The sequence below is a fragment of the Adiantum capillus-veneris genome, chromosome 14, assembly GCF_014529385.1.
Source record: "Adiantum capillus-veneris isolate H3 chromosome 14, ASM1452938v2, whole genome shotgun sequence".
Lineage (NCBI taxonomy): Eukaryota > Viridiplantae > Streptophyta > Polypodiopsida > Polypodiales > Pteridaceae > Adiantum > Adiantum capillus-veneris.
In genome coordinates this window covers 42,587,128-42,659,216 of record NC_140944.1, presented here as the reverse complement: position 1 = coordinate 42,659,216, position 72,089 = coordinate 42,587,128, and the positions used below count along the sequence as shown (strand labels likewise).

The window sequence follows — 72,089 nt, the reverse complement described above, 5'->3', positions numbered from 1 at the left end:
TAAAAAACTAAGCATACGTAGGGTATTGGGGGCATCACTACTAAGCATTTAGATGCATTCTGGGTCGAAAACGACTAGGTCAAAAATCCACTGCTGCGCGATTTTGGAACTTGATCGAAAGTGGGGTTTGAGACCATAAGCATGTGTGCTTAGGTCTTATAAACATGTCCTAGAAGTTTCATTACGTTTAGATGTCATTTGATGCTGTAACGGATGTGATTTGTTTGCCGATGAGCGATTCTCTTTTGGTGATTTCAGTCACTTGAGTGTAGCTTGAGTTAGATGCGAGTTGTTAGTTGTTTTCCGAGAGATTGACACCTCTTGTAGCCTCTATGCACTAGTCGAGTCAGCTTCATCCCATGGATTGACAATTTAATCGTGGTTAATACTGCAATAAGATAGGATAGTGAGGTTAGACACGCGTCCCATATTTGGTGCCGCTATCGGGGATTGAAGAGACCTAAACTAGGAAAAAACATGAGTGTCTTGTGAAGTTATCCTTTAACTCCCTCTAGGATCGCCTAGAGTTCTAAACTTTCTTTTAGAAATCGCATAGCTTAAGATTGTCGCCTTTTGTTGGTAGAGGTAGCTTGGAAGTAATCGTACTGACTGAGTGCCTTTAGGATTGTAGGATTGTAGAAATAGATTAGGATTTTGAGGATGATTGACAGACGAGACAAATCTTAAGATCAATGCTCCAAAAATCATAAAAGACAAGAAAACGAGTGTTTGTGGACACTTTCCACAACCCCATTGCATGAGAATCTAGGAGTAGGGTAAGTAGGATCCGAGGTGGAAGTTTCAAAACATTGCTCTCTCTGAAAGAATCAAGTGTGAGTTGTTATTGGAAGTTGCAAAATTTTAGTTCTACGGCTAGAAATAGCACGAAAGGACTCCAAACCACTCAATTTAACTGGAGAATAAGCATAAAAGTTGTCTGAACCAGTGGGTAAGCTCAAGGACACTTCCAAATAAAAATTTCAAGAGTTGGCCAAAACTCAGATTATTTACTTTTTCTTGACATTTTAGGCCAAAGTAAATTTTGACTTGATTCATAGGCTTAAAATAGCTCATGAAAAGTCTGTCCATTGAGAAATTGCAAAAAAATGTTCATTTTAAACGCGAAGTTAATAATCGTGATTATTATTTTTTAGCTTAGATTTGACCAAGGTTCATACCATTGACTCATTGCATGTGTATAAACAACTTTTGTAAAGGCACAAAAGATTTGGATCACCAAACTGGCAAAAAACTGGGTAAAAACTAAAGTTTGTACTGACTTTTTAAAACTTGAGTGTAAATTGGGAAAAAATTGTCCAAACTTGATGAAATTTGATTTATAAACTTATATTGATGTGATAAACATGTCTACATATCACTTGACCAAAAAGATGCAAAAGGTTGCCAGTTGTAAACAATCGCGATTATTTACATCTGTCCCATTTTTTAACTTTTTTGACCAACTTGGCATACCACTGGTTTTACCATGTTGTAATAAGCCTACAAACCAAATTTGGTAAGATTTGGATCTCTGGATTGAAAATTATGACCAAATTTGCAAAGTTCGTCTGCGGACAGAAAATTGATGACTATTTGATCAGAAATTGTCTAAACTTGTTGAAACTTGGCTAGAGACCTTAACTTGAGGTGCTTAACAGATTTTTGTCAAAGTTGGGACAAAAATTTACAAAAAATATAGCTGAAGTAAATAATCACGATTATTTACATCTGCTTCAAAAATTGAAAATTTTGCAAATTTGAGTATACCACAAGGTCAAGCATATCAAGTAGACCACACAAATCAATTTTGGTGAAATTTGGACCACAAAAGTGAGACTTAAGCTAGATTCTTGAAATCAGAGTCTACGGATATGAAACACTTGGTAAACTTCAACAGATTTTGTCCAAACTTGTTGAAACTTGTCTGGGGACTTCAACAAAGTGTATACTTGCCAAACCAAGCCAGAAAGTGTAAAAAATTGACAAAAGTAAATAATCATGATTATTTACTACTGCTACAGAGGGATAGCAGTTTTGACTTTTGAACTTGTACAGTGATAGACCAGCATAATACAAAGCCACCGGGCTATTTTGGGATCAATCGGATCCAAATTGGTACATGTTCACTCAACTTCCAAGCTACAAACTAATCCTTTGATTTTGTTGCCAAAGTCAAATCTAAAAGTTAATTGCTGACTCCCATAGCTCGATTTGAAGTGATACACATAGAACAATCACAAGAGTTAGCAAAAAATGTATTGTCTTTATAGAAGAATAGCTAACTTGATCAAAGTTGTACATGAATAAGGTTACAGATGAGGAATCAATAGCTTGACAAAAAGTTACAATCGAATCAAGTGGAAATTGACAACAAGTCAATCCAAAGGTAAGTACTCTATCCAGAGGTTCATAAGTCTATATGAACCTCAGATCTGGTCGTGTACTAGGAAATCAGGGCATACTGGGAGAAACCTCTAGTAGAGTATCCACCGAAGAAAGCGTGAATCAAGGCAATTCCTTGCACACAATTCTTGAAGAAGTCTCAAACACTTTTTCAGATTCAACATCTGAAATGTCTTCTTACTTGACTCACTCAAAAACCAGAACGACAATACGCTATAAGCATATACTCTCTTTTTATAAGACTAATCGCCATGGAACTCAGGTTTACCTGGATCCTAACGAAGAGTATGCTCTTCGCATTGATTACCATGGTATTGAGTTCGAAGAAGAGATTAGGGAAAACAAACAAGGAAAAATGTACATGGACAGAAACGGAACTCGGTATGTACAAGTCGAAAACCCTGACGTGATAAACAAATGGGGGTTAGAAGTAAATACCATAATCCCATATATGTCAGCAAAAGAAGGACCACCAACTTTAGAATTTGAGGGATACAATCAAGTAGACTTGAAGCCTTTGAAATGGCTAAGTACTGATAATCCCAAGATTGGAGTCTATTGTTGGGAAGATAGAAATGTAAAAGATCTTCTGTGGACTTCGCATGCCAAATTAGGACAACTAACGGCCATGAAGTTCATCTATATCTTCAAGATCAAGAATAAAGGATTAGCAGATCTACCAACCTACCTGTTTAGGGATTGTTATAGCAACAACTTTGTTATGATGACTCCTGAGGAGGTAGAACAAACCAAATACCAAGGGTATTCCATAAGAGATTGGATATTGGGCCAAGGACCAAGGACCAGAAACCATTCCAAGAGACATACATTGTGAGAGATCTTCTGAGAGTAACGTTAAAAAACCAGAAACCACCTCATCACAAAGAAAACCGGATGATACTAAGGCCAGTCCAGGGCTACATGAGTCACTATTTCCAATAGACTGGTTTGAAGGACTCGAAACAGGACCAACTGCCAGGAGACCGGGAGTTGAACCAAACAGACGCGTCAGACCAACTGATTTTCAGAAATGGGTTAGAAAATACAGTGGATCAGGGGATCCATACAACCACTTAGCAAGTTTTAAGCAAGTGCTAAGAGCAGAACGTATATTCGATTTTCACACTCAATTTGAGGGGTTTGGAATGACATTAGAAGGAAAAGCAATGACATGGTTCCAAAACATTCCACCAAGGTCAATCATGGACTTGAACACATTAGCTCAAGGATTTGTAGCTACTTGTTCTAGAACGGGAATCAAACACAATACGGTAGCTCAAATCTACAACTTTAAACAAAAACAAGGTGAGTTTGTTAGGGATTGTGCAACTCGAATGAAGCAATACATTGCTAGATGCCCAGAGCTAGAGATACCTGCAGAAGAATGACTAGTATCTTTATTTCTAGAAGGATTGCTAAACAAGGAGCTTCATGCTATACGTTATAGCAAGAAGCATACAACCCTAGAAGAGTGTGTGTCAGATGCTATCAATTTAGGAGACAATTGTGATATTTTCAATGCAAAATATGTCCCTAAGGATAACCAAAGTGAGAAAACAATATCCACCAAACCTGCACAAGTAGGAACAGCTGCTGTAGTATCGCTTTCAGCCATAGAAGACATGCTCAAAAGGATGAATGATATGATGAACAACATGAAAAAAGCACCTATGAGGTGACAAGGGAAACCTCAATAGGGACAACCTATTAGTCCACAAAAATGGTGTGCAATGGAGGGTAGATGGACCAACCATCAGACCAATAAGTGCTACTTCCGACCAACATATGATGGTAATTTTCAATACGTGCGAATGAGGTCACAAGGACAACCCATGTACAGATATTAGCTTAATATGGCCCAAGCTCAAAGACCTCCGATGGGTATGGAAAGACCTCAACCTGTGTTGGGTCAACAACCTCCGTACCCAGGAGATAATGCAGTGCCTATAAAGTACATGCAATCCAAAGGAGTCATAGATGAACAAGCACTTGTGCCTATTACACCTTATGCCGAGCCTAGTCCATCTACAATAATGGTAGAGGGAGATTGGTTTAATTCACATCCACCACCAATGGAGGAACTTGTGACTTATGCTCCACTAGAGCTCGCACCAATGTATTACGTAGCTAATCAAGGTGTCAGACCTCCTATGGTAAGACCCATGATTAAGCCAAGAACAGAAAACTGTCATAACTGTGGTGCAGATGATCATTGGAAGAATGAATGCCCAGAGCCTGACAAAAACCTCAAACCAATTGAATCTTATTGCATACAATGTTGCAAAAAGGGAGGACACTTCCCAAAAGATTGTCCTAAAAATCCTTTAAACAAGGGTAAAATGGTAGTAAACGTAGTCCAAGTGATACCTAGTAGCTCATCTGAGAGTGAACCGATTGTTCCAATCAAGGTAATCACTAGAGCTCAAGCTAAGAAAAAGAAACATAACTCCTTGGATGATTCATAGAACACAAAAGCTGCATCTCAAAAGACCAAAAGAAGCTGAAGCAAAAGGTATGAGATGAGAAAACAAAAACAATGAGCTGAAATTGAGGAGAAAGCAAAACAGCTATTCCAGGAAAAGGCAAAAGAACTTGGAAGTGAAATTAAAGCAACAACCGTGAAATCTGGAGGATCAATTTTGGTTGATAAAACTTTTGAGCCTATTAATGCAGCCTTGGAAGCTTACCAAGTAGGACTTAAAGCAGGCCAAAACATGGAAAGAAATGTAAAAACTATCCCTCTCCAAACATGGAAGTAGCTAAGCTTGAAGCTTATCAAAATTTGGTAAGAATCACGCAAGAAATGCTGGAAAAATAAAACCCAATCTTGAAAGTATTGCAAACCTAAAGAGCTTGTGTTAAGAGAAAGTAAAGAAAAATCTGAAGTGGTGGTAGAACCCCACCTTGAAACAAAAGAACCAGAACATATAGTGCCGGACGACGAAGATGCCCTAGATGGAATTCTTTTCGTAGAGGAAGACTGGCCAGGACACTTGTGGGAAAAGGTTCGAGAGATCAATGATGGGAGCCTCACTCTAAAATCAACTTCTATAGAGGAAGTTTGGTTAGACAACCTACCTCCTGATATGGACATGGACATACGATCCTTGTATGGCGATTGCAGATCTGAAGCTTCAAGAATGTCTAAACCATTGACCTTGAAAACATTACCCTCTTACTTGGGAGATAACGAAGATGAGTGCATAGTGTGTAAGACCACTCAAGTAAAAAGAGCGGAATAGACACTAGAAGTAGATAACATTCAGTCAATCATGTCTACACCCATCCAATGCACTCTTACCTTGGGAGAATTTTTAAAACTCAGACCATATTTATGGAATGATCTATAGAAAACCCTAGAGAAGGTGGGGATAACGGGGCTAATCTCAAGAAATTTGGAAAATTTAAAAAACTAAATGGACAACAAAGAGATTTGATCTGTTCCCACGAACAAAGACAGAGAATATTACAAAGGGGAAGAAGGAAACACCACCCTTCCAGTGAAATATAATGACATTAAAACCACGGCAATACTGGATAGTGGGGCAGGCATAGCCATAGCCACGAAAGCAGTATGGGAATCCTGGGGACAACCAGCCCTTAGAAAAACTCAAATGAAATTGCAATTGGCTGATGGACACATTGAAAGACCATTAGGACTGCTTGAAGGAGTGATAGTTAATTCATGTGGGATTGGATATCAACACACTTTTGCCATAGTAGACTTTGGGAAGAAACTCAATTACAAAATCATATTGGGAAGACCTTTCATGCGACAGGTACAACTTATCCAAGATTGGGGAAACAATTATTTGTACTTGAAGCAAGTGAGATCTATAACAAGGGTAAATCTAAAAGATCACACTTATAGAGATGTCTTAAGAACACCCATACAAGAGTTTGATTCAGTCTCTTCGGCTGAAACTAAGCTTCCATCCTGGTTAAACAAGGACATTCCTATTTGGATGTGCGGAGCCTCAGAAAAAGAGAAGAATGTATTCTAGAAAGGGGTTGCACAGATAAAGCCTACATACCTGAACCCTTCCCAAAGCATTTGTTCGAGCCATTTGAGTGGACTCAACTTTTAACGACAATGGATGTATGTGTGAATACGTCTATGCCTACTCAATTTTGCAATGAGGATGGCTACGACATAATTTCCATCCAAATGATTTCAACCCTCAATATGGACGATGAAATGGAGGAACCCAAGGACTTGATGAAAGCTCAACAAGTCTTTTCAGAAATCTACTACGATGCAACAGATGAGTTAGATGAACACTCAGCTACCTCAGAAGATTTGGGGTTAGAAAAAGAACATGTGAGAGCTAAGCTACTCTTGAAAGGAGGGGAGGAAAAGTTTCTTGAATTTCCTAACCAGAAATCAAGAAGACAAAAATGGTATAGACGAAGAAGAGACACTAGAAACGTAAAAACACGACCTATGTCATCAGTCTCGAGTAGAACATAATTCCTGATGCAAATAGAGGCACATGATTGTATCAAGGACAAAATCACTGATAGATATCCTTCAAATGAAAATCCAGAAATGTCAAAAACATCGAGAAAAACAAGGAAGGATACTCAAGCAAAAAACAAGATAAGGAGCCAATCTTGACACGAGTTGAGCAGAATAGGAAATATCAAGAGTTGAAAAAAGCTCTAAAGGAGATATATACGACCGAAATGGAAACCACTGAAGAGGATGGTAAGAATGTAATGAATGTTCCATCCTATTACAAAAAGTATACTCTCCAAGATCAAAAAATCATAGTCGAACAACCTATTATGGAATTACAAAAACAGGGTGAGTCCTACGAAGGGCCCGAGAACGCAAAAAAGATAGACTTGGGTGAACTAGGGGAAGAACCTAGGCCTGCCTACATTGCAAATGACCTAACATAGTAAGAAGAAGAGCTTTTGTGAAGCTTGCTAAAAGAATACCAAGATATATTTGCTTGGTCTTACGAAGATCTCAAGGGTATTGATCCAGAAATTTATCAACATACCATACCCATGAGAGATGATGCGAAACCAAGTAAACAAAGTCCATACACATATAGTGAAACATTTGCCAGGAAAATCAAGGAAGATATTGAGAAACTAAAGGAAGCCGAATTCATTTACAAAATTGAACACATAGATTGGGTGTCTCCAATTGAGGTAGTACCCAAGAAGAATGGAAAATTACAAGTGTGTGTCAATCTTTAAAAAGTGAATGCAGCTACCATTAGAGACAATTTTCCTCTTCCAATCACTGAGCATGTTTTAGAATGAGTTGCAGGAAAAGAAGCTTAAAGTTTTTTAGATGGCTTTTCGGGATACAATCAACTTCTGGTTGACCCAAAAGATCAGCATAAAACTGCTTTTGCAATGGAATGGGATATTTTTGCCTATCAAGTTATGCCATTTGGGTTAACTAATGCTCTAGCCACATTTCAAAAGTTGACGAGCCATGCTTTTAAAGAATATCTTAGGAAATTCTTGGAAGTGTATATAGATGATCTATGCGTACATTCATCAATCCGAGCTGAACATTTTGAACACCTCAAAAAGGTATTCGAAAAATGTGGACTTTATAGGATTTACCTAAATCCTGAAAAGTGCACATTCATAGATAGACAAGGAAAAATTCTTGGACATATAGTGTCTATAAATGGCATAGCTACTGATATTGAAAAAATTCATGCTAGTTTGTCATGTCATTGCTAATTTGTCTAGACCAACAAAATTCAAGGGGATTCAAGCCTTGATGGGGCATTGTGGATATTACAGATGGTTCATTTACATGTACGGTATAATTGCAAAACCCATGTATAACTTGATTACACACTTTGAATGGACCGAGGCATGTGAAGAATCCTTCATGAATCTTAAGCAAGCTCTAACCTCAGCTCCAATATTGAAAGCACTAGATTGGAATAAGGTATTCCACATACATGTAGATGCTTCCCATTTTGCTATAGGATGTATACTAGCTCAACCGAGAGATGGGAAAATTGACTTCCCTATTTCTTATGCTAGCTGACAGTTGAATATGGCAGAAAAAAATTACACTACCACTAAAAGAGAAGGGTTAGAAATGATCTATGCCATTAAAAAGTATAGACATTACCTATTAGCCAACAAGTTTGTGTTCTGTGTAGACCACCAAGATTTATTGTATTTTTTCAACAAGCCATGCAGCACAGGAAGAATAGTGAGATGGTTCATCATTCTTTCAGAATTTGATTTCATTGTGGTTGTAAAAAAGGACACTACACATCAAAGAGCAGATCATTTGTCAAGGATTGTTTCAGGAGAATCACCTTAAGGGGTAGATGAAGATCTACCATATGCCTAACTGTTCTCCGTGGAAATGATACCTCGATGGTCGGAAAACATGGTATCATTGATGACAAGAGCTCAAGTGAATTCACAAATACCACTTCCTATTACAATCAGATTAATCGAGCAATCGGCTATGTATCAATTACTAGCTGGTAGGTTATACAAAAGAAATCAAGATAGAATATTGCTCTTATGCATTAATCCTCAAGAAAGAAAATAGTACCTAAGTCAAGCACATGTTACCATAGTAGGACTTCACTTTGCGGAAGACCAAACTATGCAACAAATCTTGAGACTTGGAGTATTTTGGCCGACTATGAGGAGTGATGTTCGATCTTTTGTAAAGGATTCTCCTCAATGTCAAAAACAAATACCCATACCTCATGTAACATCGTTTCAAATGTTACGTGTTCCTAAGTGGAGTAACTATCTGTTTACTTACTTATCAAGCCGAACATTTCCTAAGGATATGAGTAAACGCCGTCAAAGAGCAATTGAAACCATAGCAAGAGACTATGCTCTTATTGGGAACCAATTGTATCGGAGAGGTAAAGATCAACATTTGCGTCTTTGTGCAAATGAAGACGAGTATATTCCGATTATAGAACAAGCACACTTGCCAGAAAACGCAAAGAAGTCTTTGCAAGCCAATTTTTGGGTTATGGACCACATTTCTTGATTCAAATCGCCTCATATCTCATACACAGGGTCTATATAATGCCTAAAACCAAATTGTACCAAAAAATGTTGATTTTGGTAGAAAAGTTAATAATCACGATTAGCCAAAATGGGAGAATTTTGATATTTTGCCATCATACATCCACTAGCCAAGTTTGAACCAATTTGGATTTCAAAATCTCAAATTTCCTTTATATCTACTGTTTCTGAGACCTAAAGCCAAAATCTGGTACCATTTTCACTCAGAGCCATATTTCACTCAAATTATGTATTTGGTTCAAGCCTATGATACCAAGTTTGCAAAATGCTGAAAAAAGTACTCAGCTGTAAATAATCGCGACTATTTACTTTGGTTGCAAAATCTTGTGTGGACTTTACAATTTTGTTCCTTGCATGTTTTTATGCATCTATGCTTGTTCAAAAATTGATTTGAAGCAAATTTGACCAAAATTGTCAGCATTTCAGATTAAAGGACATTTCAGAGAAAAACCCGTCAAATCTGGTAACTTTGACACTCTATTCACTGAACAGAACCATGCAAGCAGCAAAGAGGGCCAAGAAGAAGCTCAACCAGAAAGAAAAGTTGCAGGAGCTACCCGCATACCAACTGGATCTAGATTTAGTCAAAGCCACCAATGCAGCCTATCTTTCAAAAGAACAACTCAAAGAGCATCACACCACAGTGTTCACCGGTAGATTTAAGAGTGAGGAGGGACATCAGGTAGAGTTGCAACTCCTACCAAAATAAGTGTATGATGTTGCCGCGAAGCCTGAGACCAAAGAAGCCAACCGCAGGCTAGGACTCAGAGATTTCTATGAATAGGAGCCGTGCGGCATGGATTTCCAAAAAGCTTACGAGCTTTTGTCCACGATCAAAGAATATGGAACTGCACAAATTTTTGACCCTCAGGGAAATAAACTTGAAGTGGTGATAACCAAGGAAATAGTGGTAGACGCACTCAGAAGGAATGAAAATGAGGGCAAGGGACAGGAAAATGGTAGGTACTTTCACCAAATAGACTGCCGCAGCCACCTTTGCTGACCTTATTCACAAACAGGTTGAAGAGCCAGCCAGGTTATACCACCAACACTTCCACTTCTTGGCTAAGAGGCCACCAAGGTATACCACGCCCAATCATGCGGTTGCCACCACCTTCATGTAAGCCCTCAAGTCAACAACCAAGCAACCGGTGGACCATGCACAATATGTCTTGACCACTTTGAAAGGCACAAAGAAAGAAGGAAAGATTACTTACCTGGGTGCACCAGAGGTATTGACAAGAATTGCATACCATGCCATCAGCATGGCCAACAACCTACCACCTGTCCTAGACGAAAACACTTGAATAGTGTCAGCTCAACCATCTCCTTGAGCTACAAGATCGGCGAAGAGATCCTACAAATCTAATGAAGAATCGGCTGAGAGATCGCCGGAACGGCACAACAGTGAGAGCTCGGATAATGAAGAAAAAAGAGCATGACAGGAGGAAATGAAGAGAAAAGTCGTGGCAGCACACCAAGAAGAGCCTGCTCAAAAGCAAGCCTAGTTTGAAAGAGAGAAATACGCATACCAACGTAGCCGACAAGCACAAGGATAGGACCCGAAAAAATGGGTGCCTAGTGGGCTTAAGGGACCAAGGACCAATCACACCAGGAAGCAGGCTGAAGAGTCCGCTGAAGTACTGGAACGGATGTACCAAGAAGCAAAAGCTTTAAAGCTAAAAGAAGCCAAAGAAGTGGCAAAGAAGGGAAAAGAGGTGGAAGAACATCAAGAGCATGCAGAAGAGACCACTGCACAAGGAGAAGAACAACATGCCCAAGGTGATGTGTCTCCTCGCATCTCTTCTCTTGTCTCTGAACACCAAGATCAACCAATGCCGAGCCCACCACCATCATCGGCAGTTAAAGTCACAACAAATGAGCCAACGAAATAAGTAGAAGCTGAACAGGAGAAAGCAACTGAAGCTACACAAGAATCTGAACAGCAAGAAGCAGCGAAAACAACACAACAAGCATATACCTCTACTCAAGAGAAGAAAATAGAGAGAGAGAGAGAGAGAGAGAGAGAGAGAGAGAGAGAGAGAGAGAGAGAGAGAGAGAGAGAGAGAGACATAAAAGGCAGCCAGTCCTACACCAGCAGAGGACTCCGCAAAAGTTGAGTACACAAGAGAACAAGAGATTGAGGAAACACACTCTACCTCAGTACAACAAGAGAAAGACGAGGCACCACCCTCTACCTCCACGAAAAAGGAACAGCCACAACTACAAGAACAACAGCAACCACTCGTCCTGACACAACCAAAAGACACACAAGGGGCTGCAGAAACATCAACTCAGTTGGCACGACATGAAGAGTGGCAATCCAATGATGAAGTCATCTTGCAGGTTAACTAATATGCTAAGCAAATGTAGAAGATGACTGAAAGACTTTTCTCAGCAGTGTTTGGTTGTAGCACTAGGGCCAAAGAGTTAGAGATGGTGATCGATGCACTCCAAGGGGAGCTAGACAACAGACTTAATGTCATCACCAATCTACAAAGGCAAGTGCGGGAGCTAAGAGCAAAAGCTAAACAACATCAGCTTTCTAGAGATAAGCAACAAAAAGAAATGGAGGAGTTGGGTGAGCTGCTTACCAAACTGTCAGATGCATGCAAAGCCAAGGACGATCAGCTAACGGAAGTTACAAATGAACTTCTCACTACCACCCGATCAGCTCAAAAAATCCAGGTACAGTTAGATGTAGCCAACGCTTCCCTACGATACTTAGAACAAAGAATTGATGATCATGCGATATACTTACGGCAAATACGAGAAAATTCAACCGTCGCCGCTTAACTCAAACGAGTCAACCAACTACTGAGAGAGGGAAGTACAGAAACGCAAGAAGAGGCAGACACTTCGGAGCCACCTCAGATAGAAATCCCCTCAGTAACATTTGCTGAGATGGAGACACAATCTGTAAAAGAGCTGAGTGGCGAGAAAGATTTTCAGGTACCCATTACAGAAGAAGACACACTGCCCATGTTCCAGCTCTCAAAGGATGAAGAAGATGCACTAAAGGAAAAAGTTACACAAGAATGGTGAAAACCCTAAAGGGCGCCATGTCATTCTTTAAAAGTCTACCAGATTTGTCATGTGCTATGCTATACAAAATCTACCGAATGCTACTCACATGTATCGAAGTGTTCAATGAGCCAGAGCAAGCAGGAACCCCTTGGATGTCATTCCTCGAGGGTAACAAAGATTTGTGCTATGATCTCAGTGGCCAACCTTCCGAAGAAGTTCCCTATGGCTTCTACGTCAGATGCATGTTTCTGCCTTCCCACAATATGATGGAGTTTGAGGAAGCGTTCTACACGGGATTCTTCACCTGGCGAACGGAAATATTTGTGCCAGTAATCAGCAACCTCACGTCAAGGTTTATAGGCTACTCATCATTGGAGCTCAAAAATAGAGTAACTGTGCAGTTTTTGCAAGTGCCAAATAAAGAAAGAAAGATCAGATACCAAAAGGCACTAAGTGCACTAAAGACCGCCTCGCCAGTCGCCAGCCTGAAGACTACTTCAACCCATAAAGCTGTGTCAAGGGACGACACAGGCGAGGAGGGGGGGAATGTTAGCAGCAAGCTAACACGGATACCATTTTTTGGAGCTCTCATTGTAAAACACTTATTATTTTGATAAATCGGGAATATTGGAACTCCTATTTTCTTGGATAAACTCTGTTTTAATGAGCTGGAGCTACAAGCTTCCAGATTGTATCAACCTGTCATTGTCCATCTTTGGTAGAACTCCTAGATTATTAGTTTTGACCACCAAAAACCTTGGCTAAGGTATAAAATCCAACTTTTGTAAGTTATTAAGAAGTTTTTAGATAATAGAAACATAGTGTGAGCTAACGGTGCTCACTTCTCTCCTTCTCGCACTTCCGACTCCTTCCTCGATTGTCACATTGCAGTCGTCTTTGTTGCATTGCAATCGTAGGTAAGAGCTCTACTCATTGACGTAAACACATCACAGTAATTCGTAGCTTTTGGCGTCACCAACCTACGGCCTAATTTCATCATAACTAGGAATTCACACTTTCAAATCAAAAACTAAGTATAGGCGGGGTATTGGGGCATCATTGCTAAGCATTTAGATGCATTCTGGGTCGAAAACGACTAGGTCAAAAATCCACTACTCTTAATAATTGCGGTTTTGGAATTTGACCTAAAGTGGGGTTTGAGACCATTAGCATGTGTGCTTAAGTCTTATAAACATGTCCTAGAAGTTTTGTTACATTTAGATGTCATTTGATGTTGTAACGGATGTGATTTGTTTGCCGATGAGCGATTGGCTTGTGGTGATTTCAGTCCTTGAATGTAGCTTGAGTTAGATGCGAGTTGTTAGTTGTTTTCCAAGATATTGACACCCTCTTGTAGCCTCTATGCACTAGTCGAGTCAGCTTCATCCCATGGATTGACAATTCAATCATGGTTCTTGCTAATACTGGAATAAGATAGGATAGTGAGGTTAGACACGCGTCCCACAGTGGTCCCTACATCGAGCGGCCCTACACCTCAGTCGAGTGTTCCCCCTACACCTAGGACTCGTGTGCCCCCTACACCGACGGGTGGTTCATCCTTGAGACAAGGTAGGCGTTGTTGTGGAGGCAGTGGTTGCTCTGTAGCGATTCTACCGATGCATCCACACCATCGAGAGAGCGTCCACCACTCTCTTCAGTAGATAGTTCACCAATTGGCACACCACGTACACCTTGGGGATCACACAAGGATGATCCTAGCAAGGTGTAGAAGAGCAGGAATGGGGCTATTGTGGCGGATAGGGTCGGAAAGGCCATGCAATAGAGGATTCACCAGCTTTGTTCGATTCAATTTGGTCACTCTGTGATGGAGATTTGGGATAATCTCGATCTTGAAAGAAAGAATTACAACATCGAGGCCATTCACAGAGAGTACAGGCCGGCAGAGGGGTACGATCCAGTCTCAAACCCCTAGATTTTGACATGGCAAAGTCCACAATGTCACACGGTTGGTCAGAGGCAAGAGACAGGTACAATGCCGACAGTCCAAAGCCAGCATGGTTGGATGCAAAGGAATGGGCGGGGATTACACAAGAGACACAAGACAATCTTGAGAGAATTCAGCAGTAAAGAGATGCAGCCAGAGTATGTTTGGAGTCGGCTGGAGCGTCACATCTTGGGAATGGAGGCTATGATATGCTTCGACATGATTTTGTAAGTATTATACGTATGCTTTAAATTATTGAAAATATATATGTTATTTGAAGATTTATCTAATGATTAAACCATAATTTTACAGGAAGTTGCTGGGAAGCGCCCTCCGACACGCCGAGAGGAGAAGTATGGATACAAGCATGGACTTGTGGCCCTTTTGACCCAACTGCAAGAGGAGGGAGAGGATGTCGACTGGGAGGCATTACCGTGAGGATCTTCTTGATACAGTTTTACGCAATGATCTTTATACAGTCTTCTTGTTATAGTCTTTTTTGTAGTTGTGGTCTTCTTGATACAGTCTCGCTTAGTGATTGTTTGCATATGTACGGTTTTGTAGTGATTATGTTAATGGTTTATGGTTATGTTTATGGTATGGCACATATGTTATGGTTAAGGTTTGGCAGTCAAGTTAAGGTTATGGTTTTGCTAGGATGGTATGGCAATCATGTGATGATTATAGTTATGGTTATGGTTGTGCAATGATGGTATGGCTATTATGGTTATGGTATGACAAGTAAATCATGGTAATGGTTATGGTATGGCAAACGAATTATGTTTATGGTTTTGCAGTTTTCAATCATGTTTTAATTATGGTTAAAAAATCTTTATGCCGTTATGCCATGATCAAGCTTTTGATTTTGTGGTTATGTTATTCTTACAATTTTACTAATTTTCATACACTCGATCTTTAGCGTCAACTTGTAGGTGGAGTGTTGTTGCTTGTGCACTCTTCCTTTGGGCAGTGAGGGTTGTTTGCTTTTGCTATAGTACATGCAGCATCAGTTCCCAACCATCTCTGCCCAAAAAAAAATTACAGGTTTGGTCATCGGTACAGAGTACGGAACAGGCACCAATATATACCTCGGAACAAGCATCAAAATATCCTTTACAATTTTTGGCGGTTATTTCATAGCTGATTCCGACGGTGATTTCATAGTTTATTCCGACGCAAGATATACCGTACTTATACCAATGTCACGAAATCGGTGTCTTTTTTGAGGCTTATTTCAGCGCCTTTTAGTTCTAAAACTAACTTTATTTTGTCGGTATTTGTACCCATTTTTGTGCGACGTGTTATAGTGCGAGCACTAGGATATGAGACAAAGCAAAACAACTTTCCAATTTTTGGCTTGTGGTAGGTCAACGTTATTTGGGTTTGATGCCAAATTTCCTTGTTAGTAACTTGGACACATAATGAAACCACAAATTGTAGCTGATCAGTAGCCTAGTTCATTGGTTTGTTTGGTGAGCTTGTTGCATTAGAGTGTTTGAGGGAAAACCTATTTATCACATAGTGATTGTGCAGAATTTTTGGTTGGAGATCATATACATGCTCAAAAACCAATATGATCGGACTCATGTTAGCTCCGACAAAACAAAGCTCTAGCACCATGTCTTCATGCAACAATGGCAATCGAGGCCTTTCTTCAAGGCAGGCCACAACATTCATTGGCACTATGGGCCACACCTGATTGGATTTTCCCTCCTCCCATTTTATGATTTAGTTGGTGTACACTTGTTTATCCAATATGGGAGAGTCACTCTTTTTCTCTTGTGTTATGTACACTCCTGTTAGGGGAGCTATAGCCCTGCGAGCGGTAAGAAAAACTAATAGAAGAATGTTTTTCATGAAAAAACAAACTCTTTTTCTCACATGAAATGAAAGTGATCTTGGCTTGGGTAATATAGAACACATAGCGAGTCAATAAAAAAAAGGACAAGTAAAAAAAGAGGCACACATTCCTCTCTCTCTCTCTCTCTCTCTCTCTCTCTCTCTCTCTGGTAGTTGCACCGAGAAAGGATCCCGTCGCTTGCCAAGACGCAAGGATCACGACAGTAGAGGCTAAGATCCAACAACTTATTTTGGAAAATCTTGAACTCAAAGAATGCTTGAGTAAGCTCAAGGATGAGGCAAAGGAGAACAAAAGTCTACTCGCAAAAAAACATGCAGTTAAAGATTCTCTCACTAAGACTATCAAGGCGGCTCAAAAAGAAGCCAATGAGACAGCTCATAAGAAGATTGACAGTAAAATACAAGCAGCCTTATAAGAATACCAGCTATAAGAATCACTTGCCCTCAATATGAGGATTGGAAGAATCTCCCCACCATGGTGCATCGAGGAGGACACCCTCGAAGAAGCCATCACCAAGCTCAATGACATTCTTCAAACAATCAACATCGAGCTTGGCACTATCTCTTGGATCAATGACATGCATAGGCGTGTGCTACCTGGTCAATGCATCCTCACTTTCAAGAACAAAGAAGAATGGATGAGGTTGCTACGCCAATCCTACTGCCTCAAGGGGACAAAGCTTTGGATCGTCGAGGAATTGACTACAAACCAACCCAAGCGTACAGCAAGCGAGCTCAAGCATGAAGTTTCTAAGTATAGAGCTTAGTTTACCCCTTGTAATTTTTTGCATTAAAATTGCACATTTATAAGGCCCCCGTTATGAGGAGAAGCCATCGTGCATGAAGAAAAATCACTCGTTGGAAACCAAAGTTTTCACGGCCAGCCTCGAGCCAGAATATTCCTTTTTGCCGAAATATAATGACCGGGGGACAACAGCGGGAAAGTGGTCGAAAAATGGCCAATCGGTTGGCCAGTAGTCGGAAGTCAATGGCCAGTGGCCGATTTCAAGTTGGACTTGTCTTCTTAAGGACGACTGCACGTGGGCGCATTGGAGAGTCCAAGTCAGACTTATCAACACAAGGGCGGCTACACACGACTGTCTCTCATGAGAGAGGGCAGCCCTTTTGGCCTATGAAAGGAGCCCTTTTCTACACACAAAAATGGATTGTGAAGCATTGTGGTGCATTGTGAAGTTGATGTGAGGTGTTGAGGGTGAAGCAAGGCGAGATCTCCAAAAGGGTATAATCCCTTTGTAATCTACTTCTTGTTTCGAAGTAATAAATCCATTGAGTGGATGCTTTCCCGTGGACGTAGCCCACATTGGGTGAACCAAGTATATCGTGTGCTCTCTCTCTCTCTCTCTCTAATCTCTTATGTGTGGAAATTATCTCTCCATTAAATAAACTACTCAATTATCTACTTAGCTACATCATATTTCCTAACAAAAGCCCATAAACAAGGTAAATGGGCATTCTACCGTGGCGATAAAGCCATCATAGGAGTTTTGAACTCCCAAAACAGCTCCCACCTTCACCTGACCCTCCTTAAGTTTTTTTCTTGTTCTCAACATTTTTCCTTTACCCCCTGATTGACCCTTAGTCCTTAACTGATATGTATATAATACCTCCACCCCAAAAGAACAAATGTAATGTTTTGTTTTAGTCCCATGGGTCATATCTGACCTCTATGGACGATAATTAAATACCTCCACCCCAAAAGGACAAATGTAATGTCTTGTTTTAATCCCATGGGTCATATCCGACCTCTATAGACAATAATTAAATCTCTCTCTCTCTCTCTCTCTCTCTCTCTCTCTCTCTCTCGCGCGCACACACACACACACACACATTTTGAACACTTTCAAATCTTAGCTTTATAAGCATATTCTTGCATAAATTTCCAGAAAGAAAAACCAATAAGAATACTTTTAATTTCTAGCTCTTTTGATTACAACAATGAATATGGTGAAGCAAACCAACCCTCTTTCCAAGGCTAATATAATTTCTCTCCACTCACAATTGTGAGTATGGCCAAAAAAAAAAACCTCTTTCATGTTGCATGGTTACTACGATTTGATTGTTATGCATCTTCATATTCAACCCATATTCAACCTTCACCTCAAGGAGTCCTTGGGTGAGAATATGGTTCAATAGTCTTTTGTGGAAACCTTATTCTAAAGTCATATATCATGCACTGATGTACGAGAACCTAAAGTGGCCGCATTTTATGAAGATATTTTTGTGGAAGGTGATGTGGGGGCTTTACCGACGGGCATAAAGATCTAGGAAAGAGGAGTTGGATTCGATCGATGCTTGGGGTGCATGATAGCTAGTGAAGGTCTGGCCCACCTATTCATGGAATTTCAGCAGGAAATAAGAGGCCTGGCTGGGAAAATCTGCAAGTGGGTCCAAAAGACATGGCATATCAGATTCTTCAAGACTGGCATGTTCCTTGGTGGCAAGAAAATGGAAAGTCCCGCTCTCCTTATCTGCACTCAAATTGTCAAGTACTTCTTCTTTCACCATATATGGTGAGCGAGGAACCGCCATGTGTTTGAAGGAGATCTTGATGTGGCAAGCTTCTCAAATATTATACAATATAGCACAATGGTGATCTATATGCTCGGAAGCAAGCAAGACTCGAGAGACTCGTCTAGGGCTACCCATGTCGTGTTGTCAACCTGCGATAAGTAAAAGCCTTGAACTATAGTTCACCTACTTTGTAAATCCGGTTATGATTAGCCTCAGTGAGAGGCTGTAGACATTCAATTTGTAATATGCAGCACCTCAAGGCTCGGCATGGGCTTGAAATTGTTTTGTAATTTTTATGCTTGTAATTTTTGTAATATGCAGCACCTCAAGGCTCGTCGTGGGCTTGAGGTTATGTTGTCCTTTTATTTTTCCAAGGCATCCACTCACCATTGTGAATTTGCCAAAAGAAAAAAATGTTCAGGCAAATTGTTTGAGTAAGTGTGCTCAATCTTTTTGGAGGTGCTTAATTAAGTCGAATCCATGAAGATACTTTCAAAGCATTGAGGAGAAAAAAGGGAGACTCGTGGCACTTTTTGGGGGGGGGGGGGGGGGGGGGGGGGGGGGAGAGAGAGAGAGAGAGAGAGAGAGAGAGAGTGTGTGTTACCAAAGTGGTGATCTTGGTAGTGTTTATTGCACTAATGATCCGTCTTATCTTATGTTGTTAATGCGCTCAAGAAATGGTGATCTTTAATTGATTATGGGCGCAAATAAGATTGATTTCTATAGACACTTCTTTGTTACATGTAAATGAATGCTTTCTACAATTATGCTCATACTTTTGAGCTTGTCTATGAGTTATGGTATTGGAGTAAACAATGTATTCTTAACATGTTCCTCCATTGCAGTTAGAGATGTATATCCATCTGTTTGGCTATAAAAGAGGTTCAAAATTTTGGCCATGTTCAAATGAAGTTGTTTGGATTGCTTGGAGACTCTTGATTTAGATATAAATATCTCCACGAACTCGCTCATGGTATTTTCGCTCAATTTTTTGAAATGTTCAACTGCCTCGTCGGTGCTTGCAGTTGGGTTCTCTTTCAGGAAAATGCTTATGCATGACCATTTTCCTTCTCTATTTTCTCTCTGCAAAGAGGAAGAAGTGGAAAGAAGTGGATTAATGTGAGGGATTAGGTAATTTTCTTTTAAAAAATTTATTTGCTTGCTTGTTATAGTGAATAATTTACCTTGAAACCTTGTATGTCATTGTTAAGGCGCCCAATTGTGTTAACCAAGTCCATGATATGAGAGTATTCCTCATCCACTAGATCTTTTTGTGAGAGTTTCTCACCCAAGAAAAATAGTGTAGGTTGCACTATAGGCTTCAATGCTATAGAGTCCTTTGCATTGTTAATGTACTCAGTAAGTGTGGGGCAGTGATTTGAAAACCTCCATTTTGCTTCTAAATATATGGATTCCGCAAAGTTCACCCACTACACATGTGTGCAAACAGATGCATTAGAGAGGTTTCCATCAATTCAGCTATTTTTCTAAGCAATACTGTCGAACATCTTCTATGTATTACACTTACAGTGTCCCTCAAGAAGTGGATAATGTCACGGCCTTGAGCTACATAGGCCTCCTGATTGATCATGTTCATGGTATTGTACAAACCCATAAACAATATCCTCATGTCTTGAGAGAAGCCTTGAGCTTGTGTGGGATCCCAACTGCATCCCAATAGACCAAGAACTCAATTTTCAAGAAAAAATTACGGAACTGCTTAAAAACTCAAATAAAAATCATCATGTATGGTACCTTTTAACAGCATTCAAAAATGCAGTAAGCTCCTCCAAAGATCCTTGAGTATCAAAGAAATCATCAATAATGGTAGTCAACACAGCACTTGTTGCCCAAACTATTCTTGCAAAAGAATACTCGGGCTCAAAGAGTGTTGCTGCGACTGAGAAGAAGCATTCAACGGGTTTTTGGCGTGCAAACCTAAGCTTGTCAAACTTGGACTCTATATTCCATCTAGCAACAAAAAAGACCAGAGGTTAGTTTTTGGAAAATAGAATTGGCCATTTGTTTAAGCTGAGGAACATATTTTTTTACCTAAGAACTTGTGCAAGCTCTCTTTGATGAAAAGATTGACATAAATTGTAATCTGCTTTTGCCAACTTCAAGAAAATTTCATTGTTGACATAAGGCATCCTGTGCAATTAGAATTCCATCAACCTTTTTGATGTAGTATCTACATATTTAGCAATGAGCCTCTTTATTAAAAAAAAGCATACTTATATAGTGATTTTGCGATCCACGCATCATCTACACCATAATGGCCCATGTAATTCCTAGCTTCAATCCGTTGTAGACTTTGATTCCATGGAAAATCTAATGTGTATGAGACCTGCAAAACCAATCCATAGAAATATGATTAGTTTAAGGAAAATCTAACCTACTAACCAAGTTAGTAGGTTGGTAGCAAGATAAATTACTGAAGCAATCCTTATCTAATGCTAGTTTCTAGGACTATATTTGTAAGCATGTTATTTCTTGTGCTTCAGTTGCTAATGTATTGATTATGATTGTACTTTTTGGCAGAAACCTTGAGATTTTTTGTGTCACTAGTGAAATTACGTCAAGAACCAAATTGGGGCGACCTACTTGCCTACCTTCATGCTATAGGATCATAAAGAATTTACATGAGCTAACTAAGATATGCTCAAATGATTTTATTCGCGTTCAAAGTTTAGAAGCTAGAGTAGAATGCTGTTTTAGAACCTATATGGTGATTAGAGAAGAGATTTAGAGATAATAAGATTAGCATATGCTTTTCAAGATTTTTTGTTGATCATACAAGAAATTTGCATTGATAATGCAAGAAATAATCCATGTGCTTACATTTCAATTCTAACCACATAGATTGGCAAAACAAAATTGCAAGCAAAAGGATTGATATAATTTTTTTTCCTTCAAGCTACTTGATAATGCAAGAAATAATCCATGTGCTTACATTTCAATTCTAACCACATAGATTGGCAAAACAAAATTGCAAGCAAAAGGATTGATATAATTTTTTTTTCCTTCAAGCTACTTATTGTCTAGTTATGTTGAGCCATCTTGGGTATTATTTGACTTGAGATTGGCGATAAAACACGATCCTAAGCACCGCATTAATCAAAGACGAGGAAACAATCAACAACAAACTTAGAGGTTTCCATTAAGCACACTTGAAAGAGAATCTCCATCTACAGTTAATTGATTTTCTTTGTCGCTAAGATGTACCACAAGTATAGTGTTCATCATACCTCATCTTTTAGGCCATTGGAAATCACCCATTTGTCTTGAATTGTGTCATTCAATCGCTTCTCCTTGAGAAAAGCTATAGTAAAATCTTTGATCTCTTCAAGGATGGTTTCTCCAGGTAATTTGACTTGAGAGGCACGATACAAATTGTGCATACCAGTCACTGCTTGACTTGTTTGACCCTCGAAGCAAATAAATTCCTTGCCTCTTTTGAATGCATTGAATACATCTGCAAAAGAGGAAAGGCATTACATGAGATTTAAAGATATAGAAAGGACTCCTCACAAACACACATTTTGTTTTAGTTGATTTTTTGTGAATTTTAAAGTCTCCTAATTTACGAGCATCGGCTCAAATTGTGAGCCAATGTCGTTCTCTTGAACGACATTGGCTCACAATTACTAATCATGCACACATAACAATTATGGCATGTAACAAATCCCCCAAAAAAATACCCAATAGTAGATTTTAGAGAAATAGATGAGGCTCGAGATTCTATCATTTAATTTGTTTTGTCACTGATAAAGAATCATGTTTTAGTGATAGTAGATAGTCATAGCCACTGTCACTATCATTTATTGATCAAAGTTAAGGTTAGGCCTCGTCTGCACATGATGACTACCTAATCATGCACGCGTAACAATTACAGCAAATAAGAAATACCCCAAAAAATTGCCCAAGTTTCTATCACTTACTCTGTTTTGTCACGAGAATAGCATAGCATGATCATGCCACGGGCTAAATTATGCTAATAAAAATTTGATGAAAATAGAAAAAAGAACAATTCTTTAATTGCTCTCACAAAAAAAAAAATCAATAACAATGTTCTCCTTAGTGATAATGGCTGATGATGTTGATCATAAAAAGGTAATGCAAAAGGATTATGTAATTGTATAGATAGCAAGCAAATTGTAGGTGTATGTCCTATATGAGCTTCATCATTAATGTTCCAAAGTTTATGGTCCATTGTAACACAGTGATACAAAAGGATACAAGAAAGATCTCCTTAAAGCATTCCTTTAGCATTTTGTTTTAAGTTTTCATTTTCTTTAACATTAAAAAATCATATTTTTACATTTAAGAGAAAAAAACAATGAGAGAGATAAATAGATAGATAGATAGATTGAATTATCGTCCACGGAGGTCATATATGACCAATGGGACCAAAAAGGAGCACTACACCAATTTCTTCTTGGAGCGGGGTGTGATACATATCAGTTAAGGACTGAGGGTCCATCAAGAGGGTAAAGTAAATAAAAGAGAGAACAAAATCTAAGAGGGTTCAACTGAGGGGATAGCTGGCTTAGGATTTCGAAATTCCTGGATGATCGCTTTGCCATTTCGGTAGACTGCCCATTTGCCTTGTTTACGTGCCTCATGCATCTTCTTGAGCTCACTTGCTTTACTCTTGAGTTGATTCGTGGTCAATTCTTCAGCAATCCAAAGCCTTTTTCCCTTGAGAAGTCGAGATTGGCATAACAGCTTCATACGCTCATCTTTGTCCTTAAAGGTGAGTATGCAATGTTCGGGTGGCACATGCCTATGTGTGTCGTTGATCCATGAAATAGTTTCGGGCTTGATGTAGACAGGTTGAAGAATGTCATTTAGCTTGGAGATTGCCTCCTCGAGGGTGTCCTCGATGGTGCACCACGGTGAGTGGAGCCCCCCAATCCTGACCTTGAGGCCGAGCGATTCTTGTAGTCGGCATTCATGTATGGCTGCTTGTATCTTGCTATCGATCTTCTTATGTGTTGCTTCGTGTGATTCTTTTTGTATTGTTTCCATGACAGTCTTGGTGAGTGAGGTTTGAACCTCCTGTGTTTTTGCAAGTAGAGCTTGGCTCTCTGCCTCCTTTGCGTCTTCGAGCTTGCGTAGCCGTTCTTTGAGTTTCTCATTTTCCCCAATGAGTTCTTGAATCTGAGCCTCGAGAGCTGTGAACCTTGCTTCTTGGCGGGCGGCAGGGTCCTTCCTTGGTGCTGCAGCCACTGCAAGAAAACTCTTGCGTGCAGTGGGAGTGTCAAATGATGACATTGGTGCTAGTGATACCTTGTCTAGTTGGCAACTCTGTCGATCTGAGAGTGTGGTGGGCGGGATTGAGGGCTTAGTTTGATTTGAAAATAGAGGAAATTAAGCCTTGCTCAAAGCTCTGTATAGACGGGTCAGCAGGTCGGCACGGGTTTTGCTGGGGCCGAGCACAAAAGGCCACGGGAGGGCCGAGCACAGATGGCCACAGGACAGGGCCGAGCTGAGAAGCAGCTACTCACTGCCGGGTAGCAAGAAAACAAGCAGGAAATGAGTGTCGACTGGCAGCGTTGTCTGCAGGCTGTGTCGACTGGCTATGGCAGGGCTGCGGGGCTTTGGCTCGGGCAGGGCGGGGCTAAGAGTTAACGCCCCCCCATAGGGTTGCCCTCGACCAAGGGGAGATAGGAGGGGTCGCGTAGGTTTAGGTTTAGGTTGAGAGAGAGAGAGAGAGAGAGAGAGAGAGAGAGAGAGAATCTTTTTGACAACAAAGATTCTTGATCACACTTTAAGTCAATTTGAGACATTCAACTAGACTATGAATAGTTCGACACAACAAAATTTCAAGGGATTAGTAGTAAGTGTTTGCAAATGAAACCTGGTGAGACAGGATAACCATGAAGGCGAAGCAATCGAAAGCCCATGGCAGTGTCGTCCGCATCAAACACATTTGAGTCTCTAGCCCATGCAATGCCCCTCGGTGTCCAATACCTATTTCAACACTAGAAATGATCATTCAACTTTGAAGTATATTCTTTGAGATCCATAATATACTAAATGGTATCAACAATCACTTAACTTGCAATAAAAAGCTCAAATTACTATGACAGGAATAAGGCACTTTCGTTATTTTAGTGCCGTTTTCCTTGAATGGTCACACAAGCATGAAAAGAATGCCTATAAAAAGAGTCCTTAACGCTACATCCCAAGTGCCATACTAGGAGGAGTAAATCTTGTAAAATGTCTTATTAATTCATAATTTCATTAAATCCTTCCATGAAGTTAATCCAATTACCCAAAATTAAGTAGACTTCATCTAAAACACCACAAGTCCTTTGTTCTAGAGTTGAGATTTGGACGAATTTTGAGTTGACGTGTTTTGTTCCGTATTCGCTGTGAAATTTCATACATAGTTTATTTTTCATGCTTTTTTGTAACTGAGATTAGAGGTTGCAATCATTATCTTCCACAACGAGGAAAGGACTCACCTATAAACATAGTCCAAGCAATCCTTGATTTCCTTTTTGAAGTATCTGGAGACTCCAAGTCTTTCCAACCGATCCACCATCCATAAGTGTTCAAACAAGTCTACCGGATAGACACTTGGGGCTGTCAAATAAGATAAAGCAAGGTTTGTAATAGGATTTTTTGCCTGCAAGGTTTTAAGTAGAATTTTGTGCAAGGTTTGTTGCATCTAGCATATCGAGTGTTGAAATACGATCACATAACTTTAACTTGTTTCAAATAGGCCTATGTAGTTGTATATTACCTGCATTATCAAATTTTTGGAGCACCATATTTATGTAGTTCAAGCATCGTTCATCACTTGTATACTTCAGAGCACATGCTGTGGCGGCCGGAGAAAAAAGAAATGATCCATCTTTTGTCAAGAATTGCAAAATCTTGCTCCAATCCACAAACCTATGGAGCCCCTCCAAGGAATGTAGTAGGGTGGTTGGGTGAGTATGAATGTGCTCCATAGGAATCCTACAGTAAGGTACAAGGTATAAAACCAAATTTAACTCAAGTCAGTGAGGATTGCATGCAAATAGAGCATCAAAAATGTAAATTGAGTATGGTTCAAAGGACCACATGGAACCACAACGGAGACATGCATGCCAATAAAGCATTAATAGTACAAATTGAGCAACTCTAAAGCTAAAGCAATCTGGTGAGGGTGAAATTAATAGTGCTACAAAAGTTCTCTTTTCAGTGGAATGAAAGAAATAAAGTATCAATTTATGAATCAAGAATTGATTTTACAATCATTTTTACACCACTCATTAAGAGTAAAAACGTGGAAGGTAGGGTTTTTCAAGAAGTTATGTGCCTTGGTGGAAAACAGTTTCGAAGTTCTGCACTTCTAATCTATACTCAAATTGTCAGATATTGTTTCTTCAGGTGTAGGGTATTTGATAGCGACCTCTCTATGGCTACCTTCTCAGAGATTGTATAAGAAAGTAAGTTTATATATGTAGTAGGTAAAAGGCATAACACGGAGGATTGGCTTAGGGAAACCCTCGCCATCCATTCGAGCCTTGTTGTGTAAAGGATTGGGCTTTTGGCAATAGTGCGTTACTAAGTTCATGTAACCGGCTATCCTTGAAGGCTCGGCATGAGCTTGAGGCTGATTTGTATATTTCTTGGTGACTTTTTAATACAGTCACTCACAATTGTGAGTTTTGCCAAAAAAAATAAGAGTAAAACATTACCATTTTCACACTTTTTATCAAGCCAAAGAATCAATCAATTTGAAGATTTGGTGATATGATGCTAGAGTCTTTAAAAGAAATAATGTTGTGAACAACTGTACCTGTTGAGCTTTCTTTTGAATTCATTTCTTATTTTTGCGACGGCCGGAGAATCATAGGGCAAATCAAGGCCAAGACGTTGTGCATCATCTAGCATGCCAGGAAAGACAACCTCAAATGCAGTGGGCATATAATCATCGGATTCCTCATCAAACTTGTGTATGTTCTTATGTATAAAATCAACCCCTGAAATAAATAAGAAGAAAAAGACCGTCATAAATCAAAATTTTAAGAATAAAACTTTAAACATTGTTATCTTTACTAAGCAAGTCATGAAATAAATAAGTTTAGTGGACACAAACTAAAGAAACCTTTACAAAGAGAATGAATGAAGTGAAGTTAGTGGCCACTTTAAAGTTGGTGCAAAATGCATATATCAAGCTACCTTTTGCTACATTGGCATGGCCAATGTTCCACGTTTTGAGAGCAATCACACAAGCCAATGTACTAGAAACCCGATCGTATGCTAGAAAGACACCCTTCTCATCTCCCCAAGAACCATCTAGAAGCTGGTTATTGATGATCCAATTGATGCATTTTGGAAACTGCGGACTATTTGACCCATCTAGCGATGGCACCATGCCAATCCAAGCAGTATCATATGGAGAGATGGAGATCTCGCCAAGATTCATAGATTGGAACATTTTCTTGATTTGATATATCCAATCTTGCATCTCATGTTCAACATGTTGTTTCACCTGCAATTGTCAAAGAAGCATTTGTGTTTAAGCTCATAACCATCTTTTTTATTTCATAATCATCTTTTTTATTCAAATACTATTATTATTTAGAAAGAGTTTAAAGAGAAAGGCTTGTGTGTGTGTGTGTGTGTGTGAGAGAGAGAGAGAGAGAGAGAGAGAGAGAGAGAGAGAGATTTTGGTGGGTCTATGAGTTCACCCCCTAGCTAAGTATTACTCCACAACCTTCGTGTGCTCAATTGATCTTGAAAGGTAGGGTTAGTGGCAAGTGCTAGCCATTCAATTGAAAACCATAAATGGCCAAATTAAAAATAACTTTTGGGTACGAGCTACTGCAATAAGACTCGATCCTTGAGGAAGGATATGTGCATGACAACTCATACAATTCAAAAAATCATGCCCATAAATTTTTATTACTTGTTACAAAATTCCACACTAAGCAGTGAAAAATTTTACGAAATTTGGAAGAGCCTTAGGGTGGTCACTCTTCAAAATATACACAATATCAAGGGAGATGATCCATAGAGTATCTATTATTATTTTATTATTATTATATACTTAATACTAAAACAAGGTCGTTATGGTACTGTCGATGTGTTATATTATGTATCTGGGTTTAGGGGCTCCATGTAAAAAAACACACACACACACACACACACACAAACCCCCCCCCCCCCCCCCCCCCCCCCCCCCCCCCCCCCCCCCCCCCCCCCCCAAAAAAAAGTCTTTTGATATGGTTTGGTTGGGGTGTTGTGACCCCATGGCATAGGTCTATGCATGGTATGCATAGTTATTTTTTGTCTTTCTAATTTAATCTAACTCACATAATGTGTGTATTACAAAAAAAAAAACATTAAAATCAAATAGAAATCATTAAAAAAAAAATCAAATGCTTTTAAAACATTTAAAAGCATGGCTATGAAATGAAAGGACACTCAACAGACTAAAACCTAAAGAACATTTTTGATTGCTTACATAAAAAGAAAGGTTCAATCAAAGTAGAAAATAATAAAATTTTGAATGCCCCACAAGCACACATGAAGCACACATGAGATAACTTAGTATAAAAACTTCAAAATAAATCAAATCCCCTTTGGAATATTCCAAATAAAAGCTCTCTTTAAGTTTCTAAAGCACTATAGTTACTAGCAGGAGACAAAGGAAAACTTTATGCATGCAAGGAAACACTTTATGCATGAAAGCGATTGATGTAAATAGTTAGTAATCATCAATTATTTTTGCCCAACTAGACCTCTACGATAGAATCTTCTCTACATAAATTCAAAGTCTCTTAGGGGAGGTCTCCTATGCTTCTATTCTTCACTCGCCTTTCTTTTAAGGTGATCCACTTGCATCTTGTAAACTCAATTATGATTCATTTTGGGCCTTAATTTTTACTTTTAAAGGTGGAAATTTGGGAATTTGGGTCAAAAATATTTCAGATATTGATTTACAAATTGTGATTGTCTCATTAATTTGATCTTAAAATTCAAGGCTCAATATCCTTTGAAGAGGAATAAAAAATTGTAAGCTTACTAAGTAAGAGAAGTTGTGATGGTGCATCCCCTGTGGTGTGTTTCTTTGTGGAGTTCCCTGTGCAAAGGATATGCCAGGGCACATTGTAACTTTTCTTTTGACTAATTCAATTCAAACTTAACCGAGAACTTTTTATTATAAAACAAGAACTCGGTTTTTTTTTCCAAACAGCGGTAAGCAATGTGTAGCATTGTAGAGGCTAATTAAGTACAATTTAAAGGTAGAAGCCAATGCAGGAAAAATTAAAAATAGGTAGCGAGCATTGTATAGCATTGTCCAATGACATTCTATACCATACCATGACTAGGGAACATACCCAACTTAAGCACAATTTGAAGTGAATAGAAGCTATGGAAAGAAATTAAAGCTCTAGCCACTCAATCTCCACCTATGATGATGAGCTATTTTGAGTAAAATCCATGTGAAAAGAAAGGTCATGTCAAGCTCATTCCGTAGAATACCCTCGTCATAGTTCCAAAGTATGTCAATGAGAAATTAGATTTGATTTGATGCTCACTAACTAATGGCTCCTCTACCCCACCTACTCATGAGTTAGTAAAAGGCTAAGACATGCAACAATGTTTTGAGAGGACTAGCCTTTAGGATAATCAAGTGGCTAGAAAATGGAGGATCTTTATATATATATATATATATATATATATATATATATAGAGAGAGAGAGAGAGAGAGAGAGAGAGAGAGAGAGAGAGATATGTATAAGTATTAGCCTATAGGTTAACTAAGTGGCTAGAAAAGAGATGATGTTTAATGTAGCTTGTGTGTGGGTGGGAGAGAGAGAGAGAGAGAGAGAGAGAGAGAGAGAGCTAGGTATGTGATAAGCTCAATTGGTAGGGCTGATTTATGAATAACATGTAATCACTACAAGACTAACCAATTTCCATAAGTAGGGATGGAGAGAGAAAGAGGGAGATCATGCTCTTCTTCAAAAACTTTATTGTCTCACATGGTAATGGTGTGATTTTGACAATAAGTGGTTTATGTCTACAGGAAATTCTCAATGACGCATATTCGTGCAAGTGTGCCTCGTTCAACTTGCATTGGAAAACTACCACATATTGTCAATCTACATTGTTATGTAATGGCACGTGAGGTTTTGACAATCTTGCTCAATGCGTGGCAACAAAAGTACTCAAGGTATCAAACGTTAACCTCTCCATTCCCCTAGGGCCTAGGACCAAACGCTTTCAGGGAGAGGAGAGAGACTAAGCACTAGTAATCTTATGAGTGTTCAAAGGGTTAAGGAAGTGTCTTATGTTGAACCATGGCTATATGCTAGCCTCTCTCAAGCAAAAGGTCAAAGAATGTAGAGCCCCCTAGTTCGTTCTTAGTGGTATCTTTGTACAAACAAGGTATAAACAAGCCGTCTATCTCTGCAAACTATAGCACTAGAGAGAAGGAGAGATGAGGAGGAAACCTGCTATATTTCTTTCCGTCCACATGGAAAGGTGTAAGAAAAGCATGCTCCAATATATTTTTTTGGTTTTAATACATTCAACACTCACAGTTTGTGAGTTTTGCCAAAAAAAAACATGCTCTTTTTGCAGGGGCTCAAAATACGTTCGTATCAACATGCCCTTTCCCTAGAAAGGTAATGCCAACAAAAGGTAAAGAAAATCAATGCTCAGCTGGTGAGACCTTTGTGATGTAACCCCAAGGTTAAGGGTTCAAGGCTCATGGATTGCGTTCTCTTGGGTGTATTCTCCTCCCCTATTTTCGGTGAGAGGGGGGGGGGGGGGGGGGGGGGGTTGTAAATACATGATATGCGTATACTTTCTCCCTACTACCTTCCCCGTGCTTATGGTGAAAAAAAAAATGTAGTTCTTTAAGGAAGGGAACATTCACTAACTAAACAAAGGTACAAATCAAAATTGTAGGTCCTTCTTTTAACGTGCCAAAAAACATATGGGAGGGGTGTGTATAAGAGGGCTCCCCCATATGCCCTCTAAAGACGCATTGGGAGGGCCCTTCAAAAATTGTTTGCAAGCCCCATACCTTCACTAGGGGGTCACTTGACCACCCCCCAAGTGGGAGAATCGCCATTTAAACTGGTCATTGACGATGATATGAGCATAAAGAGTAGGTGATAGTCAGCGCACAACAAATCAACATGCTCGTCATAGATAAAGTACCCTTCAATGATTCTACCCCAATGGTTTACCAGGGAGGGCTCTAAGTTTTGGGGTTTTTTTTTGTTGTTGGGTGGGGTTTTTGGGGTTGGGGGGGGGGGGGGGGGGGGGGGGGGGTTTGTTTAACACAGGAGTGAGAGATAAATGTAGTAGCGGTGTGGACTGCTAAAAAGGCGTGGGCCATTGATCCCATCCAACCCATGTCCGTGTGAGATAGTGGGGGTTTTTTGGGGGGGGGGGGGGGGGGGGGGGGTTGTCTTACATAGGAGTGAGAGAAAAATGTAGTAGCGGTGTGGACAGCTAAAAAATATAGTGATAATGTGGTCTCTAAGCGACAATTCCAGGCCAAAAATGGGGACGTTGATACCTATAATAACACAAAGTCATTTCGATGCTTAAATATGCTAAGGGTCCTTAGAACATTGCAGGCTAAAGCTTCATCAAGCCGTCGCGACGTGTAGAATGGATTTTCTTTTTTAAAAAATCTCCAAAAAACGCCAAAATACTGGCTAGGGGTTGAACTCGGGACGGAGAGAGAGAGAGAGTACCTGCTCAGGAGCTGCTGGGGCAGGGGGCGTGGACGGTGGAGCCTGGCCGAATGAGAAGCGTTCTAGAGGCGGCGGGTGAGCCACAGCCGAGCTCTCGAACACGCTCCGAGCTGGATTACAATCAAAAGAGCCTCAGTAGCTGCCAAGTTTGTGCGCGCGTGAGAGAGAGAGAGAGAGAGAGAGAGAGAGAGAGAGATTACTAAAAAAGTGTGTGTGTGTGCGTGTGTGTGTTGAGAGAGAGAGAGAGAGTAGGTGTGTACGCGTAAGAGAGAGAGAGAGAGAGAGAGAGAGAGAGAGAGAGAGAGTGTATGTGTGTACGCGCGCGCGCGCGAGAGAGAGAGAGAGAGAGCGCTGCAGGACGTTCATACCGTTGCCGACTGCACTGCAAAGTATGCGGACCGGGTGAGAATAAGACGTAGCGAGCTGAGAAGCAGGGAGGGCTGCAGCAGAATGGTGATGCTGCAAGCTGCGGTGGAGAAGGAGGGCGGAGCCGCAGGACGCAGCAGCATTCAGTTTTCGTGTAAAGTCTGCCGATGATGATGAGGAGGAGGAGCAGCAGGAGGAAGAGGGCCTGCTAATCATGAGAGCTGGTGCAATGCAAGCCATCGTTAACGATTTGCCAATTCTTTGTTCTTGCTGGATTATTTTGGCAGCATGGGGAGGCACCCTCTTTTATGCGTGCGCCCTCTACACAAGCAATCTCTCTCTCTCTCTCTCTCTCTCTCTCTCTCTCTCTACGCAACAGTCCAAATCCGAAGGCAAATGCGATATGCGACAACAAAAACGAATCTTCAGCACAAGGCCTTTCTTTAAGAATGAAGTCCCCAACAAAAGCATCTTCTAGCCTACTACTTCCACAAAAACCTCCGCGCGAGAGAGAGAGAGAGAGAGAGAGAGAGAGAGAGGGGGGGGGGGGGGAGTGTGCGTGTATGTGTATGCGTGAGAGAGAGAGAGAGAGAGAGAGTGTGTGTGAGAGAGAGAGACACACACTCTCTCTCTCTCTACACTAGAGTCTAGACTTTGTCCAATGTTCCCTTGTGGCAATCTCCTAATTCCCTTTTGACCTTTTGTGAGTGTTGCCTCAAAAGCTGATGTGTTTTTTAGTCCTAACCTACACACTCCTCTCTATAGCATTTGGCAGCACTCCTATTAGGCAGCTTTTGCAGCATATTTACTTTTTGATCATACTAGTGGCAAGTCTCTATGCAACATGCCCATTCCACATGGATATATCGGTCGGTATGGACATCCTGGTACTATATGTGCCTCTCATTGGCCGATGTATAAATTCCATGTCATCAACGTGTGAACTCCATGTGATGTTCATCAAATGATTTGTGATAGTGCAACAGTGAAGCATTCATACTTGACTCTGAGTTAAGGCCACCTCCAAGCTAAGGTTTTCTCTCCTCGAGGATTTGGATAGCCTAGACTTATTGATGAGCTTGGGCCATCAATAGGATGTTTTCTACTATCATGGGTCGACGTTTCTCCTAGTAACTTATAGCCATGTTGCACCTTGTGTTGCACCTAGGGTTAGCAAAAATAGGCAGCATGATGGAACTTACATTAGGCTATGAACACCCATGTTTCCCATATTTTTCCAAGCTATCCACTAAGCGCTTCACTTTTAAGTGGACATGCAATGTTTTAGGGAGAAAAACAGTGGCATCTTTATCCCAAACTGAGCTTCGACCTTTGTCAATGAGCTTGCTCCACCTCTGCCACTTTCAACTGAAATCTATAAACCCTTCAAGGAGTGCAAACAGCTCGGCCATTCTCAAAACTATCCTTACTAGTGGGGGTGGGGATCATGGCCTTAGGTAAAGCTCACACATGGCTTAGTTAGTTATTTAGATGACTAAAGGTTAGTTGGCTTAACTAAATATGCCAACCAGTCCTTGCATGGCCACTTTATAGCCTCAATTGAAGTCAAAACCTCCTGTGTCGTGAACCCTTTGCTAAGTTTAGTTATTCAAACAAATAACCAAGTCTCAAGTAACCACCCCTTTACTAGGAGTCTTTTAGCATTGAGCTTCTACCCTCTATGGCCTTTAAACGCATTAGCGTAAAGTCATGTGAGCATTGTGCTCTTGCTCACCATTCAATCATCTTCATCGATGGCTTGATTGTTCGAGATTTCGTAAATTGATCGCTTGGGGTGGGTTGTAGAACATTTGTGCTCATGGGAACTAGCCCTTAGTAGTTGCCTACATTACAAGTATGCATTTATAGCTTTTAAAGCAATGATAGCATTTTACACAATGATGAGAATCACTTCTTTGTCACATGAAAATAGATTTTCTATTGGACACTTTTTATTGCATACCCTTTAACTTTTCTAACTTTTGTATCCAACTTGAACCCAGAAAAGTAGGACTTAAATTCCTTTTACTCTCCCACCACACAAAATTTGAAGACAAAAATTGACACATTATGCATCTAGGTGATTGAAAAAGACAATCTTCTTCCAATAAAGACTTAGATTTGGTATCTTATAGGGAAAATTCTTGATTACGAGGTTTGTTAAAGGAGGGGAAACCTTAATGTAGAGATTTTGCTTTCATATAAACCACCCAAATGATTGATTTCTACATACATTTACCCTATTTGGGCCATCTCTCTTGTCGTGGAATGTTTCTTAAACATTGAATCCACTTGAGAGAGAAAGTGCAAAACCTTTGGTGGTTTGCATGTACCTGCCAATTGTCGAAGGTCTCCATACCTACAGCAAGTCCACTAAAGAATAAGATGGTGGGGATTAAATAGAGATAATAAAGGCAATTTGTGTGGTTGAAATAGTAATTTCATGTTGATGGTGGCAAATGAAGCATATTTTCATGTTTCTTGTGAAGGTCAACTAGAGTCAATCATGGTTCGCATATTCTCATGTTTCTCGTGAAGCTCAATTGGAGTCATTCATGGTTCTGCATATGACAAAACCATAAACACCGATGTCCAGTGCTATGAATGCCACCACCTCAAGTGGTCTGCCACCCCACCCCAAGATGCTAAAGACAAAAGAGAAAACCAAAATCCGACAAGCCCGAAACAGATCTAGAGAAGTAAAGATCAAGTGAAAGCTACCTTCAAGAAGAAGCACACCAACTTGTTGATACAAATAGCCACATCAAATGTAGGCTATGATGGAAACTAAGCTAGAACAGGCGCTCGATGTCACCATTGGATGAACAACCCATGCCACGAGCTAGTTACCCCACCATTGAGCACCCTCACAACATCTCGGCCAAAAAAGCTCCTCCAGGAGAGGAGGGAGGAACAACCACCTCCCATTGCCCAAAAAAGGGTGTGCCAAGCAAAGGAGAGGGCAAACAAGAAGTGCTAGTGCAACCAGGATCTCCCACCCAAGGATGCCTTTGCACCACCTATGCCACAGTCGACACTACCTAGCCACCATCCCACATTCCGAGCATGGATGTATCCCTCCACAACGCCCCTCCTATGAACCTCCTCCTCACGAGGGGGGACACGCTGATAAGAACAAATTAGTAATGCCTTAGCAGAATGCTCCAGAGCTTGTTTTAAAAGCAAAATCCTAAATCTTGGGAGCCAAACATCTTTTTTTTTTTGCGAAACTCACAATCGTGAGTAGATTATATTAGCAACCCAAAAGAATTACAATTACTAGTCATGCTCGTGCCGAGCCATGACGTCTTCCAACAAACATTAGTACATCGTCTATCAAGGGGACCACCCCACTATGAAGGTAGAACACTAGGCTGGCTAAGGATTAAACACTTACCCATGCAATTCCGACATTGCTACAGAACAACTGTGTCCCACTCTTCAGGGTTCCTCCGTTTCTCAATGGCAATAATCGCTCCTTGCTTTCTTGAATGATCTCTGTGAGTCTTGTTTCAATGATGTTCATAAAAAAGTCAACAGTTTTTGGTCTTCCAAACAGTTGTTGGTCTAAAGTAACAGAACCTGACAATTTGTATACTTATTAGAAGTGGTTGGCTCATGATCACCTTCCCCTCAAGAAAAGATCGTTCTTGTAGAACCCAATCTTCCGTTTCTTTTAAACCTGCTTGCATATCTTTCCTGCCAGGCCACAGATCCCCGGACAGTTCTTGAAAAGATGGGGGAGGTTCTTGTTGGGAATGGGATCATGCTAGCTATGGTGGATGAAAGAGAAACATAGTGTCAATGTGTGAGTGTGTGCATAAGCAAGGTTATAACTCAAGTGAATTAGGTTCCAAGATAGAATTAGCTTGGACTCATAAACACAATCTTGAGTATTGACTTAGCTTAGCACAGGCTCACCATAGACAAGCATGTAGTGCAAAATAGAGTTGTGTTTATTCATTCATGAAATGAGCTTTAAGTAGCTCTGCAGCCTTGCTCCACAGCATGTGGGATAATTCCACTCTTCTCTCCTTGACTCACACTTTAGGACAAAGCTCACACTTTACAATACTCCCCTTGAGGTTTGGACTATGATAAAATACTGAAGAGGCCACACAAGATGGTAAAATGCACACAGGTTGACAAAATCCACACAGGATGATAATATTCACACAGGAAAATAAAAGTCCTCCCCTACAAGTAGAGAGGCTGCATCTTCAAAGTACGTCTTCATAAAAGACAAGGTTGGTGTCTCCTTTGTCTTCTTCCTCTTCTACTATGTGAGCTGATCCTTTGTTAGGTCTCTTGCCTTCGTAGCTTCTGCTACTGCTGCTTTCTCCACTGCTACTGCCTCCATTTGAGTAGCATCGAGAAGGTGGGTGTCCCTTCTTACCACATTTGTTGCAAGGATTGTTTGTGTAGCAGTCTTTCGCTATGTGCCCATTCTTCCACATTCATAACACTTCCTTTCGGTTGATAATGTTGATCGTGAATGCCTTCCCCTTGAGGATGTTGTGACAAAGGTCCCTCCTGATGAGGTTAGTGAATCTTTTTGCTTTCTTTCTTCTGCTTGGATTGAGTTGATGACATCTTAAAAAGGTGGAGCCGGTTCTTTTTCTTCAAGAATTGTGACTAAGTGGTCATAAGAAGGTGGAAGTGCACTTAATAGTATGGCCACTTTGTTGTCTTCTGGTACTTCGACCTAGATGTAAGTGAGCTGCATGACAATGCTTTTAAGCCTATGTACTAGGCTAGCAATGTCATCCCCTTCAATCATGGTGATCTTGTAAAGTTGTCTCTTGAGACTAACTTTACTTCTTTTGGCCCTGGCTCCAAAATTGCTTTCTAAAACATGCCAGGCATCATGTGCATGCATACATTCGTCTATGAAATTCACATAATTTCATGCAAAGAGGTGATGATTATTCCTAATGCTTGTTCGTCTTTGACCAAATTCTGTGCACTTGCTATGATTGTAGATTCCATAGTGTGCACTCCATCGGGTTCGGCTTGTTGCTCTATGGCAGTGCTGATGACAGACCACAAACATTTTTCATAAGATATCCTCTTAATTTTGTTTGCCAGGTGTGAAACCCTTCCCCGTTGAATTTTTCTATTCCCTTGTCCCCCATTTGTGCTAATAGAGGGGTCTTAGCTTAGGAGACTCTCCTAGCCAGTGTCTACCTCTTTACAGGGTGCACAAGAATTTGAAAATTTTATTTGAAGTTGTGCTCGGCTGGGTTCATTTCATTGCAAGTTAAGAGAGAGAGTGAGAGAGAGAAATCCCTTTGTGAAGCTCCTCTTCACCGGAGTGAAGTTCCTCTTCACAAGGAGGTAGCGACCTTTGTTTTTGATTGGTGGTGTTTTGAAAAATTCCCTCCTCTTGGAGTTCCTGAGAGTTATGCACAGGAAGTTACCCTTGAAGCTATTTGCTTGTAGAAATTTCCTTGTGGAAGAGAGCCCTCGGTGAGATCTTTGAAGTTTCAAATCTTGACAGGGTTGCTTTTGATCCTTTTGTTGGAGCCTTGATGTGGGACTGCCTGATTCTTGCGAAAGGCTCGCAGGATTGTGCTCTTGTGTGAAGCCTTGGGGAAAAGGGGGCCAAGAGTAAAGGCACTCCCATTGGGAGTTTAAATTCTTCACGCATGGGAAGGGGGTCTTAAATGAGTTGCGAGCAGATCGGGCAGGCGGGGTCAGGCCGGGCGGCGGGCTCCGGGCAGCCGAGACAAGCGGGGGCAGCACGGGCATGCACGGGCAAGCCGGGGCAGATCGCCAGGCAGGTGGGAAAAAGAAGTGCGGCAGGAACAGACCCTTGCGGACCCGACTTCCTGAGAAAAGTTCTATTGCATTCGCTGATTCATGTCCGCCCGAGTTGCCAAAGCAAGGATACGATTTGACCCCTCAGCCTCGCATTCCGATTATTCCAACATTATCTAGCCAACAATCCCACGAGCTTTGCTTCTGAAGGAGCTCCTAAAAGTAGAATGTTAAACTGAAGCTAGCAGGCTCCATACTCTCTCTCTCTCTCTCACACACACACACCTAATAATAGGTAACATTGAGGATAGGTTTAATGGAGTTCTTGGGCTCGGATTGCAGAGCTTGAAGGGTCTATGGAAAGCTTGAAATGAGCACTTTGGGATGAGGTGAGAAATGCAAAAAAGGAAAATGAGTTCAATGAATTTAATTGAAGAGGCAAATGATGCAAAAATTGACACGGAAGGGAAATCTAAAATGCAACACAAAAAGATGCTAATCCTCTCCCTAATCAAGTCTAACTAGCCATGGAGGGCAGTGGTCTCTCGGGTGTTCCAAGGACATGCCCACACATAGCTAGATTAGTGCTTAATTAGTGAGAGATGCACTAGTTGAAAATGTCAATGGACCGTAACAATAATTACGAAATGCTAATCAATGTAATGGAGATGCTAATAATTAATACACTAATGCATAATGACAAATCTAGCTAGCATAACCTAAAGCTCTAATACCAATTTTTGGGAATGGGATCATGCTAGCTATGGTGGATGAAAGAGAAACATAGCGTCAATGTGTGAGTGCGTGTGTACACAAGGTTATCACTCAAGTGAATTAGATTCCAAGATAGAATTAGCTTGGACTCATAAACACAATACTTAGCTTAGCACAGGCTCACCATAGACAAGCATGTAGTGCAAAATAGAGTTGTGTTTATTCATTTATGAAATGAGCTTTAAGTATCTCTACAGCCTTGCTCCACAGCATGTGGGATAATTCCACTCTTCTCTCCTTGACTCACACTTTAGAAAAAAGCTCACACTTTACTGTTTTCGCTTGCTGATTTGCATTGCGGGCATCTATCTGGACCAATACCTCTAGCTAAGACCTTCACCCCAGTCAACAAGGCCCTCAAAGTACCTTCCATAAAAGACCTTCATCTTAAGAGGCCATTGTGGGCACCAGATGTTCTTTACAATTGTCACCCATCTTGCCTGCATCCATTGCCTGCCCCATTGATTGTTTAGGCGGGATAATCAGTCCTGTGAGACCATGAGGATGTTGTACACTTCCTTGGTATGTGGTCTATTTAAGGGCCACTACCATGCTTTACAATCAAACTTAGACTCACAGGCCGCTAGGCAGCAATCGTCAAGTCGTTCTAAGACTCTATTTACCAGCAATCTTTCAGTCCCATTGAGATTGAGCTAGGAGGCTAGTTAGTCTGATCCTTTACAAGTATTTCTAATGAAGTCCCAAAACTGACCCAGTCGATGGGAACAATCTTTCTAGCCACCTCCCTCCAAGCAAAGTTTAACAGGATTCTTCTCGCCTTAGAAAGCCAAGGGGACCAGTGAGACATCGAGTTGTGAAAGTATCCAGTTAGCTCTCTCCATTCCAAGGCCTCCGCTGCACTTTTTCACTTCCGAGCCAGCTCACCAGTCATGCTCCCAAGCTTCAAGTTAGACCACTGAGGTACAATAAACTTATGTAGATCAAGCCCTTTCCACTCGCCACCTTGCAAGTACAATTTGACATTGTCCATCATGGCCTTTGTCATAATAGCCCATGCTTGATTTGGATTCGTGATTGCAACCACAAACTTGGCACATTGGGCCTCTGCGTGAGTACTAGGGTTTAAAATTCCAAGACCGCCTTGCCTCACCGGCCTCTCTATGGTCTCCTAGCTTGCACTGTCAAGGTAGCAATTCTTTCTTGTTGTTTTCCCAAAGGAATCTTTTCATCGATTTTAAGAACTCCTTCCAGTTGCATTTGGCTATCTTAAGCAGCAATCCATTAAATGCTAAATATGGTAGCATAAACAAATTGATCACTTTCAATCTGCTCGTGAAAGGGAGGAGCACATACTCCCACCTACACACCTTGATCCTTATCTTATACAACACCCATGAGAATATTTGCTTGTGGGTAATATCCACCTGCAAGGGGGCTCCTAGGTTCCTAAACACCGTCCCTTTGGACACATCTCCCCAGACCACATTGTTGGATTGATCGAGTCCTCTTTTGAAAGGGAGATCAATCTAGATTTTTCAATATTGCACTTTGACCCTAACACCATGGCATTTGTTTACACAATTTCTAGATCCTTTCTGATCGCTTGAGGAAAATCTTTGAGCAAACAAAAGGGGAGAAAGTGGGCAGTCTTGCTTGATTGATATTTTCACCTCAAAAGTCCCCATCATCCTCTCATTAAATAAGAGCTCAGATTGACTACCAACACCCAATGTGCTAACCAACCGACCACCTGCGGACCAAAGCCTAGTGATTTCATGACCTCTTTGATGAAAGATCATGTGATCCTATCATACGCTTTATCTAAATCCAATTGAAGTAATACACACTTTTGCTTAGCGAATGATTCAAACTCGATGCCGACCATTACTGCTAGGATGTTATCAAAGATAGATCTTCCTTTTATAAATCCATGTTGGTGGGGGGCAATGACCTTGTCAAGAAGAGGTGAGAGCCTAAGAGCAACAATTTTGGTTATTCTTTTGTATGCCACTGACATCATAGTTATAGGACATTAGTGCTTCAACTGGGAGCAATAAACTTGTTTAGGGATCGGTTTGATAAGGCCTCTTTTGACGCTCAAGTTGAGAGCTCCTTTGACTAGGGCTTGGTTATCCCTTTGTGTGATTGAAGACTTAATCTCCTCCCATAATTCTTTGAAGAACTCTGTGGTCATGCCATCCCATCCATGAGACTTCTCTTTACCCAAAGCTTGCAATGCATGAGAGCCTCGGAGAACGCCATCTCCAATATGCCGGCGTCTAAGTGTAATATCGATTTTTTTGACACTTCTCAGAAAAGAATCTCTAGCTCCACCCACTTCTCGGGAATGAGCCTCAGGCTGCTCAATAATTTGTTGCAAGAGGTTAAGCTTCATATGAGCCATTTCATTCAGGTCCTTAATCTCCTTTCCTTCCCCATCGGACAACAAGTGGGGACAATGAGTGACAATGCCCTAATTTCTCTTTACTTTGAGGACCCTAAAGAAGTGAGATTGATTAATTGGAGGAAAGTCTCTCTGGATAGAATTTTGGTCTTTTTCACTTCCTCGAGTTGATGTTCAGTCAAATTGCATTTTGCTTCAAGCCATATTTTGTTCTCGGCTTCAGAAGCGGACCCTTCTTGTTTTTTGGTAGGTAATAGCTCTACTTTGTCTGCGAGTTGCTTCAATTGCTCCTCATGGTGTTTCTTCCTTCTAGATCCTGCTATCTTGATTTTCACTTCCTCGAGTTGATGTTCAGTCAAATTGCATTTTGCTTCAAGCCATATTTTGTTCTCGGCTTCAGAAGCGGACCCTTCTTGTTTTTTGGTAGGTAATAGCTCTACTTTGTCTGCGAGTTGCTTCAATTGCTCCTCGTGGTGTTTCTTCCTTCTAGATCCTGCTATCTTGATTGCATTTTGAACATTCTTGGTGAAGATATCCCAAGCCTTAGGGCTTACCAGATTCACATCTTTACAAAGATTTCTAATAGCCTTTATGACTAGGCTTCTAAAGAGAGGGTCTTTAAAGAGATGTGCCCCTGTTGTCAGTAACTTCTTCGATCCTTGAGGGCAGTGATCTTCTTCTTTGGTTTTTTGGAACTTCATGCCTAGCAGTAGGTGACTGGATAGGCATTGTGAAGCTACCACCTTTATATTAAGCAATGACGACAGCCAAACGGGTTGATGGGAGCAATAGAATCTATACAATTGAGATATTGTTCCAGCATATTGTAGGTTGGTATATGTGAATCCTAGCATGCTGTGCCACGGACCACCTCCCACAAGTTGATTAATTCATTTCTCACACAACCGTTGGTGCAGCCAAAATGTGTCGACCCTAGTAGAAGGCACAGGCAGTGATGTGTATGCTTACAGGTGCAGACATGGGTGATAAAGCAGATACGAAGGCCCATTACGAGCAAGGAGATCGAGTAAGTGCATGTTTTATGTGGTTATGAAGACCTAAGCGTAGAGATTTCATGCTTGAAGAGAAGGTTTTGAGATGGGAAAAGGCTCTTAGGACATGCAATGCAACTTGGGTAGAGGAAGACATGTGGTCAGAGGAAGAAAGGAAAGTGTGTGAGAGACTTCACACTTGTGCATGAGGGAGACCGAAAGGTCTCATTCTGTAAAATTTTTGCAAAACTGGTTTTTGGTAAAAACTAGTCGCAAGGGGAGAAGGAAAAGGGCGTTTTGAGCATTTGTGTGTTTGACGCACATAGGCAAATTCTGCACCGATTAGTAGATATTTAACTTTTCGTGATCTGCTGTGTTAAGGAGGGCGACAGACAGGAACAGAGAAGGAGGGAGCTTTGATGGTTGTATGCTCCACCATAACCCATCAATAGAAGAAGAAGCAAGCTCTGTTTGTGTTTCTTTTGGTGTTGTTCCCCCTTCCCTCTCTTCTCTTTTGCTTTGTTGCACGGTGTTCCCGGGTGTGTGTAGGCAGGTGTGCCCCCCGAGAGAGAGAGAGAGAGAGAGAGAGAGAGAGAGAGAGAGAGAGAGAGAGAGAGAGAGAGAGAGAGAGAGAGAGAGAGAGAGAGGTGATTGTGTGCAAGAGAAACAAGAAATTGACGTGTTTATGGATATGAGGTAGATTGTGATCCGTGCGAGTGTGTGCACATTGATTTGGGTGTACTTGCAAGTTCGTTTGAGAAAAGTGTGTGTTTGTGTGTAAGTTCTGTGTGGATAGGGGTGCAACGGAATCCCTGGGCTATAGAGAGGCAAACATTGTGTGTGATGGGTTTGTTCCCCCTTCCCCCTTTCCATCAGTGGTGCCGCCATTGAGGAGCTATCTGATGCTCCTTGGTAGAAGCTGAAAGCAGAGTTTGAAGTCGCCAAACGATTGGCAAATGGTCAAAGTAAAGAGTGTAGTTGTGAATTGATCGAGATGGCAAAGCAAATCATTGGTCCCATTTTCACAGATATTGAAGATCCAGAGGATTGGGCAGCAGATTTTGAATTGTGGATGATGTCAATGCGTAGATTGACAGATGCGGAAAAGCTACAGGTGGTACTGTTATTGTTGCGAGACAAGCAAAGACATGGTTCAATGGTTTAGGTGATGGTGATCGAAGTTCATGGCGAGAGCTACGAATGTAGTTTCTGAAGCAATTTAGGAACAGAGAAGGAGGGAACTTTGATGGTTGTATGCTCCACCATAATCCATCAATTGAAAAAGAAGCAAGCTCTGGTTGTGTTTCCTTTGGTGTTGTTCCCCCTTCCCTCTCTTCTCTTCTGCTCTGTTGCGCGGTGTTTCCGGGTGTGTGTAGGCAGGTGTGCCTCCCGAGGGTGTGATGTGCAAAGAGAGAGAGAGAGAGAGAGAGAGAGAGAGAGAGAGAGAGAGAGAGAGAGAGAGAGAGAGAGAGAGAGAGAGAGAGAGAGAGAGAGAGAGAGAGAGAGGTGATTGTGTGCAAGGGAAACAAGAAATTGATGTGTTTATGGGTGTGAGGTAGAGTTGTGATCCATGCGAGTGTGTGCGCATTGATTTGGGTGTACTTACAAGCTCGTTTGAGAAAAGTGTGTGTCTGTGTGTAAGATTCTGTGTGGCTAGGGGTGCAGCAGAATCCCTGGGCTATAGAGAGGAAAACATTGTGTGTGCTGGGTTTGTTCCCCCTTCCCCCTTTCCACCATCACCATCTGCAACTCTCTACACCCGCAAACATGCTCGAGGAGCCTATTCTATCCTTTCTCTTCTCCACCATGTTGAAGTCTCCCATCAAAATCCATTCCCCTTCCATGTGCACGCCTTTCAGGTGATCTCAAAGCTTTGCTCTTTCCTTTGCCATGTAGGGACCGTATATGTGGACAATGGTGATATGTTGGTCCCTCCACTTGATCTTTACACCCAAGGCTCTCCCAAAGGGATGATTGAGCACCACCTTGGGTTCAAGGTCTCTATCCACAAGAGTCATTACACCATTGTAACCATCACTACCCTCTCCATAAAATACAAGCTTCTTCCCCACTGCTTGTTTTATTTTACTTACAGCATCAAGGGGATGTTATTGGATAGCCCAACACTTAACTTCCTTTCCTTTTCTAGCTTCCTCCCAGAAGTGGGAGTTCTTCTTTTGGGTCTTGAACCCCTTAACATTCCATGATTGGATAATGAGCTCCTCCATCACTGAGATAGGGGAACAAACTCCTCCACCTCCTAAGACACTCCTATTGAGCTCTCTTTCTGGGTGTCCTCTTCCATTGTCCTTTGCCATTCCCCACGATTACCATGAAGTTTCCCGGTGGATCCAAATCAAGGGCTTTCTTTTCTTGTAACACTGCAAAGGGATTGTGAAGTGGGACGATAAAAGTCGCTCCTTTTGGCTACATAGGGGGTGGGGTGGCGCTTCTCTCTTTCCAAGATTTTGTAGTCTCAACTGACCTGGAGTCCCTTGCCACTACCTTCACCCTTTTGTCCCTCTTCAAGCCTAGGATTTGCATCACCAACATAGTTGTCACTATCGTGAACTTAGGTGGAGAGGTATTTTCATTGCTTGGTCCTTTAGGGATTTGCAGAGGTATGCACTGCTTCTCCACAGCCTTCTCCTATTGTTTGGTTACTTCTTTGTCAAAGATCAAAGCCACTTTTTCTTCTCCTTCTCTTGACTCTTTGAAATTCTTTACCTACTTCTCACTCAATTCTACAATTGCTTCCATCCTAGAGTCTTGCATTGTCGGGTCGGTATTTAATTTAGCCTTCATGAGGAAATCCTTGGCATAGTGCCCAAATTTGCTACACTTAAAGCATGCCCCAAAGTAGGTCCCAAAGTTGAGTGGGATCGTGACAAGCCCTGATCCAACATTGATGACCATGTTCTTAGGTGGTGTCTTAGAAACATTCCAGCCTATGCACACCCAATTAGAAGCCCTGCCCAGTCCTCTCTTGTTAGGAACAAACAAGGGGGTGCCTAGTTGACTTGCGATCATCGTGATATTATCCCACAGCCATCTTGGAAGCCCCACAAACTTGACCCAAACAGGATGTATCCCCTGTAGTGATTCTATCAAATCAAACATGGGCTCCCATGGTACAACACAGACCATTGTCTTGTTAAAAAAGGTGGCCTTTATCCAAGATCTTCGTAATGTCTGAGTCATCCTTGAATCTGATTGAGAAGAAGCCCTTAGCGAGGTATGCAGTACTTTCAATTGCTCCTCCATACCCTAGGATTTGAGGTCCATGAATCCATTGTATCAGTTCGTATCTATTTGAGACTCTCCCACTGAAGCCAAACACTAGCGTAAGCTTTGCTTGCATGGCCAGCTGCCTTTTACAAGCACTGGTGGAATCGCCATCGTAATGGCCTCCACAACCTCTACCTCCTGCGGGAGAGACTTATTCAAAGCACTATAAGCTCGATCCGCCATCCCATCTTCTAGCATCCCCTCGCCTTTTGTCTGTGAGCTAGATCTTTTGTTATTACCAGGGCCAGTCTCCATTTTTCTGTTGACTTCTTTCAGTTCGTGTTCAAGCCTGGACTTAGTATTATTTAGTTTCTCATGGTCTTCATTGCTAGATCCCTCAACACTTGTGGCTTTGTTGCATACTATAGGATTAGGACCCTTCAGAATGCTTGCACAAGAGATGCCTGGTCTGAGAGCACCATAATCGGTAGCTAACTTGTTGGTCTTTGTACAATGTTTCCTTGAGGCTCCCCAGTCTTGAGTATCTTTACCTCAAAATTGTACCCTTTGGTGTTGAGGTCAACCATATCACCTTTTTTTGGGGGAGTCGTCTCAATCAAGCATCTTCATTATCCACCTAGATCGGTCCCTTAGTCAGTGTTTCATCTCTCAAACTGACATCATTTGATGCACTTGGTGTTTGCTCCACCCCTTCATCCATTGGCATGAAGCCTTCATGTATCGGCAACTTTCTTGTCGCAAGAACCTCCGAGAATTTTCGGATGTCCTCCTCTATTGTATCATCATGGAATCCATATTAGTAGCCACCATGGAGAAGCTAAGAGGGGGGGTGGGGGGGAGGTAGATAGGACCGACCCATGGCGGGCATGAGATCTAGAAGAGACACACAAAAAATAGCACCAGCACTGAAGATAAGAAAGGGAGATAGGGTCGCCGAAGATAAAATAACATAGCATCGAATAAAGGAAAAACTACTAGGTAGAACCGAAGATGAACGTGCCGATTACACTACAAGAGGGCGAGCAAGCAACTGGCTCTACACGGCATACGAGGCTCTGTAAGAAGACCCCATCTCCTGCCAAAAATGCCGAGGGGGAAGCATAGCACCTAATATAAGTCAAAACAAAGAGCACTTATTATCATATAAGAAGCGCGCATAAGATGATCTTGGAGCGACACTGGAGATGCAAAGCAGGGCAAGAAAAAGGAAAAGCAACTAGCCTTTGCATGTGAGGTGAAGCAAAAGAAGAAGACGTGCTATTTCACCAGGCCTAAACTCCCCTCCTTGGGACTTTCACACAGTGGCATAGATGTTGGTGAGTTCAGAAGGAAGTATAACGACACCTCTGCATGTGGCGGAGGACCATCAACCTGCAACGGCCACCAGATCTGTGTGTAGAATCATTGGATAGCTACTCCTACCTGCTCAGAGAAACACTCATTGCCTGTGCGTTTTGCTCACAACAACTCTCATCACCTGCACTAGGTTTGGAGAGTAGATTCTCTGGGGCCAAACATCTTATGTGTGTATGTATGGAAGGTGTTGAGAATTGAAAGGTTTAGTAATGTTAAGGTCCCTAATCTTACACAGCTTTTTGTAAAATGAAGTGAATAGATTTTTGTGTGCACCACATTTTAAATTCCATGATTCATATCAAAAAATGCTTGCTTTCCATGCTTTTGGTATTTTATTTAGTGAAAAGAACAGTCGTTTCCTATCTACTAGGTTCAAGGAAGTCATAACTCATGTTGCGGGAAAAAAATCTAGTTTCTGACCGGCTTTTTTTAAAACAATTTTTTTTTTTGGTCTCCTAACCTAGGATAAGTTTTTATAAATACCAAATACGTGCAAAGTGACCATATTGCTTTAAAACGACAAAAAGTGCTTTTTACAAGATTCCTTTTTCATGAAAAGCAATGTCATGATGTTCTCTAAGCATGGTGTGGTGAATTTATTTAAGAAGAGACATTAAAATTACACTAGGGTGTCACAAATTGGAAGGGTAGAGACTGAGGCTAAGAATAACAATAAACCAAATCAAGCAAAGGCTTGCTTTTAAGCTAAAATAAGGGGTTTCTCTAGAATCACTCTCCAACTTTCTCCAAAAAGCAAGGCATCCCCTCTTCTTCTCTGTCTTGTGCTATGTACATGAAGGCCTCACAAGGCCACACACCCACACACACAACATATGGATATGATCCATGTGTAGTTCAATTGCTCTCTCACTCTATCATCATCTTCTTTGTGCTCACAGTCCATTGGTCGAGTGCTCTCAATTTCTTGCTACCCTTTTAGCAAGCAAGAAGCAAATGCTTTCTCCTTTCATGGTGATAGCGTTCTTCATTTGTTGGGGTTGTGGATTTTGTCTCACCTCACACCCATAAGAAATCCCCCTAGTCTAGAATTCATGTGGAGCATGTGTGTGCCTTTATGTAGGCAAGACGTGTGTAGAAGAAAGTACCTTGTGTGTGTGTGTGTGTGTGTGTGTGTGTGTGTGTGTGCATAATGTGCAACATGCAAGGACCATGTAACTAGTTGGCATATAAGCAAATCTTTGTTATCTCTTTTGTATGCAATGATCAACCTACTTTGCATCTACTACATTGTGAAATTATCTCTCTCTCTCTCTCTCTCTCTCTCTCTCTCTCTCTCTCTCTCTCTCTCTCTCTACACTAACCTCTCCAAGCATGCCATTGCCATAAATGGCACACTAATTTATCCTCCTTAACTCTACAGCTGGTATCAGAGCATATGCACACAACTCACCTTCATTCAATGTGCCATAGATAAAGATGATCAAGTGGCGGTGATTCTAAAAGCACTCCCAAGATGAAGTGTATGGACAAACTATAATTGTACTCTAAGTAGAAGGATCCCACACCCTCTCTTAAACTCTTTACAATATTTTGAGAAGAAGATAAAAGGCACCAATCGTAGCAAAAATGGAGGAGCTTCAAATAAAGGTATATTCAAACAGATCCTCAAGTGTACACATTGTGGTAGGGACAACCACCTCTTTAAAGATTTTTTTTTTTATTAACCCTTGTAAGAATTGTGGACAAACCAACCACTCTACAAAATATTGCTGATATCCAACCAACCCACCAAAAACTTCAAGCAACAACAATCACTACAAAGACAAGTGAAAAGGAAAAATCAACATGGCTTCTTGTGACGATTCTGATAAGTCCAAGGAAGTTGATGATAAGATAAAGAACTAAGGTCACCTTGGGGTTGTCTTCACCGACAACATATTATGAAAGCACTCAGTTTGTATATTCTCGATTCCCTCATTTATGTTGTAGGGGAGGATTTGTGTAATCCCACATCACCTTACAATTAGAACAATCACACTCTACTCCCATCATAATGTAAGAATTGATGTGTTCCCTTTCTTTTGAGAACATTTTAATGAATACCCTTCATTAATCATTGGTTACCGCTCAATATCCATCACCACCACATTACTCTCTATAAAATATTTGGATGATGGTTCAAGATCATTTTGGGTTTTTTTTCTATGTGCGATAGCATGAAAAGGTGGTGCAAAAAGTAGTGTCCTTGACACTTCTTGTGAGGCACTTATGGATGGCTCTTTAGCACACTTTACGGATGTTCTTGTGAGACTACATTTTCTATTTATTTATTTGAAATGTTGGCTCCAACCACTTTAACAATTTCTTGAAATGTCTATCCGTATGCCTTTCATGCATGTTGCTATAGAGGAGCACCTCCCTCCCTCTCTCTCCCTCCCCCCTCTCTCTCTCTCTCTCTCTCTCTCTCTCTCTCTCTACTTGCATGTTGTTCAACAATCTACCTCCATCTCTCCTTCTCTTGAAGCAAACAAGCATGGCTTGTACAACCATCTACCTCAATGTCTACATGTCTTGATGTAAGCTATTTCAAGTAGAGATTACAGTTGATAGGTTTGGCTTGTGCCTTGAGAAACATGGTTGGAGAGTATTCGCAACAGGGTATTGGTGTGGCTCAGATGTGGCACTAGGAAATTCAACAACAATATTGCCACCAAGAGACCACCTTTTATGTAGCCATGGGTCGGGCTTGTCAGACCCGCTAGTAGTGTATTATGTTATTGGCCCGGCTTGTCGGTCAGGTAGTAATGGTTAAGAGTAATCATCGATGAGAGGCACACTCTAAAACTGGAACCTATAATGTTTGGGTAAGATTGGCTAAGTGTGGGCGCCAAAATGTGAATAGACAAGCCCACATAAAAGTCAATCTAAACCTAAAATACCTCATTCTCTCATTTGTGCAATGCAAGAAGAGTGCTCTTGCTCCATCTCCTTCTCCGTCTCCTTTGTGTACTAGTGTGTGTGTGTGCTTGAGAGAGAGAGAGAGATAGAGAGAGAGAGCATTGCGACAGCACAACGGCAGTGAGGCAGTTGAGAGCGGCGTAGCGGCGTCTCCCTCTTCTTCATGACAAGGAATCCTCCACGACAGCAAGCGTAGAGCTATGAGTGACACATCGTTTTCATCATTGGGCTTACTAGTTTAGGCTAGTTGCGTGCTTGGAGCCATCTGTGGCTCACACACATTGTTAGACAAGTCACTTGCATCGATACGTGCAGAAGAAGCCCATAAGCAACAGACTTCTTACTACTCTCAATGTGGATGGATGCCCATGAATAGAAGCATCAACAAGTTGGAGAGTAAATTCAGCAGCAACATCTTTGCACGGGTGAGAGAAACATGGACAAGGGGGTTGCGTTGCAGCAACAGTCTTGGCAGGTCCTTCAGCTTGGATTGTAGTCACATTTGTGGAAGCAGAAATTAGACACCAACAGCATCCTCCAAGTGATTGCCACATTGGATGGCATCCCATAATTATAGACAATGGTTTTGGGTACCATCAGCAAGATTCAAATCCAATGGAATGGTCTCACTCATCTTAGGATCATGTCAAGGACAATCCAAGAAATGATGGGTTGTCCCCTCATGGCCGCACTAAGTACTCAACCACAATTCACCAGGAAGCCACCTTGTGGGGTGCATTATGTAATATTGTAAATGTATAACATGAGTTTGAGAGGAGGGGTTTTAAAATGCAAAAAATTTAGGTAGTTTAACAGAGATACATTGAAATAAGGGGTTTCTATATTCAATTTTGGAGAAAATTCCTAAAATAAGGGGTCATTTTATTCATTCAGACATGTTAAAAGAGGGGGTTTCTAAATACCCCATGAACGCAGGTTGTATAGGGGGTACTAAATGGTGAATCCCCCGAGGAAGCCACACAGAGGATGCGATAGTATTGGGACATGATGAAATGAGGGAGTTGTCAAAGGAAAAGAGAATGTGATGCATCATGCTTGTCAATGCTTGAAGATATGAGTACATTTTGCAAAACAATGGTGCTTTTCTAGCAAGAAGCAAGAAGCTAGGATTGGGATCGGGATCATTTCCCCAAGCCCAAGCCCAAGCCCAGGCCTCAATCCTCAGTCTTATGATATATACTAGACTCACTCTTATATATATACCCTACCCCCACAAGAAGGGATGAGGGCATGTGGGACAAGTTCCTCAAGTCCTCCACCATCCCCTTCACACTCACCCTTTGAACTTACTAATTCTAGTCCTCTCCCCACCTAGGAAAAGACTAGTTTTAGGATTCCAAGGGCTGTACATAACCAAATTGAGGGTTGTAAAGCACGACATGTCCCTCTAGCAAAGATGATTTTTTTGAGCTATCACAAGCCATATTCTATGGCTCGGTTAAAAAAAGGGAGCAAAAGTACAAAAAAAAGGGTTGTAAATACCTAAAAAACTAGGTGAGCGGCCTTGATAGGCACTCACCAACACCTCTAGAGTGTCGAGGTCACATGTACCTACGCTCTCATCATGTGCTAGAGGACGAGCACATTGAGAGTGTCTCCGTTTACGCGGGCACTCATTATTCCTCTACCTTAGGCTCTAGGCCCTCAATGGGAACCCAAGGTAGTACCACTCAGGACACGCACATTGCGTCCAGTGACTCTTCCTCTGACTAAGACGTCATGGAGGGTTACCCAATGCCTAATCTTGATAGCTCAAGCCAAGACATGCATGTCATGGGCCCACGGTTTGGGCCAAGCGTGCTTAGCCGCTTGAAGGAAACCTTTAGTAGAGCCACTCGCTTCGAACATGGAGCTAACGTTGTAAATGAGGGGGTGGGGAAGTAAATTCTCCATTCATGACCAACGTAGACCCTATTCCCTTAGAGAGTGTGCACGTGAATGCTCCAGTCACTACACCCCCTCACTCTTCAGAGCTATCTTCCTTTGAGGTTATATTACCTGATGCCATAAAGCCTTGTCGAAGTACAAGAAGTTGAGCGATATATCATTGCGGATAGGGAAAAGGAAATCGAGAGCTTACGCAAGGCGGAGCAATGAAGAGAGTTAAAAGCAAAAGCCCCTATATCAATATCCTTGCTAGGAGAGCAATCAAGTGCTCCTGAATTAGCGACCACTAAGGGTCAACCCATAGATAGCTACATTGCATCTAGTTCAAAGGACACCCCTAGCACCTCAATCCTGGATGACCATGAGAACTGGGAGTAAAAACGAAAACTCTAACTGACCTATACACAGGTCACACCTATCACGTGGGTTGGTTAGATGTCCTACAATCCACAACGGGTGCTACTAGTGTGGAGGATGAACAACAAAGAGTTTGTGAGGTCATCCATAGGGTTATTGAGCTAGAGAGATAGAACAAGGAGATCCACAGGCCTTCAACGGGTCTCATGAGATTCTTGGATACAGGGAAGGCTAAACAACCAACCTTATTGCAAATGGAGACTCCCTCGATGAGTCCGATGGATCCTCCATATGTTGTTTTCTAGGGGTCTCAATGCAAAATGAGCCCACAAGTGATAGCTTTACCTTTCCAAGTCTAGCTCATCTTTCCCTTGATGACACCACAGCTCCCATGCCTACCCCAATAATGGGCATGCCAAGAAACACGCCATGGACCTCGTTTGTTAGTAAAACACCACTACATGGTAGCTCAATGCCTGCAACAATACCTACAAGTGTGTACCAATCATATACACCTATGGGTTCTGACTCCTCGTACTCATGTAGTTCATACCCCTCCCATTGTTTTAACAACCTATGCTCCACAACCACAACACCCAAGCTCTTATTTCCATGGGACCATACCGGCTAGAATTAGCATGTCACATCCAATGTCTGCTATGCCTAGGGCCACACATATGAACTTTGGGACACCACATGACACAACACCATACCAAACTTGGAACCCAAGGGCTTCCTATGCGCCAAGCCCAATGCCAATACCTACTCCACATGTAGTCTCTGGAGCGCCTTCACCCACGGTGCCTGATCACTTAGGTGACTTGGCAACATTTGCTCAAGCTATCAATCGATCTATTGCTGAGAATATGCGTAACACGCCTGATAGAGAGCCTAAAAGTAAGCCAGTACAAATAGCCAAGCTCACCCAAAAATTTAGTGGAGACGGGGATGTGAGAAAGCATATCGAAGTGTTTGAACAAATATGCAATTCTCTAGAAGAACACAATGACCTGCATAAGAGTAATGCTTTAAGCCTAGCCTTAAGTGGGAAGGCTAGGGATTGGTATAGAACCCTAAGGGTGGAGGAAAAAACAATTTACCCTACTCTTAAGATATTGTTCTTCAAAGAATACATACGAGAGGGAGTGCTTTGGGGTGTAGTCTCTCAACTCCAGAAAGCCCAACGAGAGGAAGGAGAGTCGGTGAGAGACTTTATTAGTCGCTTGAAGCATTTGAATTCTCGTTGTAATCCAAATGAACACTTCAATAATAATCAATTGTTTTATAGATTCATTAGGGGATTACGACATGAGGATATCTACAATGGCCTAGTCATTAGAGGTATCACCACTTGGGAAGCAGTCACCACCAATGCGATCCAATTGGAGGATAATTTAATGATTCAAGGAGAAAGAGTGACTGTTGAGACTAAATCTATTAGCTCGCAAGCATCGGGGCATCAGCCAATGAACCTAAGGCCTATTGCTAAGCAGCCAAAGATATCTAAGATGACTTTAGCAGATCTCACTAAGGCCATTCAAGAGAGTCTTAGAGACAATCATGCTCCACAAAACAATCATATGTATCCAAGAAGGGAGCAACAATGGTGCTCAGTATGCTATGGTCCGCATAGTACCATTGAATGCCCTACTTTTAGCATATAATTTTCAATGGGAATTGCAATGCATATGGGAAGTAAGGTCATTAAGCTAAGGATTGCATAGTATTTAAGTGCGTGATGGCCAATAGACCAACCTTAGCATGGACAGACACACCTCAAGTTCCTGCATTGATGTTGGCTCCACCTTTGGAACAAACGTCACAACACATGGTCCCTAGGGCCCAAAATGCTGTTCAAACAACACCCTTACCACCTCCAATGCTAGGACCACAACCACCACCTCCGAGAATCACTTTTGTGAATCAAGTGGGTTGTGAGTCATCTATTGCTTGTTTGGAAGGCTGTGAGGAAGATATAGACCCTAATCTTGCCTATGGGATGGATCCTCTTGAAGAAAGTCCACAATGAGTGAAAGCATGTATAGGTGGCCTGGAAAGTAATGTCAAGGACATTGCTTTTTTGTGCTTAAAAGTGCTTCAAATCTCACTCTCCTAAGGTACGTCAATTAAGTCTCCTAACGTACCACAGTTAATGAGACTAAATGTAATTTATTGTTGAACGCTGGATTATTGTCCGCCTCTTCTTCCCCGCTACAACCTTTCTGAGATTTCTCTCTCCTTTGAGTTTTCTTTGTCTCTCAGATCTCTCTTGGAGCTCTATCTAGCTCCTCTCTGTCTCTCTCTCACAAAGCTCTTGTTGAGCTTTCTGTATCGCTCAGCCCCCTCCCCCCCCCCCCTCTCTCTCTCTCTCTCTAAGCATGGCTCCTCTTGTGTCTGAGCTCGCGCTCATCTCTCTCTCTCTCTCTCTCTCTCTCTCTCTCTCTCTCTCTCTCTCTCTCTCACGAGCTCTATCTCTATAGGTTCCTCTTCTACTTGAGGTATGTAAACACTTATTATGCTTTGTTAGTATCTTGCTAATTAGTGCAAGAAGTGCCATGTATTAATTAAAAGTATAGCATGTAGTTATGATTTGTATTGCATTTTTTGTAGAGCAATCCTTTGAAAGTACTGCAACAATGGAGCACCGTGAAGAACTGTTTATCAGCTCATCGTCATTGAGTAGAGAAGCTCAACTAAGAAAATTAATGAGGGAATATTGGGCTGCTCATAAACGAAAGCAACGTAAGGAAACGGTCAACTTTGTGACGGAAAGCAATACGGGGGAGATGGATGAAAGAAAGAAACGAAGGATATGTCAATCTATGGTACAACACTTTGATACATTAACCGTGGGAAGATGCAAGTGGTAGGAAGGAAAACTTTGATGAACTTCTTCAACATCCTTTCTTTCTTACTATGCAGAGTAAATCCAAAGAGTTGAAAGTAATTATGTTGAGAAACATCCGCAACACTTTGAATCATGTGAAGGTCCCAAGATCTTCACACGAGTTTTTGTGACGAAATCAGCAATGATGATGTTGGTGAATTGTGGAAGCAAGGAGCAAAACACTGACATGAGCATACCGCAAGCTGCCAAGCTTATGGGGATCCACAAAAGAAAGTTATATTCAGCCAAACATCACTTAATAGTGTCAAGTGAATCCGATGGTTCGTTCCCTGCATCTGCGTGTCATAGAGATGATGCACGGAGAACTCACATCACTCAAACTGTTAAAGACATAGTCTTTCAATTTTGGACGGATGAGACGAGGGTGTCCCCCAACAAGAAAGATGTTTGCAGTAAGAGACTAGCTAGATGTTCATATGTAAAGCATCCAATCCACCTTCTTGAGGAGCCTCAGGTAATTGATATATTTTTTTAGCACTTTTTATTGGTGCTACAACTCATATTTCTGCTACAACATTATGTTTATATACCACTTTTTATTGGTGCTACAACTCATTACTGCCACAACATTATGTTTCTATACTTCTTTTTATTAGTGCTACAGCTTGTTTTGGTGTTTTGCACCACTTTCTAGTGGTGCTGCAACATTAAAAAGTGGTGAAACATTACTATACTGGTCTCTAATTGTATCTGAACCACTTCTAAAATTTGATCAATAGTTCTAAATGTTTTTGAAGCACTTTTACTTGTGTTTCCACACCACTTTTTAGTGTGTTTGAACCAGTTTTTAATGTTTTGCAGTAGGTTTTAATGTTTAAGATATAGTTTTTACTAGAGATGCACCAACGCTTCACCGTAAACCCTACAAGTGGTGTTCACCCTCTAAAAAGTCTTGTTTACCCAATGCTAACAGACGTGTTTTACAAACTCGTAGGGGTGTTACAGGTGCAAACGTTTTTGGTGGTGCAACTCGCTTTTTCCAAGTGATGTAGCAGCTTTTAGTCATGGTGCAACAATTATAGTAGTTCCATAGACTTTTTATTGCTGCTGCACGATTGGTGCCCACCACCTTATGATGGTAACCAAAACCATATTAGTGGAGTTTGAACACATTTTGTTAGTAAACACTTACAAGTGTTGTCAGACCACAATGAAGCGGTGCACACAACACTTACACGTATAAAAACCACTTTCACGTGGTGTCTAACCACATTCAAGTGGTGAGAAGCCACTTTCATGTGCTAAGTCACTACGTCAGTCCATCACTCCATGAAAATGGTGAGGCACCACTCCCAAGTGGTGTGACACCACTTTCAAGTAGTAACTAAAACCTTGTCACTGCAATCAAGCGAAAGTTCCCGCTTTCAAGTGGCCAGACACCACATTCAAGTGACAAGAAAACGTGTTAAAGTGGTGACTGTCCACTTTGAACTAGTTTCTCACCACTCTCAAGTGGTCATCAAGTGGTGAGACACCACTTTCAAGTGGCCAAACACCGCATTCCAATGACTTGAATCCGCGTTCAAGTGGTGACTGCCCACTTTGAACTAGCTGCTCGCCATTCTCAAGTGGTCATCAAGTGGTGAGATACCACTTTCAAGTGGTAGCTTAAACCTTGTCACTGCAATCAAGCAGCAAGCTCCCACTTTCAAGTGGCCAGACACCGCATTCAAGTGACCAGAATCAACGTTCAAGTGGTGATTGCCCACTTTGAAGTAGTTGCTCACTAATTTCAAGTGGTCGTCAAGTGGTGAGACACCACTTTCATGTGCTAAGTCACTACGTCAGTCATCACTCCATGCAAGTGATGAGGCACCACTCCCAAGTGGCAAGACACCACTTTCATGTGGTAGCTAAAACCTTGTCACTGCAATCAAGTGGCAAGTTCCCGCTTTCAAGTGGCCAGAAACCGCATTCAAGGGACCAGAATCCGCGTTCAAGTGGTGACTGCCCACTTTGAGCTAGTTGCTCACCACTCTCAAGTGGTCATAAAGCACTTTTCACAAGAGCTCATCCACTTCCAAGTTGTGCTGGACCACTATCTAGTTCTGATGCTGGTCTGTCGCCTAGTATTTTGTCCCTCCCAGCTACTTTTTAAGTGCTAGATTTTAATTGGTGACTGGCCACTTTGAACTAGTCGCTCACCACTCTAAAGTGGTCATCAAACACTTTTCACAAGATCTCCTCCACTTTCAAGTTGTGTTGGACTACTATCTAGTGCTAATGCTGGTCTGTCGCCTAGTATTTTGTCCCTCCTAGCTACTTTTTAAGTGCTAGTTCTAAACTTCCCCACAACTTTCATGTCCTTACTCACCACTTTTTAATCGTTGCCCACCATATTCAAGCAGTGAACACCATTTTTTATTGGCGGTTCATCACCGTCAAGTGGTTTGAATTCACTTTTAACACTAGGTTGGTAATGGGCCACTTTTATGTCCTGGGACACTTTTATGTCCTGTTAAGTGACCATTTTCCTTGAATTATGTCAAGAGTTTCAAAAAGAATTTTGAGGTGCTATCTATCTAGAAAGTTATCTTGTGAGCTGAAAAAAACTCGACATTTTTTTGGAATATCCATTCCATCTTTAACCTTGTCCTTGCACAACATTTCACAACCTAAACTGTGTGAAAAAACGGGTCCTGTTTTTGGCTTTTTTCAACTTTTTGCAACTATACCACTCTAGAATTCATTTTTGTGAGGTCTATAATGCTAGAGAACTATCTTTAGTAGTCCTCAACATGTCCTGATGCTTCTAGGGAGAAATAAATATTAAAGTTGTAAGTTATGACCAAATTACAAAAATTGTCAAATCCTGTTTTTTAGCCAATTTTAGCTCTTCTATGATTTTTTTGGTGGATTTCATGATATCCAAATGCATTTTTTATTTTCTATGTCGCATATTGTAAATAAAGCTAATATTCCTTGAGTTTTGGGGCACCTAATACCCTATTTTGCATAGTACACAACGATGGTTGATTTTTTCAATTATAGAAGAAAACGAAACATTCTAGTATATTAAGTATAGCTTTTTCAATATTGTTAGTTTCTTGTGACAACTACATGCATTTTGTAGGTAGTAACCATACCTAGTCATAAGGATCAAATTTGGCTAGATATTGAATAGTTTCTATGGGATTCTACAACTCATAATGTTGAAACCAGTTTTTTCATGTTTGCTGTATTTAGCACTTCATCTTTGTCCCCAAGATTCCCCTTGGTAAGAGATGTATTATTCTTTTGACATGCTCCATGGCTTCTTATGAACATAAAGGACAATAACGAACTAAGAAAACATGCATATATTATTTGTATTGAGCGTGGCTATAGAAACTTTGATGATAGGTTTGCAGAATGGTAAAAATTCAACTTTTTTGTACCTATTTATTTTGGCAAAACAAAAAATAGTGAGTGAGAAGAAATCATATGATCCGATCACAAACCCATTGAAGCTAACTAGGGAATTTATCTCAAGTCCTACAAAAATCCCTAATCTTATTTTTATGCAACAAAACGTAAAAAATGACTGTTTTGATGAAAATGCACTGGTCCATCAACTTTGGAGGCTTGGTGTGACCAAAAGATGAGAAATTTTACAAGTTTCTTATTTTTTCCATGTGTAGTAGGCCTTGAACTATAACCTCATGAAAGGATTTTACAAAATGAGTGGATCTACTATGGTTTTGGAGGTTTTTTTCAAAACGCTGAAAGGACATTTTTATGTCCTGTTAGGTTACCAACCTAGTGTTAAGTCGTGCCAAACCACTTTTTAGTTACGCTGAATGCGGTTTCTCACCACTATTAAGTTGTCCTCACACAACCTCTTAATATTCTACCTTTTTGTATGGTTACTAGTTTCTACACTAATTTGTATTTGTGGTGCATTATTTTCATAGGTAAAACAATACTACTGAATGTATCATTACTAGTTTTTAGTGGTGCACACCAGTTTTTAGTGACATAGAATCACTTTTTAATGTTTTGAAACAATTTAACCAGTTTTGAATGCTAAGTTATTTTTAACATTTGTATACATGTATATTGCAGGTGGAGCTTTATTTAAGATTCAAGACAAAGTATGCAGATATTCAAATTTCGCAACGTTGCTTCGAGTCTATGAAACCGTTCTTTGTCCGAAAATTGAGGGATCGCTACACCTGTTGTTGTATTGTGCATGTACAAATGATTTTCCTTAAAGAGGCAGTAAATCACATGCGGACTTGAAGTTTTGATCTTCATGGTTCTTGCTGCATGTGCAGCTGCCCTATATGCCTTCATCATGATGAAGTTGTCAACCATGGATGTCTTGCATACAAAAATTCAAGTATGAGTACCACTTCACTGTTGGAGTCTATACTCTGCCCTATACTTGCAGAACATAGTTTCCATAGCTACCAATGCTTAATGGGAACATGCAATGCATGCGGTGTAGGTAATATTCAAGAGAAGAAGTTGAGCAGAGTAAGCAAGTATCTGTGAAGTTTTTTGAAAATATAGTGGGTGCTATTGGATTAAACAATGAAGCTAGAAAGAGCACTGTGAAAGACATTGTCCACAAGAAAATGCTGCCTAGAGAACTTTTGTGAGTGTACCAAGACCACTTGAAGAAGTATGTCACTCACAATTTTATATTTAGGTGGCAAGCACAACAGTTCAAGGACTGCATTTCTTTGTTTCCAGATGATGTGGTTGTCTCCGTCGTTGACTTTGCAGAGAACTACTCCTTCAAGGAGCAAAATGAGATCCAGTCAATGCATTGGTACACTAAGCAGATCACTATCTTTGTCCTGATTACTTATTTTCGCATCGCATCAGGTGCAATAAAGAAGACCATACACTTTTTTGTCTCAGATGATAAACAACATGACACCTTATTTGTGTAGCATGCTTTTCTCTTACATGCTAAATGGTTGAGAGATCAAGGGCTAAGCTTTAAAAAACATTGGGTTTGGTCAGATGGCGCAGCTTCACAATTTAAAGCAAAGTGACCGTTTTACTTTGTTGCTAGATATTGGAGCCTTACTGGCATGGAAATGAATTGGAATTTTTTTTTTCTCAGGACATGGAAAGGGGGAACATGATGGGGCTGGGGCTGTCATTAAAAGGGCTCTAACTCATGAGAAATTGAAGCAAAATAGCGCGCGGTTGACTTGTGCAGTTGAAGTTGTCTCTTTTTTGAGAATGCATCTCAGTACTAGAGCAACTGCTATGTATGACAAGCAAAAGAGGGAGGTCAGTAGGGTGTTCTGGGAGGTCAAGCTAGGTGATGTTCAGCGATCCCATCAATGGGACTGCAAACCATTGAAGGGCTCAAGAGCAATGCACTATGTGAATGGGTATTCTGAGAACAACATTTGTGTAGTTGTCATGCTTTTGTTTTCCTTGCAGGCTTGGCCGTTAGAGAAAGTGTATGAATAGATCACATGTGGAGACATGGCAATATCACACTTTGGAGCCACTTGCTAATGATTCCCAGTCATACGGAGACTCAGACGATGAGGAGTTCCATGGTGCCACTTATGCAAGTCATTATGACTCCTTACGCGATGCTCTCACACTTGGAGACAATTTTGCTGTCACTTCTGAAGAGAATAATGAGGAGGCTGTTGACTTCTACATTTTGAAGTGTGTAGTAGCTAAGGGCCTAACAACTAGCGAGCAAATTGATGCATGGGGCAACAAGATAGAGAAGCATGCTTATATGGTCACGGGCCATTGGTATAAATCCCTACAAGTAAACTTGTATGAGCTGTGGGATAACAAGCCAGTAGTTTTCATATATTCCCACTTGATAAGGGCAATAAAGTTCCCTATGGAGCCTGTAGTGGTCGATGGCATAGGATAAGTGTTCGAACTTTCCAATGAAAACCATGAGGCAATATACAATAACATGCCCTTTGAATTGTAAATCAAATCTGATTTTATGTAATCTAGTGAAAGATTGAACAAATGGAATTGGTGTAAACCTACGATGGAATTGACATGTTGGTCTTTGAGAATGCTTCACCACTCCCCCCTCCCCCCCCAAACATCACCACTAAAAAGTGTTGTAGTTCCAGAAAACTCAATAAAAATTTACCACTTTTTAGTGGTGCTAAAGTGGTTTAGCACCACTAAAAAGTGGTTAAGAATGCTTCACCACTCCCCCCGAACATCACCATTAAATGGTGTTGCAGTTCCAGAAAAATTGTTGCAATAACACAATAAAAATTTAACCACGTTTTAGGGGTTTAGCACCACTAAAAAGTGGTTCTGAGACATTCAGAAGTGTAGAGACATGTATAGTGCAGAGATATGTAAAGTGCCAGAACTTCTGTATATTACAAAAATTATCCAGAAACGTCTACATATCCACCAAGAATGTACAATATATAACGTTTCTTAAATTACAGATGTACAATCTCATTCATCTCCATTTATAACAAAGTGCTCAAAGACTAGACTCGAAAGTTCATCTTTGGGATTGCTGATGGGGTTTGCCTTTGTATACTCCAGGGAATTGGGGGTTAGTGCCCATCTGCACATCCATGGCAACAGTGTGCGCGTGAGGTAATCAGGGTCTTGGTCTTCATCAAGAGGATCAAAGGTGGGTGGACATATATAGTTGTCCCAGACATTGCGCAGATTTTTATATCTAGAATCATCTACTAGCAATGTCCGAGAGGAGTCATATTCTGGAAACTTGTTCCAGACATGGTAAAGGGGCTTGAAAGACATAGGTTCACCTGCAAGGTCTCTTGGAGCTCCATCAATCTCTTCAAAATACGACCACTTCTCACATTGCCAGTTTGAGAAGAGATCCCTAAAGTAATAAGTCCTATGTTCCCATATGTCTGGACGACATGTACTGAGGATTAGCTCAATGTTAGCAGCAGTACAAGTTCTCCAAATCATTGCATCTTCTATTTGCCTCAAATCCCAAACAAATTGCTCAACATCTCTATGGTAGTAGATCCACAACTTCTCGTCCACTCTTTTTAGTTTAACTCTGTCGGAAGCTGGACGTGGAGGGTGTTTAAGTTGTCCAGTCTTTGGATCACGTTTGCTTACATCTCATTTCACAAATAGTCCATCGAGATCAAGGATGATGAGCTTTTTGATATTGCAGAAATTCGAAACAAGCTATCCCCATCCAGGGCAGTTTGGCGAAATCTCCTCAATTTCGGGGCAAACTGCTGGTTCCTAGTCTTCCTCTACTTTATCTGGTGTTACATCTGCATCCTACTTAGCTGCTATGTCTTCAACCTTCTCATCTGGTTCTTGAACATCTCCAATCCATTTAAGTTCTGCCATAGACAAGTACCATGCCTTAAAAACCTCAATCAGACTGACATATTAACCTTTTCAAAATACACTTGAAAAGTATACCTTCCAGGCTATTGATTTCCATTTCATTAATTTCCTGAACTTCTATGGCAACACTCCACTTGGCAAGAGATACTAGAGAAAAAATAAGCTCTACTTGAAGATGCTCATGATGATGTCGGAAAGAACAATACGAGTACAATAAATAGACAGTCAATGAACAATATAAGTACAATAAATAGACAATCAATGAGCAATAAACAACTAGTGAACGAAAAATAAAGCCTTCGTTTCATTATCATCAAAATGAGGGTACAAAGACAAAATTACAAAGAGGCTACAAAGCACAAAAGGTTAATAGGGGCTAACAAAGTTTCTTGCGAGACTTTGGTTTGGGAGGTTTAAGGTTGGGTGCTTGGAGGTTAGTCTTTTTTCGAGTAGATGAAGGCTCCTTGGATTTTCTACCTCCTGGAGTAGGCTCTGGAGGCTCGGATGCAACCTTAGCTTTTTTCTTTGGTGTGGCGCGCTCTTCAGTGTTGCTCCTCTTTTTCCTACGCCCCAAAATCTCTGCACAAACATCTGAAATAAGAAGATCCGCGTCCTCATCAGACAAGTTCACTGTTGTATCCTTTTCAATTGGCTTCTCAGATGATTTTTTAGCGTCCTCTACGTCCTTGTTCATTGCAGGTTCTGGCTTCAGAGGCACCTCGACTGACTCCTTGGATGCGTCACCTTGAGCTCCCACTACATCTGCTCTTTTTTCAGCCCGTTTTTCTGCCTTTTGTTGGTCCGAAGTGTCTTCACCTGCTTGTTTCTGGGATGCATTCTTATCCCCACACCCACCACACATGCTATCAATATTGGGCTTGCGTGATGACCCAGCTTGGGAGTGTGCTACATAAAAGACAATGTTATAATACTCAATATTAAGTTATGTGAACATTCAAAGAGAAGAATGTTCCACAGAATATTACCAATTCCATCAACAGGAGATCCAAAGATGCCTTCCATTGGATCTTTCTTTGCAATTACATGGAGAAAAGAAACAAAATGGTCAAGAAATGAATCTACAATCAACTTCGTATCATAAGGTATAAAAACATCGATTACCTGTACCAACATGCTCATCCATGTTTGCCTCTCCAGGTGCCAACAGCTTCAAAGAATCTTTTAAAGGTTCCTCACATCCATGAAATAGACACTGGCCAGCAGACTTACAGACAGTTACAAAACAAAGTGGGTGATACGGATGTTGACACCGAAGCATGTAGACACCGGTAACAACAGTCTGCATGATAGACATCCCACAAGCAACACAATCACCTAACTGCACACAGCTATTGTCCGATCCCAAATGAACAGGCGGCCTGACAGGAAGGATATGCATTCTTGACTTGAACAAATTAATAATCGTTTCCACAAATCAAAGATGCCTTGTCTCCACTTCTACTTCCCATAACAAAGTGTCATGCTAACCCTGTAAAAAAATAGCACTGCGTACTTTATAAAACAATATAAGTGTTTGTGCATTACTTTCAAGAGTCTTCATCACTTTATGTGGTACCACTTAAGAGCGTTATATAAACACATTTAAGTGGTCTTTTACCATATAAAATGGTCTCTAACCATTTTTTTCTAATCAGAGTGTAACCACTTTTAAGTAATATCAACTACTACTAGGTGAATCAATCAAGCTTACATACCTGTAAATGTGCTGCCTCTTCACCTAGGTTTTCGAGATTGTGCACTTCAATATCAAGTCCCATGTCTTTGAGAACCTCCTTTCTGATTTTAACCAAGGTCTCAAGCTTTGCCATTGCTTCCTCATTTGGTACAAGCCCAGTCTTATGCAACTTGAGTTCCTCCATATCCTTGTTCAGTCTCTCTACGATCTTGGCTGCGCCTCGCATCAAACCAACCTGCTCATCTCTCTTTGTCTTTGATTGATCTAAAGAAATTTTTATTGCTTCGAGACATTGCTGCTTCTCTTTTAACTTTTCAGCAGCATTAGCCTTCATGTTAGAAATAGCTGCTACATCAGCCGTTGACGCAGAAAATGTAGTCGAGGAAACATTTGACATTCCAAATGTTCCCATCGAGCCAAAGTCCCGCTTCTTTAGAAATTCCTCCTTAGCCTGCCCTGAAAATAGATGTCCACCTGAGTATGTATGCCAGTCAAAGCCTGTGCCAGTACTGTCAGTGTAATTAGGCATATTTTTTGCATTAAATTTCCACTTGCTTCCAAGACATGGACCGTTTGTGGACCTCCATTTCTCCAATTTCCTATTTAAAGTTTTCTGTTGGCCATTTTGATAACATCTTTAGCATACACAGCCCATGCAACTAAATCTTCAGAATCTTCAGCGCCCTTGCACTTCTGCCACGTAAATCCATGTGCAAAATGCACGCCTACCTCATTGTTTGGGGGAGCTCCCTGATATACTTTGTGGTATAGCAGAAGACATTCTTCATACATTTCAGGCCTCAACCCCTTTAAATGCATCTTCTCCTTTTCGTGGCGCTTGTATAGCCATACCCTAAGCCACTCCTCATATGAGAAATCATCATCACATAGGAGCTTCGGATCCTAGCCAACCAAATTCGGTATGAAAATCTTCCTTGGTGAAGCAAAAGTTTGTTTGAGTGGGTAAGGCCACTCGTGGTACTATCCACCTCCCTGTAAAAACATATATGAATGCATGTTAGTATGTAATGAGCCATAATTAAACTTGTTTTATCAACAGTAAGAAGTGGTTGAAATGATTTCTGCACCATTCTCAGTGGTACTGCAAAATTTTTAAAGTGGTGGTGTACCACTAAATGGTTCTCAACCACTTAAAATTGGTTAGGTAACACTGAAAAGTCCTGCTACACCACTATTTGTTGGTGATACATCACCTTTTGGTGTTTCTTCACCACTTTAAAGTGGTGCTCCAGCGCATAAAAGTGGGTTGAACCATTGTTCAGTTGTGCTACACCGATGTGAATTGTTGTACACAACTTAAAACTGGTGCTACACTCCTAAAAAGTGGTGCTACACCAATAGCATGTGGTATCTCCTTGTAAAGCTTCATCACTTAAAATCACTTAACCACCACTTTTAGCAAAGATGCAAAACTAAAGATTATTGCACTTTTGTAAAGCATCACTAAAAAGTGGTTCTAAGTACTGAAAGTGGTTGACCATCACGCACCACCACTTAAATGTGATTTGAACCACAAAAAGTGGTGACCACCACTTTATTGGTGTTTACCACTTTATACCAAATAATGTTCAGGTTAAGAAGCACCACTTTTCAGTGGTTCTACACACTTTTAAGGTACCGAATAATGTTCTAGTTAAGAAGCACCACTTTATAGTTGTGTTCACCACTTTATAGTGATGTTGACCACTTTATAGTGGTGAAGACCACTATAAAGTGGTGCTTCTTAACTAGAACGTTATTCGGTACCTTAAAAGTGTGTAGAACCACTGAAAAATGGTGCACCATCGTGATGCTTCGCTTAAAAGTGATGCTTCATCACAAAATAGTTAGGATTTTCCACTGTTTTGTGATGCTTCATCACAAAATAGTTAGGATTTTCCACTGGAAAGTGATGCACCCATTGTATCGCCAGTTTTTACTAGAGCCTTACCTCTTTTTATTGTCTTCACCACTATAAACACCACTTAAATGTGATTTGAACCACAAAAAGTGGTGAACACCACTTTATTGGTGTTTACCACTTTATACCAAATAAAGTTCAGGTTAAGAAGCACCGCTTTTCAGTGGTTCTACACACTTTTAAGGTTCCGAATAACGTTCTAGTTAAGAAGCACCACTTTATAGTTGTGTTGACCACTTTATAGTGATGTTGACCACTATAAAGTGGTGCTTCTTAACTAGAACGTTATTTGGTACCTTAAAAGTGTGTAGAACCACTGAAAAGTGGTGCACCATCGTGGTGCTTCGCTTAAAAGTGATGCTTCACCACAAAATAGTTAGGGTTTTCCACTGGAAAGTGATGCACCCATTGTATCACCAATTTTTACTAGAGCCTTACCTCTTTTTAGTGCTGCCCAACACTTTAAAGTGGTCTAGTATCACTTTTAAGAGATGGTGCACCATATCAGCATAACTATGTAGTGATGCAACCATGGTTTCTGCCCAACTTTAAAGGGTGTTGTAGGTGCACCACTTCAACATAGCCTATCAGTGGTGCTGTACCCACTTGATATTTACTAGTGGTGTGCACACTACTTTTTCCTAATAAAGCAACACTTTAATTGAATCCATGGGGGAAATACCTGCATCTAACCTGCTGAACATTTTGCTTCTTAGGTGTACCCTTGGGGGACTCGGAAGTTCTTTTTATAGCATGCATGTGCAAAAAATTCAAAAATTTTACAAGACATAAAACCAATTTTAGAAATGCTCTTTCCCTTCCTAGGTGTACCCTTGTCAGAGCCTTTTGTAGCCTGGTTCTTCATCCTGAAAAAATCACAAATGCCACATAGATACAACATCAATAGTTAAATGCATTCATGCTTGAACCTGCATGATGCATTCGTATAAGCATGCACACACAGTTGATAAAATCTACATTCATGCTTCAAGTTGCATGATGCTTCAAACTGGATAATGCATTTTTATAAAGCATTCACAAGGGTGATCAATTAGATGTGCACAATGCATATACATTCCAGAAATAAATTCTAAACTTACACATGAATCATAAATAGTTACAATCCATGATTATCTTGCCACACTTTTGTTTTTTTTGTTTTTTGCAATACCCTCCTCAACAAAGGGCAGACCATATCGCCTGGGGTTGAACCTGGGTCCATACGCACCCACCCATTCACTTTAACCACTAGGCCAAGCCCCCTTTGGTTATCTTGCCACACATTCAGAGACAAGCATACCGCGCTTCTACATCTGCATGAAGCATGTTAAAACATGGATCAATGCTACTTGGAAATGCTACCTAGGAAAACCAACCACATTCAAATTCAACCAACATTCGAGATAGAATGCTTCAAGCTACATGATGCCACATACCTGTTGCTGCTGCTGCGGATTTTTACTGCAGTTGATGACCAGCCCAACAAAAAGTACTCTTCCTGAATTTGCTTGCTGTTGTTGTGATGTTGCTGCTTGTTGCTTCGGCTAGCAGAGAAACGCAAAGGAGGGAGGAAAGAGGGAATCAGAAACCTAAATGGCACGGGCGAGACAGAGAGAGGGGGGAGGAACGAGCGAGACAGAGTGGGAGGGACGAGACTCGAGAGAATATTTGCATTAAGTGCTTGAAAGTACCTTGAGGTGATCATTAACCAGTAAGCGCTTTCACTTAGTACACGTCAAATTTTAACCATTTTTTTCCCATAAATTTTGAATTTAATCCCACTGTTTCAAACGCCTAAACCACCCATTTTCTCAACCCCAAAAACCATATACTATATAATGGCAAAAGTGGTCCACCTATACATGCTTTCACCCCAATACTACATGGAGGACTATTGGGGACAAGTCAAACCTGTCTATCAAGTAGAGGCTCTTGCTGCAAGAGGCCAAAATATCAACTACACTGCCAAGAGACCACGTCTTCAATGCTATGAGTGTGGAGGTCCACATTGTGTGGCCAAGTGTCCTATTAGGCTACAAAAGAACGCCGAACTAATGCAAACCATTCAAGTGAGCACGTCTACAATGCCAATACTCATGTGTAACCGATGTAGCATAGATCATTTGATTGCCCAATGTCTAAATAATTCAAATGCACCGAAGATCATGTCATTAAACTTGATTGAGGTTTGCAAGGAGCCATCACAAAGGACGCCTGTGGTACCAGTAAACGTACTTACACAATTGATGCTCCAAAAACAAAATTATATTCTTAAGAAAAGAGACATGGCATCAATTGCCCAATCTCAAAAAAACAAGAAAACACGAAGGAAGAGATCGCAAAAAGCAGCGAAATCACAGACCCCAGTTCAAAGACCAATATAGGGACTGGTGACGGCCCCGTTTATGTGAACGATGCTGAAGAGGATTTTGATTCAGGTGAAACCATGGAGACCAAAATGACCACTAAGATAGAAATAAACAAGTAAGATCTTCATGAGCCACAATGGCCAGGATCCAAGAAGAAGATATGAACTTATCCAAACCCTACAGAGGAGATTGAGCGAGTCAAGCAATTAAGGATTTTGGTAGAAGATAACCAAAGGGAGAACCATCAAGGCAGATCCAGAATACAGAAACAGTGTTTCCTACACAACAACAACCTCACAAGTCCATAGACCCTTAGCCATACATAGTATCATCCAAGAAGAAAGTGACTTAAAGTCATGGGAAAGTGGGCGTACTCACTTCTTGATGGAAAGAATTTTTACAGAGGGACTACTTGACCCTATCAAAGAAATGGAGATCCCATCTTTCTCACATCAAGGGACTGAAGCCCCAAAGGTGCCGTTAAACATTGCCAAATTGATGGATTTCATGTCTTCAACCACCATCATGTCCAAACTATTTAAATACCTTGAGCTAGTCTCAGCTCTTTGAGCTTTTCTCAACGGAGAACTGAAGGTTGTGCTACCACAATTTTCATAGATGGATGGAGCTGGGGAGATGCCAATAGAGGAGGAACACTTAGATCCACAACCCAATCTAGATGAGAACCTTGTTGTAGAAATACCTATTAACAAGTTGGGACAATACTTTGAGGGCGATGAATCCAATGCAACCATACCAATCACTACCAAGGGATTAACTGTGAAGGGAATCCTTGATGGTGGCACTGGGGTTAGCATTGTGACTAAAAATTGCTAAGAAACTATGGGAAGACCTTACCTTGAAACCACAACCATAGTAGTAAAGATAGCCAATGGGTCTATTGTTAAACCTATTGGGATGCTAGAAGATCTCAATATCAAGGTCTTTGGACATAAAATAAGAATTACCTTCATTGTTATGGATTTCTCCAAGCACACTATGGAATCTGAGATGGATCTTAGGATGTCCTTTCATGAGGGAAGCAAAAATGGTGCATGGCTAGTCTAAAAACCATGTTTACTTGCAGTTCCAAGATTCTGTCATTTGAGTGGATCTTGTAACTGGTAGAGCACATCCTCTAGGAAACATGTTTATAATTGATCATAGATCTGACACCATAGCTCACTCGGCCCCATTGCAGTATTGTTACACGTATAAAGCAGACACTGGTGTTGGGGAAGATTCTCCTTATATGGACGTACTACCTGGGATGACTGAGTCGGACAATGTGGATTAGATCCACCTAGAAGCAACCATAGACACTTGGGGAAACAAGGGGACATCCTGGGTAACACCCGAGGGGGGTGAAATGCCACCACTCGTACCCTTAAATATGCTAGAAACAACTTCTGATGACCTACAAGATGAAGGTTGAACCAGTAGCATTCTCATTAGACTATAGCCCACACGATTTGGGATCGAAAGCATCAATTGAAATTGACTCTGAGGACAAAGAATCTGAGTTAAATCTTAGTGCAAATGTGAGAACAAACCATTCAGGGCCCAGTGGTACCCTAGATGACAATCTATCCAAGGGAGCAAAAGACACAAGTAGCGATTCATCTAGTGACTCTTCACTAGAGATCGGCCGTAATAAAAAAATAGACAAGAAGAGTAAGAGATATAAGAGGCAACAATATTGAGAAAACGTGCGTGCTAGAATAAATGAAAAGAAATCTACTGCAAAATGGCTTAATTATGTACGGGCATGTGATGCTCATCGGAAGTTGGTAGATAACTAGGATGAATACCTTCAAAGCTTTATGTGGTGTAGTCCACAACCCATGACATCGCACAAGTAGAGGCTATAGAGAAGCCAAAGTTGAGCCGTACTATAAGGAGACGACAAAATCAAGAGTTAGCTCAACAAAAAAAGGAATTAGAAGTGAAATCACAGTCCAAAGAACAACAGAACCCCACAGACTTACACCCTGCACCTGAACATTTCAAATCCTACACTACAAAGGAACGTAAGGTTGTGTATACGAAGGATCAAATAAAACCTTCAATGGAAGCAATGGAGTCTATGATGGTCCAGCGATAGTTAAGGAAATAGAGCTAGCAGACCCAAGAGAAGAGTCCAAACCTGTTTTCATTACCCAAGATTTGACAGAGACTGAGGAGTGTGTACTTAAAGAACTTCTCAAGGAATTCAGGGATATATTTTCTTGGACATATCATGATATGAAAGGTGTTCCACCTTCCATGGTGCAACACACAATACCCATGAATAGTGTGGCTAAACCAGTTGAACAATGACCCTACCCAATGAATCCTAAATATGCAAAGATCGTTTAAGAAGAGATTGAAAAACTTGTGAAATGCAGATTCATATACCCTATTGAGCACTCAGAATGGGTGTCTCCAATGGTGATTGTGTCAAAAAAGAATGGAAAGAGTGTGTGTGGATCTCAAGAAGGTCCAAGCTGCCACTAGGAGGAAGCATTACCCCTTGCCATATTCAGATTATGTGCTTGAAATAGTTGCAGGGAAGGAATAGCTTTTTAGATGGGTACTCTAGCTACAATCAAATCACAATTGTGCTAGAGAACCAAGCTAAAACAGCCTTTATAACCAAATTTGGAGTGTTCGCATTTTGTGTTAGGATTTTGTCTTAACCAATGCCCCTGGTACCTTTCAAAGATCAATAAACACTGCTTTTAGAGAATATTTGAGGGAGTTTTGCAAAGCTTTCTTAGATGACCTTTGTGTTTATTCCTCTTGGAAAGAACATCTATCATGCTTACAAAAAGTGTTTGAGAAGTGCAGATTGTATCACATCTCTTTAAACCCTTTCAAATGCCAATTTTTTGTTAAACATGGAGTCATTTTAGGGCATATAGTGTGTAAAAATTGGATTTCCATAGATGAAAGAAAAATTAAAGCCATTGTTGAATTGCCACCACCTACAAACTATAAAGGAGTTCAAAGGTTCATGGGCCATGTTGGTTATTATCGACGGTTTATTCTAAACTTTGCCAAGATAGCTCATCCAAAGCTTCTTATTGAGTTCCACTGGACCGTGGAGTGTGACCATGCTTATGAGTCATTGAAAAAGACCTTGACAAGCGCTCCTATTTTACGAGTGCCGGATTGGAATGTAATTTTCCATGTGCATATTGATGCATCAAACTTTGCTATTGGGTGTGTTCTAGCTCAACCAAGAGAACATAAATTGGACTATCCCAGTAGCTTTGCAAGTCATCAATTGAATGATACCGAGAGAAACTACACCACTACAGAGCGAGAAGGTTTGGTATAATTTATGCAGTGAAGAAATTTTGCTACTACCTTCTGGCCTACAAGTTTGTTTTCTATGTTGATCATCAAGCCTTGTTCTATCTAATAAATAAACCTTGTTCCACGGGGAGAATTACACGATGGTTGTTAATTTTCCTTGAGTTTGATTTTATAGTTGTGGTGAGACCTAGTAAAGACATGTCATGGAGGATCATTTGTCGCGCATACCCAATGGTGAAGCCCCTACTAGAGTCGATGTTGAATTGCCCGATACTTCTCTATTCCTAGTCGAAACCATACCTGAATGGAGTGAGAAGATTGTGAACTTTCTAGTTAATGGTTTTCCACCCAAAGAGCTTTGTAAGGACATAGCTCAAAAACTATTAAAAGAATGTGAACCTTATTCTCTCATTGCAGAAACTCTCTACAAGCTAGGGAAGGATGATATTCTTAGATGTGCCCGTGAGGATGAGTATTTATACATACTGCAAGAGGCCCACATGGGTATAGTCGAAGGATATTTCTCAGGGGAACTAACAGCTAGAAAGGTGTTGCAATTAGGCTATTGGTGTCCTACCTTATTCAAAGATGCATCACTTTTTGCAAAAGGATGTGATGAATGCCAATGTTACAAGATCACACAACAAAAGGATAAGATGCCCTTACATCCTGTTAAAGTAACTCAACCATTTGAAAAATGGGGGTTGGACTTTGTAGACCCAATTAGTCCAGCAGCTTGTAGCACTCAATCGCGATATATTATCGTTGCCACTCACTATGTGACAAAGTGGGCGGAAGCCAGGGCGACACGCAAGGCTGATGCAAGGTCAACTACCAAGTTTCTCTTCGAGAACATTATTACACGATTTGGTTGTCCCTTTGAGATTGTGAGTGATAATGGCACTCATTTTATAAATGGAGTGATAAAAGAACTCACTACCAACTTCATGATAGCTCATTATAAGTCCACACCTTATTATCCACAAGCGAATGGCCAAGCCAAGAGCACCAACAAGACCT

The 72,089-nt window shown here is 40.9% G+C and overlaps 2 protein-coding genes across 2 annotated transcripts; both read right to left on the bottom strand.

Annotated features, from left to right (window-relative positions):
- Positions 1–19,505: 19,505 nt before the first annotated feature.
- Positions 19,506–32,227, bottom strand: LOC147442272 (copalyl diphosphate synthase 1-like). Its single transcript, XM_086529628.1, has 14 exons — positions 31,908–32,227; positions 31,540–31,649; positions 26,996–27,308; positions 26,613–26,796; positions 25,569–25,786; positions 25,288–25,408; positions 24,678–24,790; positions 22,063–22,289; positions 21,049–21,161; positions 20,867–20,965; positions 20,570–20,785; positions 20,343–20,481; positions 19,999–20,244; positions 19,506–19,897 (listed from the first exon to the last, which is right to left on the bottom strand). The coding sequence occupies exons 1-14, from the start codon at positions 32,143–32,145 to the stop codon at positions 19,610–19,612; spliced, it is 2,625 nt and encodes an 874-aa protein (XP_086385754.1). The 5' UTR covers positions 32,146–32,227; the 3' UTR covers positions 19,506–19,609.
- On the bottom strand, positions 23,333–24,094 carry LOC147442273 (uncharacterized). Its single transcript, XM_086529902.1, has one exon. The coding sequence runs from the start codon at positions 24,089–24,091 to the stop codon at positions 23,333–23,335; it is 759 nt and encodes a 252-aa protein (XP_086386028.1). The 5' UTR covers positions 24,092–24,094.
- Positions 32,228–72,089: the final 39,862 nt, after the last annotated feature.

What these genes read in the sequence shown, in the direction of transcription:
- LOC147442272 (XM_086529628.1), bottom strand. Translation starts at nt 32,145, where the DNA reads ATGGCTTGCATTGCACCAGCTCTCATGATTAGCAGGCCCTCTTCCTCC. An exon ending in TTTTTGAATGCTGTTAAAAG is followed by an intron (nt 20,482 to 20,569) that starts GTACCATACATG and finishes ATTGGGATGCAG; the next exon opens with TTGGGATCCCACACAAGCTC. An exon ending in ATGACATACAAGGTTTCAAG is followed by an intron (nt 19,898 to 19,998) that starts GTAAATTATTCA and finishes TCCTCTTTGCAG; the next exon opens with AGAGAAAATAGAGAAGGAAA.
- LOC147442273 (XM_086529902.1), bottom strand. Translation starts at nt 24,091, where the DNA reads ATGTCATCATTTGACACTCCCACTGCACGCAAGAGTTTTCTTGCAGTG.